Raw genomic sequence first — 62500 nt, forward strand, 5'->3', positions numbered from 1 at the left:
CAGCTTTCCCCTAAAATAAACTATATGAAAATGTTTTCCTTGGTATAACAAATATGGTCCATGGTGTAACATTTTTTCTTGTTACACCAATGACTGTTACACCAAGGACGGATATGTGAATTAACCTTTCCCTGCTAAACAATAACTTCTCCCTCTAAATAAAAAAGCATGTCATCTGCTACAGAGACTCATTGAAATATTCTGTTCTTATTTCAGAGTTATCAAAACTTTCCTTTTCCTCATAATTCCTGTTAACCCATGGACAATATAAAATGTTACACATTAACTTGTACTTACCCTAACATCACAAAATTCAGCAACTTCAATTTTTAGAAACTTTGTCGTCTGCCATCATTTACTACTGCATGATGGGAAAAGGGAGGCGTCATTTACCATTCAAAATACTAAGAAAGAGAACTCTAACACCACAACTTTTTGTTTCGTTACCCCAAGGACATTAAAACAGATACAGGCTTACTTATCACTGAATAATACTGATCATAAAAAAAAAATTGTTTTGTTTCTGAAAGTAATTTTAATTACTATTCAACCCTTTGACCACATAATTATTTTAAAAATATTGTTTTTTACTAATGCAGTTTAAAGCCAAGTATTCTACTTGGTAACAGCCATATATATTGTTGTTAACCTGGTCCGTCCGTCCGTCTGTCACATTTTCTTCTTCCCCAAACTCCTGTTTTATTTTAAGTAGTACTTAACCAAATACATGTATTGTAATCTTTTTGAAAATTATAGGTGGTGTCCTGTAGATGTGTATTGAGGTTTCGGAATTTTCAATTTTACCCTGGGGTCAGCACCCCCCCCCACCCCCCCCCACCCCCGATGTTTTCTCTTTTTAAAAAAAAAATAGGTTCATGCATCTAACGCAGTAACCCAATCATCTTTTGATTGGTGGTGTCCATTAGCTATGCAGTAAGGTTTCGGAATTTCCATTTTCACCCCCACGGGGGGGGGGGGGGGTAGATCCCAGATCTTCTCTTGTATATTACTCAGTAGCCAAATCATCTTTTGATTGGTGGTGTCCTTTAGCTATGCAGTAAGGTTTCGGAATTTTCATTTTCACCCCCACGGAGGGGGGGGGGGGGGGGGGGTAGATCCCAGATCTTCTCTTATATATTACTCAGTTGCCAAATCATCTTTGGGAAGATGATTGGTGGTACCCTGTAGACGTGCAATAAGAACTGCGAACGATATTATTGTTTTGCCGCCTACCGATATAACGGATGGTGTTCTGACTTCTGAACACAGTCCGCCTACCAATATAACGGGTGGTGTTCAGAACACAGTCCGCCTACCAATATAACGGGTGGTGTTCTGAACACGGTCCGCCTACCAATATAACAGGTGGTGTTCAGAACACGGTCCGCCTACCAATATAACAGGTGGTGTTCAGAACACGGTCCGCCTACCAATATAACGGGTGGTGTTCAGAACACGGCCCGCCTACCAATATAACGGGTGGTGTTCAGAACACAGTCCGCCTACCAATATAACGGGTGGTGTTCTGAACACGGTCCGCCTACCAATATAACGGGTGGTGTTCTGAACACGGTCCGCCTACCAATATAACAGGTGGTGTTCAGAACACGGTCCGCCTACCAATATAACAGGTGGTGTTCAGAACACGGTCCGCCTACCAATATAACAGGTGGTGTTCAGAACACGGTCCGCCTACCAATATAACGGGTGGTGTTCAGAACACGGCCCGCCTACCAATATAACGGGTGGTGTTCAGAACACGGTCCGCCTACCAATATAACAGGTGGTGTTCAGAACACGGTCCGACTACCAATCAGGACACGGTCAATGTGTTAAAAGTTATCGTTTTTAAATGATTATTACGTCAATATAGATATCTATTTGTATATGGGTTTTTATAAAAGTTGATTTAATTGACAAAGCAAATAGAGATAACTCTATAATTTGAGTTAAAATCAATAGAAAACGGAAAATATTTTAAAAACATCTCCCCCTCCCCAATATGTTTACAGATCAAACCACAGCGAAAATGTGCACTATGTGATCAATTGCAAATGAGGTTAACGTGTGAGAAATGAAGATTAACCTTTTTTAACTCAATAATATAAAGTAATTAGATAAATTAAATGGTTGTTTATTGATATCAATAAACATTCTAAAATATATGACTTTTAGAGCCCGCTTTCAAGGAACGTATTTTTCTACTCCCTAATCAAAAGAAGTTGAAATTAAGAGTAATTAATTAATCAACACTGGTATTAAAGATAATAATCAATTACTGATAGATTATACTTTGCATCAAAATAATATCATAAGCAAAATTGCAAAACTTTTTAAAGTATACGAGTTGAAAATATAGTCGGGAATCCAGAATTAGCGTGCGTACTTCTTTTCATTTTCATCATGGAGGCCAAAAACAACGTTTTTTCGACCAAGGAAAAATCAACCAAGTCCTCGTACCTTTTATGCAGTAGCCAAATAATTTTTTGGAAGACATTAATTTGATGAAGTCCTATAGATGTTGCCGTGGCCAAACATCATTTGGATACAACCATTCCTACGCAGGATACACATAATTCGTGTTTTTAACGCAGAGTACAACAAACCTCTACGGGAATTTACTATGGAGAGTTAAGACGTCCGTGAGGAGGGGTTAGAAAGTTTTTCTTCATACAGATAATTCATAAAAATTATATAGCCTATCTGGTGACGCACCGAATTCTGGTTTGAATGATATATAATATTCAGTCAGATCCACAGTTAGAAAATCTCTTGTTAATTGGTTTCCGTCGTCCGTTTGCAAGTGGTAGTGGATCAGACCGAATGCTAGCTGCAGAACTGTAGTTAATATATTGGGACAGATCAGAGAGCTACAGATCCACCCTTTGTAAAAACCTTCGATCTACGGCGCACAAAAATAAGAGCATGGTTTGGACGCAGGCGTAGTAGGAAAATATGTTAGGATTTTTTTTTTATATTTAATCTATGAGACGACAATGCAAGAATATAGCGATATAAGGCCTGAACCTTGCGCATGTTTTTTGTGCGCCTTAAGTTGAAGGTTTTTACAAGGGGTGGATCTGTAACTCTCTGATCCGTCCCATTATGTTTTCAGAGAGTTATAGTTCTGCAACTAACCGAATGCTATCTGTCATTCAAACTAGAATCCATTGCGTCACCTGATAGGCTATATAATTCTTATGAATTATCTGTATAAAGAAAAATACGGGCCACTTTCTATAACCCCTCCTCACGGACATCTACACTCTCCATAGTAAATTCCCGTAAGGGTTGGTTGTACTCTGTAACACAATGGTTACGAAACATTGATAATGAAAAAGTTGGTGTTGTCTTATTTGTAGATTTAAGTGAAGCTTTTGGTAACTCAAAATCATTATTACTTCACAAACTACTGTCTCTTGGATTATGTGAAAACTCATACAACTGTTTTAAATCGTTTTGACAGATAGATCACAATGTGTAATTAAGGTGGAATGGGCAGACAAATTAGATATTACAATAGGAGTACCTCAAGGATCAATACTTGGTCCTTTGGTTTTTTATTCTTTATGTAAATGACTATCCAGATGGCTTATAATACTCTACAGCCTATATGTATGCGGACGATACAACCCGAGATATCTCGGATAAAAGTATAGATGCAAGGTGAAAATAACGAACAGTGATCAATCTCATAACTCCTATAAGCAATACAAAATAGATAGTTGGGCAAACACGGACCCCTGGACACACCAGAGGTGGGATCAGGTGCCTAGAAGGAATAAGCATCCCCTGTTGACCGGTCACACCCACCGTGAGCCCTATATCCTGATCAGGTAAACGGAGTTATCCGCAGTCAAAATCAGTGTGCCAAGAACGGCTTAACAATCGGTATGAAACACATCAGACAGTATTTGACCCAATGAGAGGTTGTACTGACGAAGTAGATCGTTATAACGACCATAGAATTTGCGAAATGCTGACTTCAATCGAGACTGTTGAAATCCCTGCACCATCAACTTGTTTGTCAGTAGCTTACTTCGATTTTAAAACTGACTATACGCAGAACAAGCTCTTGCATATCGAATCAGTTGAGATATATAAACACCATATGTAGGTGATAATGGAATATTGCTACATAAATATGGGAAGTTGACGATGGAGAAACTGATATCATCCCGTTTGTCATACAGTTGAGTTGTCAATTTGCCGTTAATGTCTACTTTCAATAAAATATCTAAGTATAAAGCAGAAGTGGACGACTCTGTGGTGTACTTTATTTCGAGCTCACAGGGATATATCAAATCGACATATGAATGAAAGCTATCATTGTTAATAGACAAAACGTCATCGATATATCTAAAAGTCGAATTGAAGGCCACGGCAAGAGATTTTTCTTCTCACGTAGAAGTTTTTGAATAAATTCTGCTTCATATGAATATAAAAACAGGTCAGCTAACAAAAGAACACAGAAAACAAATCACACAGTGATCTTAAAAATACTTTGGAATGGATGGATAAAATCAAACTTACTATCAACCTCAAGAAAACATGGTGCATGATAATTGATACAGAGCAAAGATTAAGAAATTGTAGAAAATTTTCGATAAAAGTGGACAATATCGTTATTCAAAATGTATCATGTGCAAATCTACTTGGCGTTATATTGACAGATGGTACAGGGGTTTCAACAGTCTCGTTCAAAGTCAGCATTTCGCAATTCTATGGTCGTTATAACAATCTAGTTTGCCAATACAACCTATCATTGGGTCAAATGCTGTCTGGCGTGTTTCATATCGATTGTTAGGCCGTTCTTGGCACACTGATTTTGACTACGGATAACTCCCCTTACTTGATCAAGATATATGGCTCACGGTGGGTGTGACCGGTCGACAGGGGATGCTTACTCCTCTTAGGAACCTGATCCTATACTAAACGATAAAAGAAAACAATTATTTCTTCCACTCCCGGAGAAATAAATGACAAAATCCTTTGATTTCTTGAATTACTTTATTGGGAGAACTTATTTTTTTTTCCAAAAACCCCTTAAAATTTGGGTAATTTTATTAATTTCACCTATTAAAATGATAGAAAATAGTACAAATGACTTAATAGGAGAAATATTTCAAGCCCCATAAAATCTGTAAATTCCAGGAGGGCTTCGCTTTACTCCCACTGCCTCATAAAGTGGCGCCCCCCGTAACCACAATTCCTGGATCTGCCCCTGGTTTAACCCTCGATTATTTAATTTCCAGTATGTTTACGAAATTAGCAGTATATATACCAGATCAAGTCAGAGTAATTCATTATATATCCAGAGGGTAAAGACACAATAATTCAGAAGATCTTTTACAATTTACAATTATGGAATAATATGCCAGAATGTTTTAAATATTACTAAACATTGCAAAATTTTAAATCCGCAAATCATAGAATTTTTTCACCCAGGAATTAAAATGATAAGGTTTGTTTTAGTTTTCAGCTTTATGTATGCAGATAGCGTATGTTGGTAACCTATCTTGATATACAGCGTATACTAATTATGTCTCCTCCTTCCAAAAGGGGAATTGTTTAACCTGTGGTGTGAATTCTGCCGCTTCTCATACAAAGTTTGTCCGGACCATAACTTTTTTTGTCTTTTGACATTATCAATAGGCTTTTAATATTTGGTATGTAGGTATACCATGATCTAAGACAATGTGTCGCCTACCCTTTTTGTTGATCTATAACCGTAGCCTCTTATGTAAAGGTCAAATAATAGAGTTTTGGGGGGCATTTGTTTTTGTCCGGACCATACTTTTTTGTCTTTTGACATAGGCCTTTGATATTTGGTATGTGGGTATACGAGGACCATTCAAAATATAATGCAACTGGTTAAATAAAATAACACGCAGCTTGTTCATCAAATGATTTATTTCATCAATCCTTCAAACTATTCCCCACTTACTTTTACACGCGTCTCAAATCTTTTTATCCAAGACCGGAAGGCGTCAGCATACTCATTCTGTGGGATGCCCAAATCACACTGATGGACAGCACTTCCAAGGGCCGATCCAGAGTCTCAGGGTCTTCCAGTTAGCATTTTCCTTAGCTTAGGAAAGGGGAAAAGTCGCATGGACTCAGGTCCGGTAAATATGGCGGGTGTTGTAACTCTACAACTTTTTCTCTCCTCAGAAACATCTCTGTGTTTGTGTGCGGCAGCGTTGTCATGCAACAGACAAATTCCACGAAGACATGTCTTTGGGCGTCATTTACAGGAAGCTTGTTTCACTCTGTTCAATACCCTGTTCTTATAAAACAAACCATAAACAGTCCTTCCTTTAGGTGTAGGAAAGTCAATGCACCTCTAGAATCAAATAAAACACTGTTGAAAACCTTTTTGGAACTCTGACATCTCCTTGCTATTATTGGCCTTCCTCTGTCTCTTTGAAGCCACATTCTATTATCCACCTTTCTTTGAGGCTCAAAATAATAAATCCAGGTATCATTACCTGTTATGATACTAGATAGATTTCTTTTGTCATAGTTCTTAAACGATTTAAGGAGTTCTTTCGTCATTTTAACTCTTGTTTTCTTTTGTTCTTCAGCTAGCAAATGTAGTAGCTAGCTATTTCAAACAGAAAAAATTGGCTACTGTGGTGCAAGTATATCAAGCAATGGAATTTCTGATGTAAACAAAAATACAGAATATTTTATGATATCAATAAATGAATTTCTGATATCAAATATTCGATTTTCTGAAATCTGATATCAAGATATTATTTGATAGAAAACTATGATATTTTATGATATCATAAACACATATTCGTATTTCAGAAAAGGATTTCTTGATATCAATAGATTTTCTGATATCAGAATATGAATTAAATGTATCTTTATATCAACCAATGTTTATATCTCTATATATTATTGATATCAAAAATTATATTATTTCATGTCAAAATTGATTGATCAGAAAATGATTTTAGAAATTAACACGACCCTCATAAAGAAACATACTATTTGATATAAAAAAATTATAAAAATTAAATTAAATGAATATAAACAAAGATCGTTTCAGATTATGTTAATATTTTTTAATTTTTAAGAAATGCAGTTTGCGTCAAGCCTTTCCAAATATGAAATGAAAAACTATCGTTAGATCTCATCCTTTATTTCACAGAAATCACATTTTTATGACTTTGTTTAAAATCATTCGTCAGCTTTCCTGTGGTGATGATTTCCTCAAATTTGCTTGTCCTGGAAAAAAAAACCTTTTATGAATGCATGTTATTCACAATAAATCTTATGGCATCCTCTATGTATCTTATCACAGTGTCCTGAGGGGGGGGGGGGTGAAAAGAAAACGTCTAAATAATGTATGATTGGAGAAAGCCAACGAACAGAACATTAGCATATATTTAGTCTTCTAAACACATCAGAAAGATTGTTTAAAAAATCTCTGTGATGATGTAATTTGCGTCTTCAGTACAGGTGGCATTTCACTTTATATACTAGAGTGCTATTTTGAATCTTGATCTTACGATGAAGAAGATGCCTGAATCCTGATCTTACAATGAAGAAGATGTCTGCATCTTGATCTTACAATGAAGAAGATGTCTGAATCTTGATCTTACAATGAAGAAGACGACTGAATCTTGATCTTACAATGAAGAAGACGACTGAATCTTGATCTTACAGTGAAGAAGATGTTTACAATGAAGAAGATGTCTGAATCTTGATCTTACAATGAAGAAGATGTTTACAATGAAGAAGATGTCTGAATCTTGATCTTACAATGGAGAAGATGTCTGAATCTTGATCTTACAATGAAGATGTCTGAATCTTGATCTTACAATAAAGAAGACGACTGAATCTTGATCTTACAATGAAGATGTCTGAATCTTGATCTTACAATGAAGAAGACGACTGAATCTTGATCTTACAATGAAGAAGACGACTGAATCTTGATCTTACAATGAAGAAGACGACTGAATCTTGATCTTACAATGAAGAAGATGACTGAATCTTGATCTTACAATGAAGAAGACGACTGAATCTTGATCTTACAATGAAGAAGATGTTAACAATGAAGACGATGTCTGAATTTTGATCTTACAATGAAGAAGATGTTTACAATGAAGAAGATGTCTGAATCTTGATCTTACAATGGAGAAGATGTCTGAATCTTGATCTTACCTTATTTTCGAAGACCACATGGTCTTGCAAGCGATTGCATGGCGAGGGAGAGTTGTTTGTACTGCGTGTTATTGTCACATGAGGAGGGTAGGGACTGTAGACAGGACTTCCCTCTTCTGGTGATTCTGTCAATGATTAGCGTACAACTTCAGTATCATTAATTCGACACGACGCGAGTGAAGATCGTTTGCATATTTACAAATGTAAGTGCTTTATTAGGTCAGTGAAATCTCGAGCTTGTTTGCTGTTAACAATTCGACTTATAAATAATCTGAATCTTTATAGGGAAAATATCGATAAAGCTGACACAAGAACACCACTGTTCACAAAACCAATCAAGGATCCAGAGAATGGAAATCCAGGTCGCTGACAGTAGGAGTGGATAGGTCGTGCAGAGTAAATTCGGGATTACAATCCTTCATTTGCCGTTATTTGTAGCGAGTGCAACAATCACGCCCCTCATTTGATCAGTACAGACAGGAGATTACTCCAGTTTTTGCATTTTTGAAATATTCATGTTCATAGAAATGCATATATCTGGTGATCGGAACCTTACTATTCTAAATCAAATAGAAACTGCAGTTCAGTACAATTATTATAGTTTGTATGGGGAGTGAATTTTGGGGAAAGGGTTTCCTAAAGAAGAAAAAACCATGCTGATCGAAACAGGTCATTCGCTCTTGCGCGTTTACTGTTTAAGGCGAAGATGGGGTTCGAATGCGCAAAAGCGACGAAGTGAACATGCAAAATTTAAAAAATAAAAGTTGGGTGCTGCGAAAACGGAAAACAACAGAAGACAATTAACAAATACAAGTCACCCTTACCCGCATATTGTGGGCATTAGTTTCAGAAATTCGGCTTGATTTCTCCCCGCTACAGCCGCTTGTAATTCTTGTTGAAGTGGTGCCATTTCTGCCATTATTCCAAGGCAAGGCATCATGACCATAATGCTGCAAGCTGATAAAAAAAAAAAATACGATGGCGCGTTACTGTTGAGGTATGCACATGCACATGAGTAAAATAATTCGTGACTAGCAGGGAGAGGAAAAAATACTTTCGAAAAGTGGACTCTCAGAAAGACACCAAGAACATTGCTTTTGCAACTCACGAAAATTTCATTTGTTGAAAATAAGATTTCATGAAATACCATCTTATAGTACGGTGATATACAGACCTTGCGAGACGGCTCTCTCTGTAAAGGCAAACAGCAATAAGCTGACAATGATTCCTCTTCCAAACATTTTCAATGAAGTTTTGTCGTGGGTAAATTGAAATATGTCTACGGACTCTGTAGGACACCTTTATTTATATATACACGTATAGCAATGAAATGTCATCCACACAATCACCACATTAATGCATAATTTGTAGGAAAATGTCAAATAAATTTTCAGTGATTATAATAATGAAATTTACAAACTAAATTTGACCTCTTTTGGGTGTACATGCATGTTTGTGGTGTAGAGACGGAGAAGTCTGTACCTCGTTACCAAAAGCAACAAATCTAATCTCTAAATGACATGCGAAAGCCCTGTACAAAATATATCTTCATATAGTTTAAAATGGCTTTTTCTCGTGTCTTTTGATCAGTGATATTGATTTTAAAGTGTCGTGTTTGAACTATATCATTTTTAAAGATGATGATAGACACCAGCATAGCGTACTATGAATCAATCAAGTTTGGCTTATCAGTTATGAAATACAATGCAATACATTTGTATTGTTATTGCAACATGTTGGTTCAGAATGACATTAGATCTATAGAGCAGGTAATTATTTACATGAGTGGTCAACAGTGATCACGAGTCAACTTATAATGATGCAGAAGACATCCCTAAGAACGACTGAATTTACATTCGATCAATGGATACTATATATTTGGGTCCGAGTCACAGAAAATATTGCGCTGATTAAGTCTGATGTATGATTAGCAGGTACGACGTTATTACGTACGTTTGGATTACCGATATGTGTTACGTGAAAGTAATCAGATTGAAGGTTAGCTGCAGAGCTGTGGCTCTCTGGGAAAATATCAGGACATACCAGAGAGCTACAGATCCACCCCTTATAAAACCTCCGATTTACGGTGCAGAAAAAATGCTCTCGGTTGAGGCCTGATATTGTACGAACGTTGTATTCTTACATCGCCATCTCGAAAATTCAACAAACGAAATCGTCTGAAGTTGTGAATTTTCTGGTCGCATGGGCTTTAATAAAGTTTGATCACAGAAACACATACGCCTATGAGATCTTCAGATATGATAAAAGGATGTTGTGACCTACAAAATACTATCAAAGTCAAGTAACTCCAGTCACCTTCACCTCTTCCTTGAACAACAATTGACAGTCATATTCTACGCTTCATTTTAATGTCTCTCGTAGGCATGGATTTAATGGGGGGTGGGGGGGTGGGGGTGGGTGGGGGGGGGGGGGCAGTATCACTCAGAAAAGGAGTCAGTGCTTCGTCTGGGAGATTATCGTGATATTTTGTGACCTTTACTTTTTTTCTCAGCGTGTGGTTGACACTCGCTGTATAGAAATATAACTAAATGGAATTTTTGTAAAATAAAAAAAAGGGGGGGGGGATCTACGTCCAGTGGTTGAACGCCTAAATATTATCATGTAATATTACACACTTTTGTAAAGTATTGGGGAAAAGTTTCAGCTATTGAAGTAATACCGCCGGTGTAGAGGCAAATTTTGACTCCCATAGAATAATGACCGGGGGTCATTTTTCGACGTCGAAAAATGACCCTCTAGCCGTAGAAAAATTGGATAATTTTGTAGAAAGAAGACCCAGGGGTCATTATTTTGCGTGTCATACCTGAAAAATAATGACCCCCGAAGAAAAATGCCCCCCTCCCTTTCTTAGCAGATTGATTGATTTTAAAGGAGTTGATACGGGTTTTCAGGTCATTATTTACCCAGAGTTATCGTTCCTGCTGCTCCTCTTATCAAATTTATTCCATGTGTACATATTTTTTCACGGTTAATAAAATAAAAGTAAGAACTAGTTCATTAAATTAGAGGAAAACCCACTGTAGGTTCCATGACCAATTACAACTGGGAAAAAACCTGCATATTTCAGGGACGGATCCAGGGAATTTTCAAAAAGGGGTTCTACCATAAATTTGAGTTTTCAAAAGGGGAGTTCCATTAAAAATCTCAAAATGTGTTATTTTTACCTCATTAAGCAACATTTTGAAACGATAGGCAGAGGTACAACCTATAAAATCTCCACACCTCCCTCTGAATCTAAATGTACCAATGTATTTATGCTATCTATTTACATGTATAGATCTTGTGTAATCAAACACACACATAAAAAGAGCTGCGTCTAAATACAATACTTCTTGTGTCACAGAGAGGCGTGAAATCTTCTTAAAACTGATGAATTGACATACATTTTTTTGTAACTGAAGTCAATAGCTTATTTCATTTACGCATCATTATCGTTTATCAAGAATTTTGAAAAATGAGTAAGTGTTGATAGAGGTATTAGTGAGTATGCGAACGGTAACTTTGGGTAGACTATAGCATTTCACTGGATAATTTATGCCTATCAGGGGTGTAGGACAAGGGGACGGGGGCACGTGCCACCTCACTTTTGGAAGATGACTTTTTAAACACAAAATTAACATAGATTGATCAGATGAGAATACACCACGGTTAAAAAAATACTCAATCCTAATATGTAGGTTCTCAGCATTCAAAGCATTATTTCTTGCATGTACATAACCTATTCTCTCCGTATTTCATTTTTTTTTTTTTTGGCCGAGTTTCGTTTTAAACCGTCATAAAATTGTTAGTTGCAAGAAAAATGTTCTCACGGTGAAAATAGTTATATCTCATTTATATTAGAAGGGGATCCCCCCATTGCAATGTTCAAAAGTGCAGTATGTCGTACACAGTACAGGGGAGTAGGGGAAGGTAGTAGCTACTTTGTGTATATCAAATCAATTACGCACTCTGTTTGCATGTTATGGTCCTTAGTGTAGAATAAACTAATGCATGTTTACAAATGTAACTATAGAACCCCCTTCCAAGCCTGAACCCATATTCCCTTAATGGCAAGACGATTGCATGTATGATGTATCTCGATATAACTATGCATGTATTTACTCGTAATAATGAATATAACTCGTTGTGACTAGACACTTATTAGGTACGAGTCACTATTTTGTTAAAACAAGTAAATTCTTATTTTTGAAACAAAATTACATTTCCTAATATGTTTTAATCTGGTTACGTTTCATATGAATGATAGATTTACTCATAATATGACAATGTTGGAATGCCTCCCTTAGGCATTACCAGAGAAATAATCCTTAATAAAATTTACAAGGGGGTCATTATTCTACGGGGGTCATGTTTCTAAACGTGAAATGGACTGATTTTTTTAAAAAAAAGACATTTTTTCTACGGGCAAAAGGGGTCATTATTCTACGTCGAATAATGACCGGGAGTCACTTTTCGACGTTGAAAAATGACCCTCGGTCGTTATTCTACGGGAGTCAAAATTTGCCTCTACACCGGCTTTCATCTAGATACGTTCGACTGTGCATGTGTATGGAGCTGAGGGTCTGGGATCACACGGGTTCGAAAGTCTGCACTTGAACTATGCTGACGTATACGGCAGTTAGTCCTCAAAATTGGCAATGCCATACGTGATTTCCCAATTCATTATCTGAATTGTGCCTAATCTGCTATTATACACCATTCCAACATCATGATAATGTATAAATCACTTAATTAATTGAATTATGGGACGGAATGTTCATTGCAGTTCTTCGTATGGTTCCTATATTGTGTCGATTTATGTGTGGAACAAAATGGGGAGAAAGACACAATATCTGGTGAAAACATCATGTACTGTGTGTCATTAATTTTTTAGCTCACCTGTGATGAAAGCTCAAGTAAGCTTTTCTGATCACCTGTTGTCCGTCGTCTGTAAACTTTCTACATTTTCGACTTCTTCTCCAGAACCACTGGACAAAATTCAACCAAACTTGGCGAAATGCATCTTTAGGTGAAGGGCTTTCAATTTTTATCAAATGAAAGGCCATGTCCTCTTCAAAGAGGAGATAATCACAAAAATGCAAGAATAGGGTGGAGTCATTTAAAAATCCACTTCTTAAGAACCACTGGACCAGAAGAGCTGAAATTTACAAAAACAAAAAGCTTCCAGACATAGTGCAGATTTAAGTGTTACAGCCATGACTCCCGCGGGTAGGTTGGGGCCACAATAGGGATCAAAGTTTTACATGCGAATATATAGCTAAAATCGTTGAAAAATCTTCATCTCAAGAACTACTGAGCCAAGAAAGATCAAATTGACTTGAAAGCATCCTGTCATAGTGCAGATTCACGTTTGTTGAAATGATGACCCCCGAAGATAGGATGGGGCCACAATAAGGGATCAACTTTTTACATACAAATATATAGGAAAATTTTTAAAAATCTTCTCAAGAACCACTCGGCCAGGAAAGTACAAATTTACATGAAAGCTTCCTGACATAGTACTGATTCAGGTTTGTTGAAATCATGGCGCCCGGGGGTAGAATGGAGCCACAATAGGGGATCAAAGTTTCACAAATAAATGTATAGGGAAAATAATTAAAAATCGTCTTCCCAAGAACCACTGAGCCAGAAAAGTGTACGTTTACATGAAAGCTTCCTGACATTGTACAGATTCAAGAGTACCGCAAACGGTACAATATACGCTCGTCGGACAGTGAAATTCAACCTGGAAGCATATTGTGTACTCTGAATTGATACAACACACATTCTGAATAGAAAAGCCTTAAAGTGGGTTATGGTGCACCAATCCATCTGACATGTGAACTGATTATGTATTTCTCCGAGAGGGAGGTTGTGACTAAATTTCAGAGCAATATATGTGACCATAACAAAAAAATCAGGAAAACTGATTGACTTACTTTTACCCATAAAGGACTATCTATAGGTCATAGTGCGCCAATCTAGCTGAAATGCTAACTGCACTTGTCTTCCTCCGAGCGGAAGCCTTTGATTAAATATCAGGGCAATATCTATATCTATAATGAAAAAAGCCGAGAAAACTGTTTGACCTATTTTTAGCTCAATAGTAGGTCAAGGATGGACCAATCCAGCTGAAATGCAAACTGAATTTGTAATTCTCCAAGAGGAAGTCTGTGACTAAATTTCAGGACAATATATGTATCTATAATGAAAAAAGCCCGGAAAACTGTTTGACCTACTTTTAGTCTTAATGTAGATCACGAACGGACGGACCAATCCAGTTGAAATGAAAAAGGAACTTGTATTCTCCTGAAAGAAAGCTTATGTGTAAATTTCAAGACAATATCTGTATTTGTAACGAAAAAAATCTGGAAAACTGTTTGACCTACTTATAGCCCTAAAGTAGGTCAAAGATGGACCATTCCAACAGAAATGCAAACTCACTCTTACAATTTTTGAAGAAAAAATTGTGACCAAATTTCAAAGTTCTACATGCATCCGTTACTGAAAAAAGTCCGGAAATCATGACCCCGGACGGACGGACAGACAGACGCACGGACAGCGCCATAACATAACATAATATCATGGCCCCCGGTGGAGGGTTGGATCACAATAGGAGATCAAAGTTTTACATACAAATATATAGAGAAAATCTTTAAAAATCTTAAGAACCATTAGGCCAGAGAAGTTGATATTTACATGAAAGCTTCCTGACACAGTGCAGATTCAAGTTTATGAGTTAGGTCCACAAAAGGGATCAAAGTTTTACATGTGAATATACATATATAGGGGAAATCTTCAATCTGGACCAAGGTGACTCAGGTGAGCGATGTGGCCCAGACCCCTGGGCACACCAGAGGTGGTATCAGGTCCTAGGAGGAGTAAGCATCCCCTGTTGACCGGTCACAACCGCCGTGAACCTTATATCTTGATCAGGTAAACGGAGTTATCCGTAGTCAAAATCAGTGTGCCAAGAACTGTATAACAATCGGTATAAAACACGTTAGACAGCATTTGACCCCAAAGATAGGTTGTTTTGGCAAATTAGATCGTTATAACGACCATATAATTTGCGAAATGCTGACTTTAAACAAGACTGTTTAAACCCCTGCAGCATGAAGTTGATTGTCAGTAGCCTGTCTCGATTTAAACACTGACCATTCTCAGAATAAGAATTAGTTGAGAGATATACACACCATATGTAGGTGATAATGGAATATTGCTACATAAATATGGGAAGTTGACGATGGAGAAGCTGAAATCATCCCGTTGGTCATAAAGTCGAGTTGTTAGTTTGCCGTTAATATCTACTTCCAATAAAATATCTAAGTATGAAGCAGAAGTGGACGACTCTGTGGTGTACTTTATTTCAAGTTCACAGGGATATATCGAATCAACTTATGAATGAAAATTATTATTGTTAAGAGATAAAACGTCGTTGTCTCGTTGATATATCTAAATGTCGAATTGAAGGCCACAGCAAGAGATTCTGTCTTCTCTCACGTAGAGGTTTTTGAATAAATTCTGCTTCATAGGAATATAAAAACAGGTCAGCTAACAAAAGAGCACAATTCGTGCCCATGGGAATTCCAACAGACTGTTGGAAGACCTGATCACCAACGACCACAAAGATATTTTAAATGAGGAACTCCAGCGTATTTTTATTTCAACTGCAGAGTACTTGTGCATGGAGTTAGAGTGGTGTTTAACAAAGTAATTTTTTGAATGACTGATCACTAGATAGGAATATTTCCGTTTTCCATTTTTATCGAAGAATCAACTGTCTATGATGTCAAATAGTCTACTCTTTAATTCATCGTGAGGAATGGTCGTGTGAAGTGTTGAAAAGTCATACGTTTTGATGTTGTTGATTTGAGAAAAGTTTTGCGATTTAAAGTTTACTAAAAGTTCGTCAAAATTTTTTAAAATCCACACTTGATTTACACCACTTCTGGCATATGTAGTTTCTCCTTTACAGCTGTTAATATTTTCGTGAGGAGCAAAGATAGGAGCTTGGTAGAGCACTTACTGGATCCAGCAATGTATCTTTGTAAGGGTTATTATGTAGTTTAGGAATCCAGTATAGGTACGGTAACTCATATTCATCCGACCTATTGACTGGAATATTAACTGTGTCTAAAACTGAAGCATGATTTGGAGAATTTCATCTTTCGAAAGGACAGTTGAAGTATAAGTACGATTACCAAAAGTGGAATTAATGCCAAGTTCGTTTAAAATACAGTTGTAATAATGAACCTTACAAACACAGATAATGTTGTTACAAGCTTTGTCAGCTGGAACCAAAACATATTCCTCATGTAACCTATCTAATTCTTTTATCACTTCTGGTTATCCAAACAGAAGGATAGATGGTAGATACTTTTGTTTTAATATGATATTGACCGTACCTATACTGGATTCCTAAACTACATAAAAACCCTTACAAACAAAGATACATTGCTGGATCCAGTAAGTGCTCTACCAAGCCCCTATCTTTGCTCCTCACGAAAATGTTAACAGCTGTGAAGGAGAAACTTCAAACTTACTGTGCGACTACATATGCCAGAAGTGGTGTTAATTAAATATGGATTCTAAAAAATTCTAAAGAACTTTTAGTAAACTTGAAATCGCAGAATTTTTCCCAAATCAATAACATTAAAACCTATGACTTTTCAACACTATACACGACCATTCCTCACGATAAATTAAAGACTAGACTTTTTGACATCATAGACAGTTGCTTCGTCAACAAAAACGGAAAACGGAAATATTCATATCTAGTGATCAGTCATTCAAAAACTTACTTTGTTAAACACCACTCTGATTCCACGCACAAGTACTCTGAAGTTGAAATAAAAAATATGCTAGAGTTCCTCATTGACAATATTTTCGTGGTCTTTGGTGATCAGGTCTTCCAACAGTCTGTTGGAATTCCCATGGGCACGAATTGTGCTCCTTTGTTAGTTGACCTGTTTCTATATTCATATGAAGCAGAATTTATTCAAAAACTACTACGTGAGAAGAAAAAACCTCTAGCTGTGGCCTTCAATTCGACATTTAGATATATCGATGACATTTTGTCTATTAACAATAATAGCTTTCATTCATATGTCGATTTGATATATCCCTGTGAGCTCGAAATAAAGTACACCACAGAGTCGTCCACTTCTGCTTCATACTTAGATATTTTATTGAAAGTAGACATTAACGGCAAACTGACAACTCAACTGTATGACCAACGGGATGATTTCAGCTTCTCCATCGTCAACTTCCTATATTTATGTAGCAATATTCCATTATCACCTGCATGTGGTGTTTATATATCTCAACTGATTCGATATGCAAGAGCTTGTTCAGCGTATAGTCAGTTTTTAAATCGAGGTAAGCTACTGGCAAACAAGTTGATGGTAAAGGGGTTTCAACAGTCTCGACTGAAGTCAGCATTTCGCAAGTTCTATGGTGTTATAACGATCTAGTTCGTCAGTACAACCTCGCATTGGGTCAAATGCTGTCTGACGTGTTTCATACCGATTGTTAAGCCGTTCTTGGCACACTGATTTTGACTGCGGATAACTCCGTTTACCTGATTAGGATATAGGGCTCACGGCGGGTGTGACCGGTCAACAGGGGATGCTTACTCCTCCTTGGCACCTGATCCCACCTCTGGTGTGTCCAGGGGTCCGTGTTTGCCCAATTATCTATAAACCCTATGGAGAGCGGAATGGATCGAAAACTCTTGGCTAGCGAAGATGTACTACCGGGGGCCATGATTTGAACAAAGTTGAATCTAATCCATGTCAGGAACCTCTCGTGTAAACTTCAACTTTTCTGGCTCAGTAGTTTTTAAGGAGATTTTAAAATGACCCCCAATTATTTTTGCCTTTTTAGACAAATTTATGCAAATTTTTATTTTATGCGAAAATATTGATATATATTCGATAACCTTGTTATAAATATGCAAAAATCATGATGTATATTCAATAAATCTTCATTTATTTTCGACAAATTTTAATTTATATTCGATAAATCTTGATGCACATGTATATTCAATAAACTTGATGTACCGGTACATATATATACAATAATATAAAAAAAAACCACCAAATAAATAAGAAGATTAATCGAATAAATCAAGATTTGATAGATATAAAACAAGATTTAACGAATACGAATAAAGATTATTGAACATTAATTAAGAATTTCGCAATCGGAAAAAAGATTATAGAATATAATTATATCAAGATTTTTGCATGTAAATCAAGATAAGCATAATATTACAACGCTACACACCATAGCTTTAGTCACATACTTCATAAAAACCATTTTAGACTAAGTAATGGAATATCGTTTGGAGAAAGAAGACTAGAAACCTATTTTTGATTGTTGTGTATAAAGGGCTCTGTGGCTATTATAAAGAGACCGGCTTAAAACCTTGATCAGTTCACTAATTTCTTACAAAGAAGTTAGCAAGCTTTAATAAATCCAAACAAAGGAGAAAAACTATCGATTTCTATCTCTGCAATGAATGTGTCTTATCACATGCACAGAAGCAAAGTTTATTATTTTAGGAAGTCTGTAGTTAGTCGGCAAATTATTCACTGGAAGCGTTTATATTTTTCAGATATTTGAGAGTTCCGAATTATGATTGAGAGCGTCTACATTAACAAAATCAATACTGATATTGACCTAAATGGACAGGTGAGATGCAGCCTCCATTCTTTGGAGAAGCTGAATTCTTTCTGTAGAGATTGTCAACAGGTTCTGTGTACAACATGCTTAGTTTCAGGGCATAAACACCATGATTGGTGCGAACTGAAGGATGCGGGCAACATAGCACATAAACAGCTCCTTGAAGTTTTACACGAAGTGGGATCAAAATGGCTTGCGTGTCTGAAAGTTCGCGAGGAACAAACAAGCACCCTATTGGAGGAAATCGAAGAGGAGAATAGGTCAGTTTTTGGTGAAATTGATAAGCAGTGTGACAAAATAATTCACTTTGTTAATGTGATTCGTGAAAAATTAAAATTAGATGTAACCAGTCGTTTAGATGCAATCCATGGACTTCAAGATCAACTGCAATCTAAGAAGACGAATCTTGAAAGTATGTTCAGAAAGTCTTTGAAAGTCGTCCAAAGAAACAAGGTATCGGAAGTCATACAAACCAACTTACTCCTCCGGAAAGCTGTGGACGAATTACACTCGTATGAATTCACTTTTCCGAGGTATTATATAGAATTCAAAGGAGGGACCATAGATTTCGAATGCCTCATGGACATGATTGGATACAACAACAAAACTGTATCATCATCAAATAAAGAACGCGTCGTCTACGATCTACAGTCAACAGAGTCCAAATGGACCCTGCAAAATAAATTTACACTCCGATTAGACAAAATTGAAGCAATATGTCCCATCGGAAACAAAGCGTGGATCTATAACAGTCGCGCAAAAGCTGGGGGACTCATGAAAACCAATGGTGAAGTTTTGGGAATGCACAATTTGAACTTTGTTTTCTTCGATGTGGCAAAGACAGATAATGACGAACTGATCATGTCGGATCCTCGTAACTCCATGGTGAAGAAAATTAGTCATGATGGTCATATTGATTGCGTTTTGAATACCTCCCCACTGTATCCAACCGGAATATGTATATCCCCACTAAATTCTGATCTATTTGTTTGTCTTATGTCTTTGACAGATACCGGAAGTCAGGGTGAAAGGGATACCGGAAATCAGAGCGAAAGAAAGATTATAAGAATTAACGTTGAAGGCAACCTTACGCAAACGATAGAAAACGATGATGTCACTGGTGATAGACTATTTCAATATCTTAGACTTGTTCGGGAGAATTTCAACGGTGACATTGTAGTTGCAAATAAGATAACAAGCATGCTCCACAATATCATTGTGGTGAACTCAATGGGAAAACTCAAATTCAGATATGAAGGATCAGAGGTATTGAATCAAAACGTCTTTCCATCCGACATTCGTTGTGACGATTTATGCAGGATTATGGTGTCTGATTTTAATAACCATGTGATAATATTCCTTCACCCCGACACTGGTGACCTGCTACAAATTCTCATGAGTTTGGATGACGGTATTCGATCACCAGCTCGATTAGGGCTACAGGGAAATGAATTATGGATTGGGTATGGTGGAAACAAAGTAATGATAGTGACCTTGAAGTCGAAATACAAAGATGTAAAGGAGAAAGCTGTTAAACGAGAGTCAAAAACCTGCACAGTTATGTAGCCGCATCAATAAATCTACATCAAAAACCTGCACAGTTATGTGACTGCATCACTAAATCTACATCAAAAACCTGCACAGTTATGTGACTGCATCACTAAATCTACATCAAAAACCTGCACAGTTATGTGACTGCATCACTAAATCTACATCAAAAACCTGCACAGTTATGTAGCCGCATCACTAAATCTACATCAAAAACCTGCACAGTTATGTGACTGCATCACTAAATCTACATCAAAAACCTGCATAGTTATGTGACTGCATCACGAAATCTACATAAAAAACCTGCACAGTTATGTGACCACATAACTAAATCTACATCAAAAACCTGCACAGTTATGTAACCACATCACTAAATGTACATCAAAAACCTGCACAGTTATGTGACTGCATCACTAAATCTACATCAAAAACCTGCACAGTTATGTGACTGCATCACTAAATGTACATCAAAAACCTGCACAGTTATGTGACTGCATCACTAAATATACATCAAAAACCTGCACAGTTATGTGACTGCATCATTAAATGTACATCAAAAACCTGCACAGTTATGTGACTGCATCACTAAATCTACATAAAAAACCTGCACAGTTATGTAACCACATCACTAAATGTACATCAAAAACCTGCACAGTTATGTGACTGCATCAATAAATCTACATAAAAAACCTGCACAGTTATGTAACCACATCACTAAATGTACATCAAAAACCTGCAGTTATGTAACCACATCACTAAATCTACATCAGAAACCTGCACAGTTATGTAACCACATCACTAAATCTACATCAAAAACCTGCAGTTATGTAACCACATCACTAAATCTACATCAAAAACCTGCACAGTTATGTGACTGCATCACTAAATGTACATCAAAAACCTGCACAGTTAAGTAACCGCATCACTAAATCTACATCAAAAACCTGCACAGTTATGTAACCACATCACTAAATCTACATCAAAAACCTGCACAGTTATGTAACCACATCACTAAATCTACATCAAAAACCTGCAGTTATGTAACCACATCACTAAATCTACATCAAAAACCTGCACAGTTATGTGACTGCATCACTAAATGTACATCAAAAACCTGCACAGTTAAGTAACCGCATCACTAAATCTACATCAAAAACCTGCACAGTTATGTAACCACATCACTAAATCTACATCAAAAACCTGCACAGTTATGTAACCACATCACTAAATCTACATCAAAAACCTGCAGTTATGTAACCACATCACTAAATGTACATCAAAAACCTGCACAGTTATGTAACCACATCACTAAATGTACATCAAAAACCTGCAGTTATGTAACCGCATCACTAAATCTATATCAGAAACCTGCACAGCTATGTAACTGCATCACTAAATGTACATCAAAAACCTGCACAGTTATGTAACCACATCACTAAATCTACATCAAAAACCTGCAGTTATGTAACCACATCACTAAATCTACATAAAAAACCTGCACAGTTATGTGACTGCATCACTAAATGTACATCAAAAACCTGCAGCTATGTAACCACATCACTAAATGTACATCAGAAACCTGCATAGTTATGTAACCACATCACTAAATGTACATCAAAAACCTGCAGTTATGTAAATCGGCGAACTAAAGTATTCTCGATCTGTAAATGATAACACCTTTATATGCTTTTTAAATATATTTCCACAGTTATGTACATATTTTACTTGTTGTGTATATTACAATTAGCACTAAATTGACCTAGATTGTTATTTTTAGTAGATATATGATATATGATGTAATAGTTGCATCATTGTCTTTCAAGATTGTAATACAAAATTCATTCCTATTATAAATACACTCACAGTCTTGTGATTGAAAAAAGCTCTGGTTAGACACATTTTATGCATTTGGATTTTTTATACGGGGAACTACGATTTTGGAATTACGTGTGTGTGTGTGTGTGTGTGTGTGTGTGTGTGTGTGTATTATGTTCGGATTTATTGTTCAACTACCGTAAATTAGTATTTTGCTATTGCTATAATTTTCTATCAATTATGAATTATAGATAAATACTATCAATTGTTTAATTGCCTTTTGTTAGTAAATTCTGTGCGCTATATTCAGGGTTTTTTCTTACACTCCTCTTGAGAGGTACATAGTGAGATGATGAACTTTTGTTAGTAAATTCTGTGCGCTGTATTAAGAGTTTGTTCTGACACTCATCTTGAGAGGTACGTTGTGAGATTGAGAACTTTTATATTGGGCGCTACTTCAAGAATTAGATTTTTCTATCTATGTGTTTGTATATACGGAACTCCTTTCGATTGTCGTCTTATTTAACCACGGGGGTCCCTAAGCATAAAGATCATAAAGATGTTCTTGCTATTAGTGTCGTGGTCTGGTTGTGTTTGTTTAGACGGTGAGGATTTATATGTACTTGTATATAGCCAGTGTAAAATATTCATATTTTAGTTAAAAATCACTGAGAACTGAAAAAAAAAAGAATTCTTTGATCATGAATTTTTAATTATTCATCAATGTATGTAGTAATCTAATTGCACTTCTTTATGTTGTTTTTATATCGCAGTCACTGATTAGAACTTTGCTATATATTCTGTTGACATTTTTTTTAACACTTTACCGCCTCCAAAATACTAAACGAGGGATAAGCCAAGTGATTTGAGATACGTGGCTGATGGGAGTAATTCTTTTTTAGTTCTTCTGAGACGAAGGCTCAAAGAGCTAATCATATGGCCATATGTATGGCGTGCGGTGTGCGGTGTGCGTCAACTTTTTTGGAAAAGGCCAATATCTCAAGAACCCCTTGGTCAATTTTTGTCAAATTTGTCACAGGGTATCCTTTGCCCAAGGGCTTTCATTTGTACTAAAACTAGGGTTGTGACCTTTTAACAAGGGGAGATAATTAGGAAAATGCAAACAAAAGTAGTGGTTGCTAAAAAATCTTCTCAAGAACCACTGGGCAAATTATCATCAAACTTATGCATAAGGATGAGGATAAGTTGTAGATAAAAGATTGTTCAAGGCATCATCCTGGGGCAAAGGGTGTGGTCTCGAGGTCACTTCAAAGTTGACCTTAAATTTTGTTTTGTTAAAACTTTGATATTTTGCTTAGTATAAGGACTAGGATCATCAAATTTTGTCAGTGGATGCATCTTAGGACCCAATATCATGTTGTCTCAAAAGTAGGTCATGGTGACCTACTTTTTGAATTTCGCAGGTAATTATTATTAAATGGATTTTGATGCATATGTTGGACACTCTTGAGCCTATGATCATCAACAGTTGTCAGTTGATGGATCATGAGACTTTAAACTGCGTCATGTGAAAAGTACGTCACCATGACCTACTTTCTGAATTTTATGGCTAATCATTTATGAATACATTTTAGGTTGTTATTTCAGATACCGAGAGGTTTAGAATCATTAAACATTGTAAGTTGATGCGTCTGGAGGCCTTAAAACATATTTATAAAAAAAAAAGTAGGCCACAGTGACCTACTTTTTGAATGTTGCAGACATTTAAATTTCACGTTTTCAATTTGAGATGCATATTTTGGACACTTTGAAAGCTAGGATCATCAAACTTTGTCAGTTGATGCATATTGAGTCTTCATAGTTTGTTGACCAAGAAGTAGGTCACCGTGACCTATTTTTGGATTTTGACGGCTATATTTGAATATTTCAGATACTATTTAATTTACAATCATCAAATTTTGTCAGTTGATGGGTCTTGAGTCTTCAGAGTGTGTCGACCAAAAAGTAGGTCACTGTGACCTACTTTTGGAATTTGATGTTTATATCTGAATATTTCAGATAATGTTTGACTTCAATTATCAAACTTTGTCAGTTGATGCATCTTGAGTCTTTGGAGTGTGTCGACCAAAAAGTAGGTCACTGTGGCCTCTGTTTGGAATTTGACGGCTATATTTGAATACTATTTGACTTGTCAGTTGATGCATCTTGAGTCTTCAGTGTGTCGACCAAAAGTAGGTCACCGTGACCTACTTTTGGACAGTTACATTTAAATTTTCAGGCACTATTTGACTTAACATCATCAAACTTTGTTAATTGAAGAATCTTGGTTAGTAAGAATTTTGCCTGTTCTACAATGTATCAGAAGAGCAATTCTAGGCCCATGGGCCTCTTATTAAATTTGTGCGACGAACAAAGTCCCACTGACTCTCGTTCCCGAGAATCGTCCACATTGCCTGCGATCCCCTATTTCCTGTCATTTGATCTCACTATAACTTATTTGGTGTGCACTCGCACACTCCTCATAAAAAAAAATTGAATACAGAGAGAAATCATTGGAATCTGAAGATGAATTTGATTATCATTTAGACTTGACAACACTGACAGCGTCTTCGTCTACAGATGACGCAACACTGGACCTCGCTTTAATTTACAACGCGGCAGTGGCGATTGTTGACGAAGAACTGGTGAAACGGCATCAGCTATAGAATGAACACAGGGGGAATTCTCATCTCAAAGCCACTACAACCTTATATGAGATGGCAAATGAAGTGTCGTCCCAGTTTATTTTTAATCCTAAAATTGATAATCAAAATAAATTTAATAAGAAAAACCATCCAGGAATTCTGGACAGAGGAGAAGACCAAAGTCAAAGCAGTAGTTCCTAGACAGGAAACTAATGACAAACAATGTTCATCTCCGGGAAATCCGGATCACAAATTGGGCAGTATACCTACGTCTGCCGCCAAAAAGCAAAAAATAACGAATGCTGAAACAGGGGAGTGTAAGGAATATTTTGACCGGATTTTACTGGACTTTAAATTTAAGATCTCGCTTTACTCTCAAGAATACACAAACTTGATATCGAAATCTTTAGTAATAACTGATGCTCAAATAAATGCACCAACAGAAAAAACTCTATATATTGACTATTTTAACACATATTGCGCATACTTTGAGAGCAGTTATTAAGGACAGTTCAGTTTTGCGACCACACACCGTTTGCTGTTGATCAATACGGGACTTTCGAGATACGGATCCACTATGACTTTTATCGCGCGTTGAACGTAATTGTAGGGCATGTCACTTCCGGATTACAATAACAACTAAGTAAACAAACATGGAATATTTCAATTGCTTTCAATTTCCTGCATTTAAATGCTATCTTTGAAAGAAAGGAATCACTACAACCATTTTATAGGAAAATATAATTGATTAAATTATGCGAGTCGGCGCGGGAAATAAATCTAGGGAATATCTTTAGGATATCGGTAAAACTTCACGCCTTGCCTCCAGTGGTACGCGTCTTAATGCGCCTTTTCCCTTTCATCTAATTTACACCCAGGTACTAAGCACCAATAATGACTTGGATCGTCATCGTGGGACTGCATATAGCTCTTTATGAACCGTCTGTTAGCGAAACACCATATGTATCGATCGATGTCAACTTTGCCCTACAATTAGTTATTATCACGTGACCGTGGTGTATAAACGTCAAATATAATCGGTCGTTCCGGCATATCCCGAAAGTTCCGTATTGTGACTAACACAAATATATGCAATTCAAGGAATCAATCAACGGCGAAGCAGCCTGCATAAAATTTGATATAGGTCCAATCCCCGTCCACTGCAGGCCTGGGCTACTTACACAGATTAATTCTTTGAATTCAAACTAATCATTGGATGGATATGATCTCTAAGTGTTCTACCTCTGTATGCGATATTCGCTTACACCAAATCACCAACGAAATTAATCAATAAATTTCCAGGAAAAGCAGATATTACCTATCACGGTAGCTATCACGACGATAGATTTATTATTTTTCTTGGAAATTTAGTGAAACCAATGCTCATCACCCATGACTGAAATGCATAAACATAATTTCCAGGCAAAATAGGCTTTTCTTGGATACGACGAAATACAAAGGAAAAAGATTCAACGTAATAAATTATGGATTTTTAAACACACATGAAACCCATTCCAATATTTTAATTGTAGGATCCGTCTGATTTTAAAGGATTCATTTGGGACAAAATCATTACTCATTAAAAGAAACGCTGGTGACACTACTGCACTAAAACAAAATCTGCTTTGAATTTAAATTGAATCTCAGATAAGTCATAGTGAAGATTAAATAAATCAATGTACAGAATTCCATGACGGGAATACGGCGAATAATAGATAAGTCATAGTGAAAATTAGATAAATTAAACTGTACAGAATTCTAGGACAAGAATACGGCGAATAATGCTTTAAAAACAAGAAATACCACCTTGGTTTCTGTAATCAAATACAACACTGGACTCCGAAAAATAAAACGGAAATCATTATAATACTAGGAAATCCTTACATAGGATAATGGCTGCAAGGCAATTCTCTCTGAATTACTTAATAATTCAATTATTTCTCCATGCATTGAAATTATCATATAGAAACCTATGATAAACAATTTTCTATTCATTCAAATAATAAAATGTTTTTTGTGTTGTTTCATCGGGTGATGAAAGTAACTAGCGTTGCAGAAAAAAAACCCAAAAAAAAACCCCTCTGCAATGCTTGCTATCTTCATCATTTGATGAAATAACAAAGAAAGCATTTTATTGTTTATATTTGTATTTTCATGTATTGTTTTAAAATATAAATTAGATTTTTAAAAGTACTAAAATATCATATGGTTGACCCCTTCTTTACACTAAACGGAACAGCCAATACATTTTTGACCTTGATAACGCTCCATATCTGGTAATGATTACACAGACAGGTGGTACCAAATAAGCAGATCGAAGTAGTTTGCAAGAAATATGCATTTATTGTCGCAGATCACGGGCTAAAGCCATTTTTGGACCCGAACTCTGTGCTGATACCATAAATATAGAAAGGGATCTAACTCTGACCTCGATTAAAACTACCCACTCTCTTCAAATGCCTGACAAGATCAGAAACTAGGTGCGATATGTGAAATTTTAAATTTGCCGGTTTCCTTGCATAGATTAATGTTTTAACTACCTGCATGCCAAATTTCAAGCCACAGGTTCTTAAAATAACAAAGATATACGTCATCGTTCTCTCGATTTCATCGGTTTCTTAACCGGTCCAGGTCACGGGGTAGTTTTTTGTCTATGACAGCAGCGAAATACAGACTAGTGTGGAAGATTTCGGACCTATCAATTAAAATTTCACATCAAATATACGCTACTTACTTAACCAATGAAGGCAGGCAAGGAATTTAATTTTGATAGCGTACATGTATATATAACGAACTATTTTTATAGATATTTAACTTTTACGTCATGTGCGTCTTCCAATGATAAAAAACTGATTGAAGAAATGGGAGGGGGTGGGAAACTGAGAGAACCAAATTCTGAAAATACTATGATTGAGGGCCCAAAGCGATTAAAAAAATTACGGAAGAACAATAGGGCGTGGAAATAATTCAAGGTCAGGTTTGAGCGACGCTGGGATGGAATTACGCCATATCTATACTTATAAATGAACTTTTGCCAATAAACTCCGCAACGCTTCCTCCAGAGTTATACTGCTTGTACCTTTAATATTGTCATATGTAAAGTGAAGTTAGTAAGCTAAACAAGAATCTTACTTGATCAGTAAATATCGTAAAGATTAAAAACCTATTTTCGTTTTCGATAAACTACCCTGAAATAGCAAAGATGAGAGTAAAGTGGGGTATTGACTAGAACCTGGTCCCGGTTCCGATCTTCGGTCCCAGAATTTTTTTAATCGATAAGAATTGGAATTTTAAAAAAACCGCACTAACAATTAATCAGAAATACGTATATAAAGGGAAACCACTGAGTATCACGTCCACGTCCTTATCTTTTTATGAACAGGTAGATATCATACCTAAGATAACGAGAAAGGGGACTCAAATATTCTGATATATTCTGTTTTTTATCGAATAAAAAAAATCTGGGACCAGAACCGAAAAGAGGGTTTTAGTCAAGTGGATAAGTCTATAATGAATCTGCGGCGATTAGAAACAATGCGTGGATAAGTCTACGATGAAGCTGCGGCGATTAGAAACAATGCGTGGATAAATCTATGATGAAGTTGCGGCGATTAGAAACAATGCGTGGATAAGTCTATGATGAAGTTGCGGCGATTAGAAACAATGCGTGGATAAGTCTATGATGAAGTTGCGGCGATTAGAAACAATGCGTGGATAAGTCTATGATGAAGTTGCGGCGATTAGAAACAATGCGTGGATAAGTCTATGATGAAGTTGCGGCGATTAGAAACAATGCGTGGATAAGTCTATGATGAATCTGCGGCGATTAGAAACAATGCGCTGATTAGTCAATGATGGAGCTGCTTTTTTGTCCTCGGCGACCCATGCCCTACCCACTGACGACTCCGAGCTCTATTTTCTGGCTCATAATAATGAACCCAGGTTTCATCTACAGTCACCAGACGCAAAAGAAAATTATCTTTTGACCTAAAACGCTTTAACAAGGCGCTGCATATTGATGCTCTGGTTGCCATTTGCGCATCGCCTAGGGATTTGGGGATCCAACGGGCTGTTAGCTTGCGCATACCTAAACGATCATCCAAGATTGTTGAAACGCTACCATATAAAATGCTTAATACCTGCGCTATTTCTTCCACCTGGATTCGCCTATCAGAGTACACCAGATCCCGAACTTTCTTACACATTTCTTCGTCGGTGGCATCCTGTGGACATCCAGACCTGGTTGCAATAATACAGTCATCTCCGATTTTTTTTGGGGGGGGGGGGGTACAACTCCTTAGGATCTCCGTAATGGTGCATTCACTCCCGCAACATTTTTGATCATTCTGAACTTACATACATAAAATGATATTCTATGTTTCTTAGTCAATATATGAATTTACAACCTGCAACTTACGATTTGTGAGGCTCTATTCTACCGTTTTCGACAATTTAGATATACATGTATTCCAATTTCTCGATTCATATTTGTGCGCCATGTTTGATGTACTGAAGTTTCAACATCCGATTGTCAAGTCATTTGCATATGCCATATAAGGTAGTATTTACATCAATGGACAAGTACGGAGGAGAAAGCAATTTTGACGGTATTAAAAAGGTTTAGATTTAATATCAATGTTAAAAACGAACAGCATTGTGCAAATTCTTTATGCAACCATATGCTTTTCCTTTCTCTGTCGGAGTGGCTCGAGTAACTACATTTTCACGCAGATTGTCAATGTTTAGGTTTTTCAGTGATCTGCGAGATCTCGCGATAACAAGCATGGCGGAGCAGACGAAGAATTTTGCATGCTGTACATGATGTTTAATGAAAAACACCCTTTATTAGACATGCCCAAGCACAAAGTTGGTACTCCTTTTGGTGTAAACAACATTTGGGACTAATACACGGAGCTTGTTATCGGTAATTCATAAAATTATTTTTGCACCATTATGGAGATATCCCAAAAACGTCAGAATAAAAAAAAGGGGGTTACATTATTGCAGCTAATCCAGACCTGGCTTCATCTTCTAATGACGTTCGATTGCGTTTGAATTCCCCTACCCAGAATTTAACCTGAGAAAAGATGGTGCAGAAGACCAATAAACATCGGCTAACTCGCCGTGTATTTCCTTGCCTGTTTTACCTTTTAAATACAGATACCGAATTATAGCACGGTAGTCAACTTTAGATGAAAAGCATGCCTTTGCATCACTAGCCATGTTTGACATTCAATATCTTATATTGTACCATAGTTTGGCGTGCTTTCTTTTCTTAAAAGTGTGGGTTATCTGTACAAAGAATGACTCGATAAGTGTGCAATTTTGTACCCAGGTATAAAACATGTATTGAAACAAGGTATGAAAATCGTGACTGTCTCGGCCAATCAGAAATGGGAAAGGCTGGTTACTTATTGACTCGCCTTCGTAATATACATGACGTACCCGTATATATACTCGCCTATAAGTCGGTTCGCCTATTTATAAGTCGGTTTTATAGTCTTTAGGTTATTTTGGACGGAATTGCCATTGACCCATTTTTAAGTCGGTCTAACTTTTTTCAAGAATCGGTTTACAATTTCAAATCAATCCTCTGTTTTTCCTGTGTTTCAAATAATATTTTGAAAAATGCGCCGATATTTGATATTTTTTCCCTAACAAATCAATTTCATACCAATACTCTTATGTATTTGTCCATTTTCCAATGCTTTGGGATATGACATCGATATTTCAGTTATCATTTTGTTTATTTCGTTCATGTTTTTGTTGTTTAAAAATACTAGGCTATACATTACGCCATCCAGAAAAATACTAATCTTCTTAGACATGGCAATAAGTCGGACATAGAGTTTTGGACCAAAATTTAACTCCCAAAAATATACATAATCAGCTAACAAACAACAAAAACTAAAATTCAGAAATGGTTTGTTCATTGTACAAAATAATGCTTACATTTCACAAAAACTGGACATGGCTTTTCCATAATAGATGTATATCCATATTTTTCACGACCTTCATGATTTTAAGTCTTCTTGTTCTCATTTACCGGTATATCTGGAACCTAAAAATTAGAGAGAGAGAAAAAAACATGATAATAACAATCAGGGAAATTGTTTCTTTATTTCTTTGCTTTTTTGGGGTTTGTTTATATGTTGTTTTTAAGCCCCATTCAAGAATGTTTCACTGATATAAAGATGCCTCCAGCTTTAACCTACATGTATGGAGGTCAAGGTCGTCACAGCGAACTAGATTCATTTACCGTCATACCGGACTTCCAGTTTTAAGGTCATACCCAAAAGACCTGCGCCTTTCATTTCAGAATCTAATGCTGCTCGCTTAACAAAGGAGCAGTTATTATGTATGTTTAACCTTATAAGTTTCACGCGGCGCCGAGAATTGAAATCAGAACCTCCTACTGTCCGTGGCCGAGTGGTTAGAACATTGCGCTCAAAATCACACGGCCTCTCACCTCTGTCGGCGCGGGTTCCAATCCCGCTCGCGCCGGTAAGTGAGAAAGTTTCCCAGTTTACTTTCCGAAGGTCGGTGGTCTCTTCCCAGGTACATTGTATCTGGGTTCTCTCTTCCACCAATAAAAATTGGACGCCACCAGATAACTGAAAAATTGTTGAGTGTGGCGGAAAACATTTTAAAAAAACAAACCAAACAAATCCTACTGCCCCCTACGACTAGACTACGTACCACGATCAAATCTTGTGACGTATCCTCCATTAAAAAATCAGTCTTACCTACATGGATAGCTATCACGGCTGAGTGAGCGTTGTAAGGAATTGTTATTCGAGCTAATCCGTCATTACGTACAGATATATGTTTTCCTGAGCAATCGTTATGACTGCCGGATATGACATCACAGTATGTGCCGCTTGGAAGACCTGTTTGTAAGTAAGAGTCCAGATTAATGCCGGATTCCGAGTTTATCGCTATGAATCCTTTGGACCCAAGGGAAAAGGAAATTTGATTAGCATGGTTCGTCCACCAATAATGAAGAGAAGCACCTTGGGTCGCCTCTCTAAATTTCACCATTTTGTATATTGCGTTCCATCGATGTTCACATGTCTACAATATAATGGAAGAAAATGTATGAAGTATGATATGAAAATCTGTTTGTTTAATTTTTGAACAAGGAAAGAGGGGGATTTTTAAATTTATATCTGCCTGAAGTCAAGTATCAATACTTTTTATAAGGTTGCTATGATGCATCAAATAATGAATATGAAGGCTACTGACAGCCAAGTTGATGGTGCAGGGGTTTCAACAGTAGCATTTCGCAAATTATATGGTCGTTATAACTATCTAGTTTGCCAATACAACCTTTTATTGGGTCAAATTCTCTATTTTGTATTGCTTATAGGAGTTATAAGATTTCTCACTGTTCGCTATCTTCACCTTTATAGAAGTTATGAGATTGATCACTGTTCGTTATCTTCACCTTTATAGGAGTTATGAGATTGGTCACTGCTCGCTATCTTCACCTTTATGGGAGTTATGAGATTGATGTCTGTTCGTTATCTTCACCTTTGTAGGAGTTATGAGATTGATCACTGTTCGGTATTTTCACCTTTATAGGAGTTATGAAATTGATCACTGGTCGTTATCTTCACCTTTATAGGAGTTATGAGAGTGATCACTGTTCGCTATCTTCACCTTTATAGGAGTTACGAGATTGATCACTGTTCGTTAGCTTCACCTTTATAGGAGTTATGAGAGTGATCACTGTTCGCTATTTTCACCTTTATAGGAGTTACGAGATTGATCACTGTTCGTTAGCTTCACCTTTATAGGAGTTATGAGATTGATCACTATTCGTTAGCTTCACCTTTATAGGAGTTATGAGATTGATCACTGTTCGTTAGCTTCACCTTTATAGGAGTTATGAGATTGATCACTATTCGTTAGCTTCACCTTTATAGGAGTTATGAGATTGATCACTGTTCGTTAGCTTCACCTTTATAGGAGTTATGAGATTGATCACCGTTCGCTATCATCACTTTTCATTATGGTATGATGAGTGACATGACTTTAGAGGTCAGAAAACATTTAGAACAGTTGTTTATCTCTTCAGTCCGTATTAGAAATATGATTATTCACTTTACAACTTACTTGTTTGAGACATAATTTATTCAAAAGCTTCTATATGAGAAGAAAATATATTTAGCTATTTAGCGTTGAACTCGACATTTAGATTTATCGACGGTATTGCATATATTGTGTATTCCTTACATGAGTTATGAGATTGATCACTGTTCATTATCTTCCCCCTTTCGATAAACCAGAATTTAACAATAGACAGTAATAACTAGAATTTAACAATAGACAGTAATAACTAGAATTTACCCATCCTCCCTGGCAATCCCCGTAGGAGTTTACATTGACATCTGCTGTGCTCATATACCCGTTGTGAGGGGGACCATCCCACACACTAAAATATATTTTAAAAATCTTTCGAATTTTTGGATTGAACTCGACAGATAGAGATATACTCTGATTATATATTGCTTGATGATATTTTTAACTCATTGAATTCATCGCTTTTAATCAAATCGTCAATACGCTTCCTGACAGACAGCCAAAAGTTATATCACACGAAAAAAGTACGCCCACAAAATTTTTGATAAAATTCCATGTTTGGGCAAAACGCAGCAAAAAATGCAATTAAAACCATAAATCTATGATTAACGTCCCAGCTAGAATTTTTGGAAATTTAAATGTCAACAGACTTCTTTGAAGTGCTGCAATTTAAATGGACATGGACACGATTTTAGCTGATTTTCAAATTTTATTTTTCCATTTTCATTGTTTACAATGCTTAACTAAAGTATTTCTAATTGTCAACCAATATTTGAGCATTAGTTGTTAAGTTACAAGTGAGATACAGCATTCACAATTCTTTGTTAAGTAAACAAGGCTATTGCCATGTTTTTGTTTAGATATAGATTGCTTTATAGAAAATAGCATGTATAAAAGAACATGAGACGTGGCAAACACTAGAAACTATTAAATTGTGTTAAGAAGTTTTGTAAATTGAAGAAATTGCTTTGAACGAAAATTTTGCTAGTATATTTAACCAATATATTTAACCAGCATGGCACGAGCCTTGTTTACATAACAATAAATTGCGAGCTCTGTATCTCCCAAATTTTTGCTGATCATTAGAAATACCTTAGTTAAGCATTCCAAAAATTAAAATTGAAAAAATAAATTTTGAAAAATTTCAGCTCAAATTGTGTCCATGCCCCTTTAATAGACGTATGCTATAAATAGCTTTCATACTGCCGAGAAATTGGCAAAGGAATGGGTTGAACCCTCAACGTACCGCGTACGAATTAAAGGCATCGTCGGAAACCCACGGTTGATTACGCTTTGTTCCTCTCTCCATCACCCGAATTTTTAAAATATCGTCCAATCAAAGTAATCGTTATAGTAATGGAACTCTTCTGTTTTTAAAGGTACCATCAACTTACTTTGCCATCACAAGAATTGTATACCAAAATTTGGCTGAAAGAGTTTTGTTGATTGCATGGACAAATTTGTTCAGGGTATACGATGAGCGCCCAATCAAATCGCCTTAATAATTATTCATGAGAACGAGCGAGTAGGAATGAATGGACCCACGGGTGATGGAGAGAGTTACGAAGCGTAATCAACCGTGGGCTTCCGACGATGGAAGTAAGGGCTACATCGACAGAGCTACCGTAGCCATACATATATTAGGTAATTATAGTGATTCATAAATATAATCAAAATATGGGCATTTTGGTGGAAATGAAGAATTCGCCAAGAACGAAGGAACAATCATTTATGGAAATTTGGGCAACTGTACACTTTCCTGAAATAGAATTCCCAATTACTGAAGCAAAACATATATTTCAAACTACAATGTACTTTTTTGTTCTATGATTGGGGAGGGGGTCTGATTTTCCCTCCTTTCATTTTGTTTAGGAAGTCTGTCAAATCATATAATCCCGACACCAAAAAACATCCGAAATAAGGTAATAATAGTGTATTCAAATAATTCAAGATTTAGATTATGTATTTTGAGTACAAACTGGGAATAGGAGTATCCACTGAAAACCCTGGGAATTCCGTAATGGTAGGCGAGCAACAGAGCATTGAGTACCTCGTACATTTTGCGATCAGCGTGTGTAAAAACCGGATCTGCAAATAAATACATCAAATACATGAATACATTCAATGAATGAATACCCATAATTCCCTTGACCGAACTTTCATACATACGTAGACTATCTCTCTGGCTTATTTGGTCATCAATGAACGTCACTATGTTGCCTGGTGATGGGAAGCCACGTGCTGTCCCCCAGTTCGTTTTGAAAGACTCCAAATTGCGATTTCTGTGAAGCATAGTGTCGAAAAATGTTTTAATAAAAGAAAGATGCTTTGATAATTAATCCATCTAAACATCGTGAAAATCAAGACATATTTACCTAATCAATTTAGTTAATTAAATCAAGACATATTTACCTAATCAATTTAGTTAATAAAATCAAGACATATTTACCTAATCAATTTAGTTAATAAAATCAAGACATATTTACCTAATCAATTTAGTTAATTAAATCAAGACATATTTACCTAATCAATTTAGTTCATTAAATCAAGACATATTTACCGAATCAATTTAGTTCATTAAATCAAGACATATTTACCGAATCAATTTAGTTCATTAAATCAAGACATATTTACCTAATCAATTTAGTTCATTAAATCAAGACATATTTACCTAATCAATTTAGTTAATTAAATCAAGACACATTTAACTAATCAATTTAGTTAATTATATCAAGACATATTTACCTAATCGATTTAGTTAATTAAATCAAGACATATTTACCTAATCAATTTAGTTCATAAAATCAAGACACATTTACCTAATCAATTTAGTTCATAAAATCAAGACACATTTACCGAATCAATTTAGTTAATTAAATCAAGACACATTTAACTAATCAATTTAGTTCATAAAATCAAGACACATTTAACTAATCAATTTAGTTAATTAAATCAAGACATATTTACCTAATCGATTTAGTTAATTAAATCAAGACATATTTACCTAATCAATTTAGTTCATTAAATCAAGACATATTTACCGAATCAATTTAGTTAATAAAATCAAGACATATTTACCTAATCGATTTAGTTAATTAAATCAAGACATATTTACCTAATCGATTTAGTTAATTAAATCAAGACACATTTACCTAATCAATTTAGTTCATAAAATCAAGACATATTTACCGAATCAATTTAGTTAATAAAATCAAGACATATTTACCTAATCGATTTAGTTAATTAAATCAAGACATATTTACCTAATCAATTTAGTTAATTCTTTTCCATAGTTATCATACTCCGCTCGTCCGATTGGGAAGTACTCCGACATCTGTATGACGTCTCCTGCTTTTTCATCGAATTCATGATACAGAAAAGGACGTGCTGAGCCCCCATTTACATTTTTCAGTCTATCAAAAATTGACGTAAGTTGCTGAGGCCACATATACTTTGCACTGGCAATTCGGAATCCGGAAACTCCGAGGTCGATCAATACGTTTAGATAAGTGACTATGGAGTCTTGTACAAAACTCTTTTCGTGGTTTAGGTCCGCCTTCCCATCCAGTTGGCAATTTCTGACTTCGACGACATTGGTATTGGTTTCCACATTGAGACTTTTTGTATGACAGTGCAGCGAGTCGTGGAAATCCCACCCACTATAGGAAACTGCAGGATAGGTTCGTTGTTCTCCGTGATAAATAGACCCCCCAGTTCCGTAACCATGGTGATTTACGTCGGTCATGTGGTTAATCACTATGTCAGCATATACGCTGAAATTGAGTAGGTTAAATGATTTGGTAATAAATCCGTATCATTCGAAGTCGCTATATATTTAAATGAACCATGTATGTTGCTACCCACGAATTAACACTCCCTCAATGGACAGTCAATGAATGTCAGTCTTTGCTTTCAACGCCCTTGACCTAATTTAAATGACTTTAGACAGAGTTTTAAAAATCTATAACTACAGTGTTCTTTATGATCTTATGTTGTTTTTCGCCGATTTTGGCGATGTTTCAACCCTATGTCGGAGATATTTGTGACAGTGCTAGTGATTGAATGATTTTAACAAATGCTTGCATTATCTCCCTCATGCATAGCTCTGATCCTTAGACGAATTTAACTCCAGTCTTTGGCACTCTGTTTTTCCTTTTAGTTCTTACAAGTTTATTGTTATTTCGGATTTCCAAAATTTCGGCTTGAACATCACTGAAGACATTTTTTGTCGAAATGCGCATCTGGTGTATCAAAATTGGTACCGTATAAGTTTTACATTTTAAGAATACAAGTAAACAAAATGTGGGAAAAAATGTTAACGCCTAAGATATGAAATTCTCATGAATTCAAAAAAATGCAATCATAAAATCAAAACAAATATTTACAAAGGCACATCATCATGATCATGGTAAGCACTAGATAAACTTCAGTCCGAAGCATATAATGGAACCCACATATCATGTAAGTTTTGCTAAAAATCCACATTATATTTCTAGAACGTCGTGTTTGATTCGATCTCAAGGCATGTTGAGTCATTTTCTCTGAAATATTGTTTTAGCTCACCTGAGAGGAAGCCTCGAGTGAGATTTTCTGCTCAAAATTTGTTTCTATCTTCATAGTTATTGATTTTGCACATTTTCATCTTCTTCCCCTGAACCAATTTCAATCAAACTTGGCATAACTTTTCTTCAGTAAAGGGGATTCATGAAAGGCGAAGATAACGAACAGTGAACAATCTCATAACTCATATATATGGAGCGCCAAATTAACATAAACTCAAATAATTGAAGATATCTTCAATTATTTGAAGATATCATCAATTCAATTATTGCTCTCTTTAATTGAATTAATGCGCGCATTAAATCAATTATTCCTCTCATCAAATGAATTAATGCGCGCTTCAATTCAATTATTGCTCTCATCAATTCAATTGATGCGCGCATTAATTCAAATAATGAGAGCAATAATAGATTTGATGCGCGCATTAATTCAATTATTGCTCTCATCAATTCAATTGATGCGCGCATTAATTCAAATAATGAGAGCAATAATAGATTTGATGCGCGCATTAATTCAATTATTGCTCTCTTCAATTCTTTTGATGAGAGCATCAATTCAGTAGAAATATTGCTCGCAATAATTAATTTAGAGCTCGGTATAAATAATTTGATGATCTCTTTAATTCAATTGAAGATATTTTTAAATCATTTTCAATGATTTTGTATAATGAATTAATGCGCGCATCAATTCTTTTAAAGAGAGCAACAATTCAATTAAAGAGATCATTAATTCAATTGTGGATATGTTGAATTGAAGATATCTTTAATTATATAGTTGCTCTCTCTAAAAGAATTATTGCTCTCTTCAAATGAATTAAAGATATCATTAATTCAATTGAAGAGAGCAATAATTGAATTAATGCGCGCATTAAATCAATTATTGCTCTCATCAAATGAATTATTGCGCGCATCAATTCAATTATTGCTCTCATCAATTGATTTAATGTGCGCATTATATCAGTTATTGCTCTTTTCAATTGAATTGTAGCGCGCATCAATTCAATTGTTGATATCATTAATTCATTTGAAGAGATCATTAATTCAATTAAAGCGCGCATCAATTCAGCTGAAGAATTAATGATATCATCAATTCAATTAATGCGCGCAATAATTCAGAATTGAAGATATCATTAATTATTTGAAGATATCTTTAATTCAATTGTTGCGCGCATCAAATGAATTGATGATATCTTCAAATAATTGAAGATATCTTCAATTATTTGAGTTTATGTTAATTTGGCGCTCCATACATATAAGCAATACAAAATAGATAGTTGGGCAAACACTCCTCCTAGGCACCTGATCCCACCTCTGGTGTGTCCAGGGGTCCGTGTTTGCCCAACTCTTTATTTTGTATTGCTTATAGGAGTTATGAGATCGATCACTGTTCGTTATTTTAACCTTTCATGTATTAGAAATACATGTTAATGACGTTATATCTTGTCTATCGACGCAACGTAATACAAAAGCAACTTTCCACGTGACCCCTTTCTACAGAGGAAGTAAGACCATGCCATATTCTAATTTTTCATGAAGTACAATGTCATTAGATTAAAGAATGGGCCGATTTTGACCTTTCGTGGCTCTAGTTCTTTAGCCTTCTGATCTTAGGAATGACCGTAATGGTGGCGTTTCATCAAGTTGTAGAAGAAGAACGTTCACAAAGAGACGAATAAATGAATTAATAGACGGACGTAATGGTCACTCTAGGGCTCCTGTAATTGTGGTAAGGGGCCCTAAACATTGATGTAAAACTCTACCTGACTTTTACTCTGTTACATCTGCTGATCATGTCGCGGAATTCACTTTCATTGCCGCTTCTAGTCTGTATCTTGTAAGAAACCGGCTCGTATCGCTCCACCCAAGGTCTATTATGGGTACTGTTTGAAATAATTCGGTTTTCATTTGGAGGGGAAACCTTAAAATAAATATCATCTGATATGATATTAATGAGGAAAATCTATCAACGACCATTTAGATATTTGCGAATTTACCTCTCACTGCATCGTCGCACGCCTCTTTAGAGGATCGTACGTTTCGACCGTGGCTTGTGATGATGCTCTCACTAGTACACAATGTATGCTGCAGCAAATGACAATTATTCAAATCAATTTAAAGAGAAATATGAGGCGGAGTAGAATCCTACCTGGACAGCACAGAAGTGATTAGGACCAAGAAAATTTTCACACTCTTCGGCTACATCCTTCCATTTCCACTCAAAAAGTTGTACAATGACGTCAGTTCCGGAACGGAGACAGACCTGTGTTTGATAGTTAAACGATTCTGCAACTAAAAGGGGGAAAAGAATAACACATCGACTGATAAAACATGACCATAGTGATCTGTATTAATTTTGGTATAACTAAACTCGAGGAAATTATATTGTGCGGTCACTGTGTAGAATACTAGATCGAGGTCGCGACAGAAATGACAAATGGTAGTCATGATTTTCTTAGCTGGATGTCTGGGAGTGCATCATTTAGCCGAGCGTAAATCTTGTTGCTTTAAATACGTCCCATTCGAGAAGTTCTCGATGAAGTTCCGCCAGTTTTCAAAACTATGCGTGACGCTCACGGTCATTGCAGTGTCGTGCCTATCATGACACGTGACCTCCGTTTTACAGTGAGGGTTCTTTATCGTGCCTATCATGACACGTGACCTCCGTTTTTATGGTCATATTCGAAAGATCTGTCACTTTCACTTCTAAATGCGGAGTGCTTGGCGAAGGAACAATTACTACCGTGTTAAACGTCTTATATCAACGGAACTTAATGTCACATTAAAGATTTTGAATTTAAAGGACACAACGCATGTTTCTAAACTTTTTCATTTTTTCAGCAAAATTAACTCTTTTTATGCCTAAAACTACTTTAAATATGTTTTGAATGAAATATTTTGCGTAGTTTTCGAGTTTGAAAGCGATGAAATTCAAATCTTGCGATATGCATATTTTCTTTCGCTAGTTTACGCGCCATTTTGTGTGACGTCATATGCGCCCTCGGGTTTGAAAACATCTATTAGCCATTTCATAAACAGATTAGATTTAATCGACAAAAAACCAATTGTCACGTTAACGGCTTGTAAATAATAATGCATTAAGATGTTTTGTGCCGTGCTCGGGTGTACTAGTTGTCGGTAGAAAGGATTTAGACTGAGTATCTTTCAATTTTTCGAAGGAAGGTACGAGAAAAAAGACGTGGATAATTTTTTTGTTGGAGCAAGAACTTTACCTTAAAAAACACACCCAGTCACCTTTTCAAACATCGCTTGGACAGAGACCCTGATAAACTGCGAGAAAATGGATATATCGAAGCTATAAGCACTGGTAGGCCTATAGCATACATTCTGTTTTGCTCTTCAAATTCAATACACACTCGGATCAACTGACCTTCACCTTGTAACAACATATATCGACGATACAATGTAACTTCTACCAACTGGTAGATTTACAACAACAAAAAATAAAGATACAAAAGAATTGAACTTTTAATTATACAAATAATAGAATATTGTATTTCCTAACTTTAAATTGAATTATAAAATTATTTCTTTATTGAACTCGTAGCATCTTGAGTGCGTCAGTAGGCTATAACGCCGTGCTCCGGCTTTAATGTCACATTAAATATTAATACAACCGGAGCCAAGGTTTGACGCGGCACCGGGACGGAGAGAGTGGAGCGAGCGCGTAAATAAAATAAAAGTTTGCAGTCCAAATTTTCATGATTTAATTTTCGTGCTATTGTAAATCAGAGTCCTAGGTTCCCCCCCCCCCCCCTCAATTTCGAAAGCATCAATACGAAACAGATTACAATATTACTAATTTTGGCAATTGCATCTGGTTCGTAAAACTCACCTTTAAATGCTAGTACCGTGTAAATAATAAATACAGTCCGTTCAATCGGAGCCATTTTTGTACTGAAGAAGGAAGTCGAGTGGTGGTGTTTGATAGTCTCACCTAGAGGAGATAAGCTGTGTGCCTTTTGATAGCCCGTCTTCATTACAACCATGAAATGTGCAGTGTAGATAAGGAAAATAAGTCTACAAAAAAATGGAAGCTCAAAATAGATATGTGTTCCTGGAAAATTAAGAAGAAAGATGATCTTCAACAGAGACAAATTTAATCACAATTATGATACACACACAGATACACACACAAACAAACACACAGACACAGACACACACACACACACACACACACACAGACACATACACACACACACACACACACACACACACACACACACACACACACACACACACACACACACACACACACACACACAGACACCACACACACACACACACACACACACACACACACACACACACACACACACACACACATAGACACCACAGACACACACACACAAACACCACAGACACATAGACACCACACACGCACATACAAACACCACAAACACACCACACACACACACACACACAAACACCACAGACACATAGACACCACACACACACATACAAACACCACAAACACACCACACACACAGACGCCACACACACAAACAAACACCACAGACACATAGACACCGCACACACATACACACAGACACCACACACACACACAAACAAACATAGACACCACACACACACACACAAACAAACACAGACACATAGACACCACAAACACACACACACAAACATAGACACCACACACACACACAAACAAACACAGACACATAGACACCACACACACACAAACACCACACACACACAAACACCACACACACACAAACACCACACACACACAAACACAGACACACACAAACACCACACACACACAAACACAGACACATAGACACCACACACACACACACACACACACACACACACACACACACACACACACACACACACACAAACACCACATACACACCACACACACACACACACCACACACACACACACACACACACACACACAGAGACACCACACACACACAAACACCACACACACACACATAAACACACACACACACACACACACACTCCGAAAAGTGGGTTTCTGGTAGATCTGATATAAATTTTGACGTGAATTTTTCATAAATTCAAATGGGTTATCTCTTTCATGTTCGTCACGAACTAGAAGATTCCAGCTCATCCTACATGTAAAATACCAAGATGTCGGTTTCCTCTATACAAATATATAGATACTACATCATTGAGTTCATCGAACTGAGCAGACATCAACATCAAAGTTGTTTCCCCAGAAATACTACAGTAAATGAAACTTAGAGGGACACAAAACACATTTCTGTATCTGTAAAAGTATTGTGGAAATTAATAGGAAATGATAAAGTAAATATGGTCAACCAGTTACGATAAAAAGAAACAAGATCTAGTGGAGGAAGTGGAACAAATAATCAAGATACGAAACATCTCGTGACAATACCATTTATCTACAGCATCTAATTATTATCATTATTACAATTATAATTATTACTATTAGTTATTATTATTACTTTATTATTATTATTATTAATTATTATTATTATTGCTATATATTATTATTATTATATATAATAATAATTATTATTATTAGCAGTATTCTTATTATTATCATTACTATGTATTTTCATTATTATCTTCATTGCTATTATTATTATTACTATAAATTATAATTATTACTATTATTATTACAATTAATATTATTATTGCTATTATCATTATTACTGATCATTATTATTACATGGTACTTGAACATCCTGGGGAATTTACTTTGATAGTAGAACAAATGTTGTAGAGTTGATTTACAAATGTTCAGTTTGTGATGTGTACGATCCTTGTACCTGCCATGAAGTTATGTTTAGAGAAAAGATGTAAAAGTTGAAGAGTAATGGTGCAATATTTATAGTAAGTAAGGCACACACAGGATTTTTAAAAAAACAAACCAAAAATCAATATTTGAGAGATGCACACAAGTATTGATTATTTGGGGAAGAGTTAATTAAAAGCATGAGTGAATTCAAAAGATGAAACATCACATCATTTGCAAGAGTTGAAAAATGCAAGAGATATGATTGCAAGAGTTGAAAAATTCAAAAGATGAAACATGATATAATTTACAAAAGATGAACAATTCAAGGAAGGAAACATTAATTAACATGATTTGCTGAATAATACAAGAGTTGATATAGTAATTAATGATTTGCAAAATATGAACAATTAATGCAACAGTTGACACAATATATTCTTTGCAATCATCACTTGAATTCAAGAGATTCTTTGGTTTGCAGGAGTGCAATGCTTCAAAGAAATGATGCATTCAATTCTTGGAATATTTTAGCAGCATTTGTTGTGACTGCATGTAGTTATGTTTTTATAATAATGCGTGGAAACATAAAGGGAATCTCAAACTCCCACCAAGGAGCCCTGATGAGAACAGCCAAATTCAAAGACAACTTGTTTTTAGAATCTTTATTCGAAAACGAATGAAAGGTGGAGATAACAAACAGTGATCAATCTCATTACTCCTACAAGCAATACAACATAGATAGTTGGGCAAACACGGACCCCTAGACACACCAGAGGTGGGATCAGGTGCCTAGGAGGAGTAAGCATCCCCTGTCGACCGGTCACACCCACCGTGATCCCTATCTATATCTTGATCAGGTAAATGGAAAGGCGATAATTCGAGGCATATATCTTTCTTTTTGCTATGACAGTTCGGATGTGATTAAAGTAAAGCCCCCAGAACAAAGAATTTACATGTATGGCGTATACTGCTAACATTCACAAATATTTTTTCCTAGAAGTTGCAGAAGTTATATGTTGCCAATTAACCTGTTTGTATTGCTCATAGAGAGGTTAATGAAAATATCAATCATTAGTAACATGGACTCCAGGAAATACTTGTTGGTTTTTTTATTGTTTGTTTGTTGTTTGTTTTTTTTTTTTTTTTTGGGGGGGGGGGGGGCTCCAAGAAGGTAATACCGGTATGATGTACAGACATGCCAGAGCCCGTGCTATCTTCATCTACAGGATTTTCCTAATTAATTCTACATTTAACACTTGTTTCAATAAACGAGAGATTACATTGCTGGTTTAGAAGACGATCCTTTTTCCTTTCTCTTACTTCTGCCTCAAATCTCTGTTTTGCAGATCAGTCACAAGGATTTGGTGCAATTTTCACAGTTCAGCTGCTTTATATACCATAGATTGGAAACTCTGTGAGAATTTGATCCTCCAGACAGAGACTATAATGTTTTTATTGACAGAATGTGGATTTTCAAACTTAAGATTTTGATCTACTTCGAGTTGATCACCTCCAAGACATAAATTATTCCCTAGTTAGGTAGAAATTAAACAGAATAGATATACAGTAATGAATATATACAAGTATAGCATTATTTTTTGTCGTTCAGCACCTCCTTTCAGTACTTTGATTTTCCAGGGTACAGTCGAAATTGCAAAAAAATTAATAACCACTAAACCCTTTATTACATTCATATTTAAAAACAACAACACGCAAAATGTTTAAGTCAACCCAAAGCTCAAATCCTAACTCGGAAGGGGGGGGGGGGGTGTCCTTCAGAGCATGGATTCAAATCATCAACTCAAACTTACTTTTCCACTGTCTTTTACTAATTGCAATAAGGGTGGGTGGGGGGGGGGGCGGGGGGTCAACCTGCCGGTCAATCAAACTTTGCAGGATATGAAATGACATGATTTACGGCCCTTTCGGACATACAGCATACATGATTGTTAATATCAAATATGACATATTCCAATGTGTAACAATATTTCAATAGCGGTGTCTGCATGTAAAAATAGTAACTGTAATTGGAAATGTATATTATCCCAAAAAGTGCACTAGCGGTGTTTAGTTGTCACGAGATGAGATCTCGGGACTGCTTTATGTACTATCGAAGTTGTAAATTACCTATTATATAATTTGGTTTCTATTAAGAAATAAAGATATTTCAAGTGTCAAAGGGGTAATTTCCTACAGAAAAAAACACATTACCTTCATAATTTAAAGAACATCTGATTTCGAGTAATGTAAGTGTTTATAATTAACCTAGCTTGCAAAAGAACAAACGTTTTTCAACAGCAGGCCTACTCATACTCAAACTCAGCTATGTTTGTTTTGAGTACAACTCTGAGCAAGCTCCGAAGCATACTCCGTTCGTGGCACACTGATTTTGACTACGGATAACTCTGTTTACCTGATCAAGATATAGGGCTCACGGCGGGTGTGACCGGTCGACAGGGGATGCTTACTCCTCCTAAGGGACCTGATCCCATCTCTAGCGTGTCCATGGGTCTGTGTTTGTCCAACTATCTATTTTGTATTGCTTATGGGATTTATTATTTTTTAAAAACATACATACACTATATATCTATACATACATTCTACAAAAACAGGTTTAAAAATCAATACAGGAAAAACCAAAGTTATGCGACTAAATGCTGCAAACAACACACCAATAACCATCAATGGGAACAATGTGGATGAGTTCATTTACCTCGGAGCTACAGTAAGCAAGACAGGAGGTACTAATGAAGATATAAGAAGAAGAACTGGCCATGCAAGAGTAGCATTCCATAAGCTACGCAAGATCTGGAGCAACAACCAACTCAACAGAAAAACAAAAATGAAGCTCTTCAGCTCAAATGTAATAGCTGTGTTATTGTATGGCAGCGAGACCTGGAATATGACAAAAGGGGATGCAAAACTTGTAGATACCTTCCAGCACAAATGTCTTAGGAAAATCTTAAAGATCTACTGGCCAATGAAAATATCAAATGTAGCAGTTAGAGAGATAGCCGGAGTGGCAAAGATCAGCACTATGATAAAAACACGCAGATGGCAGTGGATTGGACATGTGCTGCGGATGGATACAAGAACGCATCCATATGTAGCCCTTAGTTGGACACCAGAAGGAAAAAGAAAGAGAGGAAGACCGAAGGAAACGTGGAGAAGAACAATAGAAAGAGAGAGGAAAGAACTAGGTTTTGGGTCATGGACAGAGGCAGCAAGATCAGCCCAGGATAGAAGTAAATGGAGAGGACTTGTTCATGGCCCTATTCTCCACGAGGAGAGAAGGAATTAAGTCACATTCTACAAAGAAACTTGTACAAAATGTTTATAACAGGCTACCAAAGGTCTCTTGAGAGAGAGAGAGAGAGAGAGAGAGAGAGAGAGAGAGATGCATACAGTCAATATCTAATATATAAAGGTACATATATATTGAAATTGTTTTCCACTCAGTGAAATAATTTATTCCAGTGGTTCCAGCAGGTGTCAAACAAATCTTTTTCACCATTTTTATAAGCAACATGTTTCTGAGTATCATAAATTCATTAGCGATATCGCAGCATTTACATTCAGTGTCTTCCCTTTAATCTCATAGTGTAGATATAATATTTCAGCCAAAGAACAAGATTATTTTGTAGTTTTCTTTTCATCCCAAAATAAAATTATTTTTGTTATTGATATTTGAAGATTGGTCTTATGTTCAAAGCAAACTTCAAATTCTCTTAAGAAATGCTGAACACTATCACATTCCCATAACAATGTTCACTTGTTTCTTCTTCTATCTGACAGAATGTACAATTCTTATCATCTCTAATTTTGATTTTGAATAAGTATGAGTCTGAAGCCAAAATTTTGTTCAGAATTCTATATTGAAACCATTGCAGTTTACAATTACTTGTAACTTTAAGGGGCAATCTGAAAATCATTTTCCATTTTGTGTCGTTTAATTCATATATTTCATTCCATTTTCTTTTACCAGTAGGTTCTGTGCAGTTTTGATTGAGAAGAGTATAAAATTGTCTTAATTTTTTGCATCCTAGAAGAGTGTACATACTCGACATAATCAGAGGGTTTGTTAATTTAATTAATTTCTTATCAAACGTGACTTTTTTCATCCATGCTTTAATAGCATTTATGACACTCATATATTCTAAAAAATTAATTTTCACTTTTGGATAAATGTTACAGATTCATAAGTCAGGAACAAACCCTCTTCATCAATAAGGTCATTAAGGTATTCAATATCATTGTGAAACATGGATTTATTAAGAAATGCTTTCCTACCCACAAGAAAGTTAGAATTGTATCTGTTGTTACTGTAAATGGATTTTGTTTTTCAGCGATGTCTTTATTTTTTTTTATCTATTCTATTCCACATGTAACTTTATTCAGATCTAAATTTTGGTATGAAATTATGCAAACCCCTATCTGAAAATAGGAGTTGTCTCATCCAAAACAATTTTAAAGAGGCTATAAAAGCATTTACATTGATCATTTTAACCCACCATCCTCATATTGCTTTACAATTACCTATTTTTTAATTCTATGTTGAGAATGGTTCAACAAGAAAGAACAGAATAGTTTATCTAATTCTTTACAATAGCTGTCATCGGGATTTGGAATTGCCATAAAATATGATTTAATAGAGGCAAGACTAGAGTTTTGATAACAGTAATTTTTGCTATTGGTGTCAAATGTCTTTTCTCCCATTGATTTAAGATTGATTTTATTCTGCTTATCTTTGGCTAATAATTTAGTTTAGACATGTTCTGTAACTCTACATCAAAATTAATTCCAAGTAGAGTAAACGTACAAGTCCCCCAATTCGGATGAAAGTCCTTAGAAAGGGTGTCCTGACTATATTTTTTTTTATCCAATCCATACTGTATTGGTTTTTGAAAAATTAACTTTTAGTCCTGACATTTCAGAGAAGTGCCGCAATACTTTTATTGTTTCTAGAAGAGATTCCTTGCTACCATCAAGTATAATTGATGTATCATCGGCTAGTTGTGAAATTTTCTTTCCATTATTATTTATAGTTATACCTTTAATACTTTCATTTTCTCTTATTTGTATAGCTAAAATTTCTGTACAAAGAAGAAAAAATATAAGGTGATAAAGGATCACCTTGTCTACATCCTCTTTGAATGTTGAAAGATGCTGAGAGATTGCCACCTTGGTTAATAGTAGATATGATGTTGTGATGAATAATTTCACCCATTTATGAATATCAGGTCCAAACTTAAAATAAGTTAAGGTCTTTTGTATAAAATTCCATGAGAGGGTATCGAAGGCTTTCTCAAAGTCAATAAGTAGTAAAAGACCTGGGATTTCTTCTTCTTCAGTATACTGCATAATATCATAAATTAGTCGAGTATTTTCTCCTAGGATTAATAAATTAGTCGAGTATTTTCTCCTATATACCTGTTAGAAATGAAGCCAGTTTGATCAGGATTGATAATTTTATCCAAGTAAATCTTTAATCTATTTGCAAACTAAATGCATACATATACTCGTACTGAGCTTAATGCACTCTTTCTTGTTTTCAAGTGACATTATACAAGGGACAGATTTAGGGAGAGTTGGGATCTCATCTCATTCCCCTTTTAGAGATGGGATCTCATCTCATTCCCCCTTTTTGATGGGCCTCCTATCAAATGGAGATTTTAAACTACAGTAAGTATAAAATCACTCTTTTGTCACTTTTTATCTAATGATGGTATGATATAAATCTACATGAAATGCTACACCAGAGAAATTTGATTTGGATGAAAAGTGGAGGATATATACATTGAAGTCAGCATTTCGCAAATTCTATGGTCGTTATAACGATCTAGTTCGTCAATACAACCTCGCATTGGGTCAAATGCTGTCTGACGTGTTTCATACCGATTGTTAAACCGTTCTTGGCACACTGATTTTGACTGAGGATGACTCCGTTTGCCTGATCAGGATATGGGGCTCACGGCGGGTGTGACCGGTCAACAGGGGATGCTTACTCCTCCTAGGCACCTGATCCCACCTCTGGTGTGTCCAGGGGTCCGTGTTTGCCCAACTATCTATTTTGTATTGCTTGTAGGAGTTATGAGATTGATCACTGTTCGTTATCTTCACCTTGCATACAACAATATTTTGAAATTGAAAACTTTCAAATTTATTTTATTTAGTAAAAAAATGCAGTTTTAGTAGAGAGCAATCTGGGGGGAAATTTCCAAAACTCCCGCTGATCTCGAACCCGTGATCTATAGTTCAGCAGTTAACGTGCTAACGTATTGAGCTACCCATGCAAGTATGCAATATTTGAAATGAATAAACAAATATTACTCATATCTATATTTTCATTCATGTTTTAAAAAGAAGTCAACCATTATGACGATCGATGTAGTGTACGAGGGTTATTTGATATAATGTGTATTGTACGATATCTCAAAAGCATTCGACTCAAATAGTGAAATGAACATTACATCCCTTTAAAGTATTCTCCGCGGTTTGAAATACATAATTTCAATCTCTGAATCCATTTCTGAAATGCGTCACGGTACGCTGATTTAGGTAGACCTCTGAGGCACTGACTGATGGATGAGCCAAGGGCTTGTCGGGACTTTTAACGACGACCAGATAAGAACTTTTCAAGTAAGTTTTGGAAAAAGGAAAAAGTCGCATGGGGCTAGATCTGGAGAGTATGGTGGGTGTGGCAAGACGGTAACCTTCTCCGACTTCAAAAATTGCTTCACATGTTCAGATGTATGTGATCGACACAGGGCGTCGTTTATGATAATATTTCTCGAGGTTTTTTAGTGTAACATCTCGGTAATACCAACCTGTAACACTTAAATTGCCCTTCGGCACCAGAATTTGTACAGCTATACCATCAGATGAGAAAAATATGCAATAAAGAACCTTCTTTGTGCTTATGGTTCTTTTGGCAACTACAGGCCTTCTACCGTGTTTAGTTAGCCTTATTTTGTTTCCAATTTTTCTTACTGGTTCGAAATAGTTTTTGGTCATCTGTCAATATATGCGGTATCCATCTGACAGAAATCTTATTTTTACAAGTGGTGAACGACGAGCTCTATTGAAATGACTATAAGTTTAAAACCATGTGGAGCTGAAGGCTCGTGTTTATACCGTTGGAAAGGTATTGAATAGAGCAAAGCGTTATCGCGCTGTGGTACAATACACATTACATATCGAACAGCCCTCGTAATATCCATGAAGCCCTCTACTAAAATTGTGAGATTCATGGTCCCGGGGTCAGGGGTTCAGGTCCTACGGCAGGACCAATATGGTCATACATTCAGTGGATTTAAGGGGGTGCAGCCCCCCTTACATTTTCTTATCTAAGGTAAATCGTGGTCTCTTGTTTAGAAAAAATGTAAACGATAAAAGAAGCAATAATTTCTTCCATTCTCGGATAAATAAATGACAAAATATTTTGTTATATTGAATTACTTTTATTGGGAAAACTTGCATTTTTTCAAAATCCATTGAGATTCGCGTCATTTAATTTTTAAAAATGAAAGAAAATAGTAAAAATGGATACATAGGAGACATATTTCAAGCCCTATACAAAATCTGTAAAACCCAGGAGCTTCTGGGGGCTTCGACGCCTTGGACCCACTAGGGGCCTCAAGGCGGTCCCCAAACACCCTTAAGAAAATGTTCTTCTCTACTGGAATGCACATATTTGAGAAAAACTAAATGCATGGTTATGATGCTCGTGAAGCCCTCTATCAAAATTGTGAAATTTATGGCCCCTGGGTCAGGGGTTCAGGTCCCAGGGTGAGGCCAATATGGTCATATAATGAAAATGTATAATTGATCTTAGAAAATCTTCTCTACTTGTAAATGCATAATTATGATGTTCATGAAGCTCTCTACCTAAATTGTAAAAATTCATGGCCCCTGGGTCAAGGGTTCAGGCCCTAGAGCGGGGCCAATATGGCCACATAATGAAAATGTATAATTGATCTTAGAAAATCTTCTCAACTCCCATATATATTTGAGAAAACTAAAATGCATGATTACTATGTGACTGATACTTAAGGCCCGTGAGCCTCTTGTTTCTCTCTCTCTCTCTCTCTCTCTCTCTCTCTCTCTCTCTCTATATATATATATATATATATATTTCCATCGTCATCGAAAGTAAGTTTATTGACTTGCCTAGATGGTCGAGCGGTCTAGCGCGCTGATTACATGCTGCTAGGAGACTTGGTTCCGCAGGTCGTGAGTTTCAACCCCAGGTAGGGGCGGAAGTGGGTATCCAATTTCTGTGCTTTACATTAAATTTTTCTTCACTTAGGGCAGTTATGTTCATTTAAGAGTTCATTGCTATTTCTGTGCTTTACATATACATGTATATATATAACAATGTATAACACTGTATTTGTATGTAACTATATAAAATGTGTAATAACTTCTTTCTTTACTTGTATATGCACAGTATTTGTATATATTTTCATGCTGCCCCTTGAGGGCCCTTGATTGGAAAATAAAATATGTTCTATGTTCTCTATTTGTTTTCTATAACTGTTTTTAATCTTCGAAAAAGAGCGCGTTTTCTTACCATTATCAGTATTGTCTTGATTAAGTCACTAACGATACCCAAGGCATTGAACATGATTGTATGCCAATATGTTTTAAAAATACAGGGGGTGGGGTTACCGGAAGTCAATAGGAATAATCTGGAGGGGATCCATACGGAGTTGAATACCACCTTAAAAGGTTGAATATTTTAAACAAAAATGGTATCATTATGTGGTCTGCAATCCTAATTTTTTAAAGGTATCCTCTGGGTTGCACCCTATTCTCTTTAGAGAAGTCGAGAGTAGCCTCTCCACTTCTCTAAAGAGAATAGGTTGCAACACCCCACCCCCACCCCCACCCCCGAAAAACCCATATAATAAGTTTCTTATAAATCTAAACGATCCCTATGACAAATTATTTTAAACAGTAAAACAGTAGAAGTCTACGTTTTTAACTGATGGATAATAAATTGCGTATTGCGCGCCTTTATATATATTAACTAGCTATATAGCCCCCCCCCCCCCCCCCCCCCCCCCCCCCTTCATATCATTATTGATAGTAATGTAGTTTTAACACGTACATGTTAAGTTTATAATTTGCATGATGAAATATTAATTGTAATATATATATATATATATATATATATATATATCAATATACTATTATTTGGTAATATACATTGATTTGATATATGAATTAGGAAAAATAAATAAACTTCTATATAATAAGAAACTGACACCTGCACCGCCAAACTTGTGTGAATCATTGATCACGTGACAGGAAGAGCCGCTGTTCAAAACACAGTCGCAATGGGGCGACTGAACGGTGTTTTTGCTTTTATATTATCACTTTGTTCGATAGTTAATTGTTACCAAAGAGATTGTAAGTATGAATAATGTTTCTAATATTGTTTTTGATTGGTGTATAACGCTTTTTATTCCTCGGGTAAATATTTTCACCTGTACAGGTGTGTAAACTTCAAAAAATGGCGTCATTTTGCAAAAATTCCGGAAATGAAATATTTGGAAATTAATTTACAAACTACTACAAGACTTGATTTTCTAATCATAAAACCATATATGTGCAATGAACAGTTAAAACTTTATGATGTGTGTACACATACAGGTGGTGAAAGTTCAAACCAATATGTTTATACATAATTATGCACTCCTTGTAAACATGACATGTTGACTTAGTACCAATGCACCGTCCCGTGGTATCTTTTGCATTACATTCAATCATATGTACTTGTACTACGTGCCTATTACTATTATTATGTGTCATTACATATATTGTTATTATTTTCTTCCGGTGTGCATTTCTGACTGTTTTGCATTAGGATACACGGTGGTAACTTACATATATTACATCAAGTAATGTCTCATGTTATGTACATTGTCTAAGCTCATACTACTAGTATTACTGTATATTATGTGTGAACCATATGAAACCATATTGCACATATGCACTCATTATAAACATGACATGTTGATCTAGTACCAATGCACCGTCCCGTGGTATCTTTTGCATTACAGTGGAGTTAATCATATGTACTTATACTACCTTTACTATTATTACATGTAGAGTTGTTGTGTACTAATTTGGAAATAAATCATATTCTATTCTATTCTTCTATTCATACACCTGAGTTTTTATGCCTCTAACTTCCGTAACGTGCATTAAGACACTGGGGGACTGGACTATGCATCCATGCTGGTTCTGATTATCTTTTAATTGTATTCCATGATCAACTTTCCCACTCTAAAGATGTCTTTGGATCATATAGAAATTCTCGTTAATTATATTTGTAGATATTCTGGTAGATATATACACACAAATTAAATTAAAAAGTATATATTCTAGAAGGTAGATATTGCTTGCAGTTTCTTTTCAGCTGTTTTTATTTAATGTATATGTAGCTGTATCAGGCACGTAGCTGCCCGAGCTAACTCCAATCCCCCCCCCCCCCACCCCACCCCCTCGCTTTTAATGACAATGTCTTTGTTTGGTTTTTTTTCTTCAATACATTAATTAATTGATATTATTACTAAGCAGGAATAATACACCAGAGAAATCTGAAATGGATGGAAAGTAGGAGATATGTACAATGATATGAAATTGAAAAGTTTAGAATTTAACTTTCTTAGTTAAAAATGCAGTTTTAACAGAAAGTAATAACTAGAGAGGGAAGTTTGAACTTACATGTATACTGTACGATTGTTCAGACTGTTGTCAAGTTAGCTTATAAGCAATGCTATAGTTTGTGTCTGTATATGTTGTACAACAAGAAATTCTCAGATCTGTATCATTTCCAGTCTTAATGTCAGACTTAAACACACATCACCCGTGTACAGTGTTCGAAATTGGTTCAAAACTTGGTATAGACCACGGGTCTATGCCAAAATAAGATGACATAGACCTCATCGAATTGTCATAGACTGCAACATTGAAAAAAAAATAACACAAATTCAAAACATTATTATTTACTTCTAATGTATACTTAGAAAGCATATTTTCTTTCCATTTCCGTAACAATGTCCTCCTTTCCTCATAACATTTATCAGACGTCGACTTTTGGGATAACTCTTTTGCTTTAAATCTAGAAAATCGGCATAGACAATTTGGTCTATTACAATTGGCATAGACCGGTGTCATTTGACATAGACTCGGTCTATTGGTCTATGGTTAATTTCGAACACTGCCGTGTAGAATTTTGTGAAAGTGCAAAATGTCAATACTTTCAAAAGGAAGTAGCAATACTCGAGTAAATGTTTTATGTGGTCAGAATTCCAGTGTTTATAGTTGTGACTGCTTCATTAAAACTTCATTGATCAACAATTTTCTTTCAGCAACACCATATCGAGACTCTGATTGCCCTGAAGGAGCCCCCGTAGGTTTAGGTGTAAACAATGGTCGTAGAATTCCAGACAGTGCATTTACCGCATCATCCTCTCACAGCAACAGAGGTCCTGCTAAAGGCAGACTAGATGAACAAGCAGGTTTGTAAGATATGGATCTTTAAGGCAGCCTCCTATCAGTCCTAGAATACAGTTTTACATACTTATAACAAATCTCCAGGGCCAGTGAAAAACAGTTCGTTATAACCAATGCAAGCTTTGTCATATCCAATAAAATTTTCATTATTATCCTCTCATGGGGGAATGAATATCACTTCGTAATAAGCATGAATTCATAATAAGCATGTTCATTATAAGTGTGTTTTACTGTATAAGGTCGGGATCAAATGTTGATGAAATGTTTCCAAAAACTGCATGATACTTGTATTGATATCTTAATTAAATTCGATTAAAATTCCTAATTTTATTTTTGTAAAAAGCTTAGTCAACCAGCAGTCTTTAATGTGTAAAAATGGTGATCAAACATTCTAGACTATAATATTTAGACTGATTATTTTTAGGTGCTTGGACGGCTAAAGTCCAGGATGCCAGTCAATGGCTTGCTGTGGATTTAGGACGAGAATACGTCATCACAAAACTTCAAACTCAGGGTCGACAGGGATCAGGAGAATATGTCAGCGAATATATGTTTGCATTCTCCAACGATGCCATTACGTGGAGATATTATACAAATGAATTTGGCATTAGAGAGGTAATTGATGAGAGATATCAAATGAGATGGACTCTAATAGACTTTCTTGCAAATCATGTTGGCAATAAAGTTTATTAATCATAGATCTTGCCCGATGTTTAAAAAGGAATCGTGTTTCGTCAGATAATCATCGATTCAAGCTGTTAATTATAATTTTATTTTAGAAATTATAAAGCAATACGCCAGTTTCGAGATACGAACTCTTCTGTTTAGGAGGTACATTTAGTAGAACTATGAGTGCCTAAGTGGGGCAGAGTGGACCTGCAGTCAGTAAAGAAGATGATACAATGTATTAAAACCGGCTTCTCATTAAGTATGTAAATGTGGGAAATACAATATACTATCAAAAGAAATGTTTTACAAAAGTGGAAACATAAAAACAATGGCATATTTGCAAATATTATCCTATATATGGTACTTAAAGGGACTGACCATTTTTCCCAAAATTTTCTTTCTCACTTTTAATGATCAAAATATACTGTCTAATGTGTTTAAAAGAATTCACATAAACATTAACGTTATACATTATCACAGATGCTCATTTTAGAGAGTTTATTATTTGTTTTGTAAACAAAGATTGCGGTATGTTATTGTTTACAAAATTTTCAAAAGAAATGGATATCGATCTAAGTTTATTATATCTTTCACATTTTCAGCATTTTTAGGGTAAAATGTGTCATCTGAAAGCTAAAATTTGTGACTATGCAAAATTAAGATGCTTTATATTACAAAATCTGGTTTGTTTGTATACATCAAAAGACTCGAGTCTTTGTTTACAAAACACAGATTTAAGGCTAAGGGCTGTTCCATTAAAACATATGAGGTACCCGGGGAAGGCACTTTAAAATTTGGGTAACCACCCATAGAAGCATAAAAATGTAATGAGGGACCACTCACAGAAGCAATTTTAGATAGTGCGGCACCACCCATAGAAGTGAAATAAATGTGAAATACACTTTTTCTTTAAATTCAATATGTATGAATGACTATTTATAACCCCTGTATAGAGGTCTATTTTCAGATGTTCCCAAGCATCATAGTAAAGAGAAGAGTATCTTGGGTCTCATCACCATTCAAATAACTGGCCATCAATGAAGCTTGATCATAGAACCATCAATTTATTTTATCAAGACGGTCTTTCTTAAACATGATGAACTAAATTAATTTTATAAGTCTACCTGTTCATAAAAAGTCTAGTATTGTAAATGTTCAAAAACAACTATTAAAAGTTTTAAAATTGACTAGTATTTTGAGTATTAAAAAACAAGAAAATGTGTCTCTTTACGTAAATAAAATGATATTCTATGTTTCTTAGTCAATATATAAATTTACAACCTGCAACTTAAGATTTGTGAGGCTCTATTCTACTGTTTTCAACAATTTCGATAAATTCCAATTTCTCGATTCATATTTGTGCGCCATGTTTGATGTACTGAAGTTTCAACTTCCGATTGTCAAGTCATTTGCATATGTCATATAAGGTAGTATTTACATCAATGGACAAGTATGGAGGCGAAAGCTATTTCGTCGGTATTGAAAAGGTTTGAATTTAATATCAAGTTAAAAACTGAACAGCAGAGTGTAAATTCTTTCTGCAACAATATGATTTTCCTTTCTTTGTCGAAGTGGCTCAAGTAACTACATTTTCGCGCTGATTGTCGATGTTTAGCTTTTTCATTAGATCCACCTACGAGATTTCGCGATAACAAGCATGGCAGAGCAGACGAAGAATTGTGCATGCTGTACATTATATTTAATAAAAAACACCTTTATTAGACATGCCCGAGCACAAAGTTGGTAGTGTAACTGTAAACAACATTTGGGACTAATACACAGTGCAGAGTTTATTATCGGTTATTCATAAAATTATTTTGCACCATTACGGAGATCCTATGGAATTGTAGCCTCATCCCGAAAACGTCAGAATAAAAAAAAATTGGATAGGGCTACATTATTGCAGCTAGAAAAAACAAAAACCTTTTCAATGGACCAGGAGCACGTTTCGTTTTCCATTTTGGACAAGGGAGATAATCCTAATTTCCGGTCGCTATAATTTTAGAGTCAAACTGGAAACGATAACCGGATCGCGGAACCTCATCGACCGAGATAAAATGAAGACAGAAAATGGCGTTTGTTTCACATTCTACTTTCAACCCTTCCCTTCTCTTGTTGCATTCCTCTCAGTTTCGGTAAAAAATAAAGATTTTATCAAAACAACCACCCACAGATGAAGTTTTCTGGCATTAGGTACCCACCATATATGCAATTTTCTACCAATGACAAGCACCCATAGATTTTTTTTTAATTGCCGTCCCCGGGTACCTCATATGTTTTAATGGAACAGCCCTAACATATTGCTTTTATTCTTGCATTCAGAAGATCAAAATTTTGGCTGTCAACATTAAATGAGTTATACTTTTAATATTTAACATAAAAAATAAAAAATATTTTGTTCAAAAATCGTGAACCAGTCCCTTTAAAACCAACAAAATAACGTGATACAATAAGAATACCATGTATCTAAATACTCCATGAATACGTATCATTTACCTAGTTTGTGTATCATTCAAATTTGAACTTGCTGAGCACATTCACTTACGCTGTGATGAATATTTGTCCCACTCCCGCGTGTAAACAAATTGTTTCTTGCCTTACTATGTAGAAGAGTTCCCCAAAGGGAAGTAACTCTGACGTATCTCGAAACTGGAATATTTGCACATCTATAAGTTCTGTACTTTGGTTTCAACCGTGATAATGATTAATGTAAATGAAGTGCTTTGTATTATTGATTAAAGTATGAAAAATTATAATTTCTTCACTCTTTTAACAGATGTTTATTGGAAATCAAAATTCCGAAAAGACAGAAACCAGAGTTCTGAAGTACCCTGTGATGGGGCGATACGTCAGATTCCACCCCCAGCGATGGGTGGAAATCATTTCTCTGCGAGTGGAAATCTACGGCTGTCCTTACAGTGGGTTTGACTTAGTTTCTATCAAAGATTCGTATGTGTTCAATAGACATTCACTTCATCATCAGATGGAATGTATGTAGTTCATTAGTTGGAAGTAACTTAGCTTCTAATGCTACAGTTGTCCTATATTTTTCCGGGGAGCTTTACAATGTAATCTTTAATTAACTATTTTTCAGGAGAGCTTTGTGATGCAATCTTTCATTAACTGTACACTTTTTCAGCTCCTGACGTGGCTCGCTTTAGTGGTGAGGGTTATATCCATTATGATTTGTCAGCGCTAAATCCCCCGCCCAGTACCACTGCCGATCAGATTAAATTCCGCTTCAAAACCAGCAACCAGAATGGAGTGTTACTGTATGCAGATGGAAACCAGGGAGATTTCATTGCTCTGCAGCTTCATAGAGGAAACTTACTGTTCAGCATTGATCTAGGTATATTTTTTAACTTCCATGGTTTGTTTTTTCTCTTCTGCAATATTTTGTTGAGGTGCCAATACTCATTTCATTTAAATGAATTTTGTACAAGAGCACTAATTGGTGTTCTTTTCCCTCATTGATATCGCCTCTGTTGTTGTGCTTTGACTTTTTCACATACTATTGTAAAAGGGTCGACACAGTTGAAGCGTGGATTGACTCAACAAACGGGGGGTAGCTTATTGGACGACAGTCAGTGGCACGATGTCATCATCAAACGGAATCACACAAAGATGACCCTGATCGTAGATAGACTAGAGACCCATTTTGAGACTAATGGACTCTTCTTTAGACTGAACTTGGACAAAAAGGTTAGATGTGGGTGTCACGGTGATCTTAGCTTTTGTATGCTGGAACTTTGGAATTTACAAATTTTGTTTATTACACATGTGATGTGTTGGTTTTAGTAATTTAGTACTTTTCAGTGTTGGATAATTTAGCTTTTGTGTTGTATTACAACATTGTTTTGCTCGGGATGTGATATCTACTGCCTGGGTATCGTCCCATCTCATGTCTGAGCACTGTGTAACAAAATCCCCTCTGAAGACCATCATCATGCTGTTGTAGCAAGTCTGGAATCTGTAATTTTACACTGATATGTAAAGTATTGATTATTATAGATGTATGCATTTCATTACATAACCCTTCTTTTGTTGGATTTATTTGCTGCTTGCAGCAGTGCAATCCACTAACCACTATATTTGGTCTGTTTTGATTTGACACGAAAGGAAGATAATTTATACGGTGACCTTGTACGGATTATGATGCAGACTCAGGTTACGAGTAATGCACTGTTTTCTGTACGGATTATGATGCAGACTCAGGTTACGAGTAATGCACTGTTTTCTGTACGGATTATGATGCAGACTCAGGTTACGAGTAATGCACTGTTTTCTGTACGGATTATGATGCAGACTCAGGTTACGAGTAATGCACTGTTTTCTGTACGGATTATGATGCAGACTCAGGTTACGAGTAATGCACTGTTTTCTGTACGGATTATGATGCAGACTAGTTACGAGTAATGCACTGTTTTCTGTACGGATTATGATGCAGACTCAGGTTACGAGTAATGCACTGTTTTCTGTACGGATTATGATGCAGACTAGTTACGAGTAATGCACTGTTTTCTGTACGGATTATGATGCAGACTCAAGTTACGAGTAATGCACTGTTTTCTGTACGGATTATGATGCAGACTCAGGTTACGAGTAATGCACTGTTTACTGTACGGATTATGATGCAGACTAGTTATGAGTAATGCACTGTTTTCTGTACGGATTATGATGCAGACTCAGGTTACGAGTAATGCACTGTTTTCTGTACGGATTATGATGCAGACTAGTTACGAGTAATGCACTGTTTTCTGTACGGATTATGATGCAGACTCAGGTTACGAGTAATGCACTGTTTTCTGTACGGATTATGATGCAGACTCAGGTTACGAGTAATGCACTGTTTTCTGTACGGATTATGATGCAGACTAGTTACGAGTAATGCACTGTTTTCTGTACGGATTATGATGCAGACTAGTTACGAGTAATGCACTGTTTTCTGTACGGATTATGATGCAGACTAGTTACGAGTAATGCACTGTTTTCTGTACGGATTATGATGCAGACTCAGGTTACGAGTAATGCACTGTTTTCTGTACGGATTATGATGCAGACTAGTTACGAGTAATGCACTGTTTTCTGTACGGATTATGATGCAGACTAAGGTTACGAGTAATGCACTGTTTTCTGTACGGATTATGATGCAGACTCAGGTTACGAGTAATGCACTGTTTACTGTACGGATTATGATGCAGACTAGTTATGAGTAATGCACTGTTTTCTGTACGGATTATGATGCAGACTCAGGTTACGAGTAATGCACTGTTTTCTGTACGGATTATGATGCAGACTAGTTACGAGTAATGCACTGTTTTCTGTACGGATTATGATGCAGACTAGTTATGAGTAATGCACTGTTTTCTGTACGGATTATGATGCAGACTCAGGTTACGAGTAATGCACTGTTTTCTGTACGGATTATGATGCAGACTAGTTACGAGTAATGCACTGTTTTCTGTACGGATTATGATGCAGACTCAGGTTACGAGTAATGCACTGTTTTCTGTACGGATTATGATGCAGACTCAGGTTACGAGTAATGCACTGTTTTCTGTACGGATTATGATGCAGACTAGTTACGAGTAATGCACTGTTTTCTGTACGGATTATGATGCAGACTAGTTACGAGTAATGCACTGTTTTCTGTACGGATTATGATGCAGACTAGTTACGAGTAATGCACTGTTTTCTGTACGGATTATGATGCAGACTCAGGTTACGAGTAATGCACTGTTTTCTGTACGGATTATGATGCAGACTAGTTACGAGTAATGCACTGTTTTCTGTACGGATTATGATGCAGACTAAGGTTACGAGTAATGCACTGTTTTCTGTACGGATTATGATGCAGACTCAGGTTACGAGTAATGCACTGTTTACTGTACGGATTATGATGCAGACTAGTTATGAGTAATGCACTGTTTTCTGTACGGATTATGATGCAGACTCAGGTTACGAGTAATGCACTGTTTTCTGTACGGATTATGATGCAGACTAGTTACGAGTAATGCACTGTTTTCTGTACGGATTATGATGCAGACTAGTTATGAGTAATGCACTGTTTTCTGTACGGATTATGATGCAGACTCAGGTTACGAGTAATGCACTGTTTTCTGTACGGATTATGATGCAGACTAGTTACGAGTAATGCACTGTTTTCTGTACGGATTATGATGCAGACTCAGGTTACGAGTAATGCACTGTTTTCTGTACGGATTATGATGCAGACTAGTTACGAGTAATGCACTGTTTTCTGTACGGATTATGATGCAGACTCAGGTTACGAGTAATGCACTGTTTTCTGTACGGATTATGATGCAGACTCAGGTTACGAGTAATGCACTGTTTACTGTACGGATTATGATGCAGACTAGTTATGAGTAATGCACTGTTTTCTGTACGGATTATGATGCAGACTCAGGTTACGAGTAATGCACTGTTTTCTGTACGGATTATGATGCAGACTAGTTATGAGTAATGCAATGTTTTCTCATGACCAGTGTCAGACAATCACAGTTGGGGATTTTGCAACAAATTAATCAGAGATTTGTGTACACTTGTGAATATCATGTCTGGATTAAGAATTAATTTCTTATTCAATCATGTCATTTTTATGTGTAATATGTTTACTATTCATTAACTAATAATTATGTGGCTGACTAGTTTGGTTTAGGTTTGCATATGTTTATTATACCCCCCGCAACAAGTTGCGGGGGGGTATACTGGAATCGGGTTGTCCGTCTGTCTGTCCGTCCGTCTGTAGACGCAATGGTTTCCGGGCTCTAAAGCATTATCCTTTCCACCTACCGTCACCATATCATATATATGGACTACCCATGGGATGAAGATGTTCCCTATCGATTTTGGGGTCAAAAGGTCAAAGGTCAAGTGCACTGGACATCGAAGTAGCAATATGGTTTCCGGGCTCTAAAGCGTTATCCTTTCCACCTACGGTCACCATATCATACATATGGACTACCCATGGGATGAAGATGTTCCCTATCGACT

At 36.0% G+C, this 62500-nt stretch overlaps 3 protein-coding genes and 2 long non-coding RNA genes across 5 annotated transcripts in view; 3 read left to right on the forward strand and 2 right to left on the reverse strand.

The window, feature by feature from the left end:
• Positions 1 to 7137: 7137 nt before the first annotated feature.
• On the reverse strand, positions 7138 to 9535 carry LOC125648138 (uncharacterized). Its single transcript, XR_007360209.2, has 4 exons — positions 9353 to 9535; positions 9003 to 9135; positions 8179 to 8303; positions 7138 to 7239 (listed from the first exon to the last, which is right to left on the reverse strand). It is a non-coding gene; the product is annotated as an uncharacterized LOC125648138 (long non-coding RNA).
• A 9284-nt stretch (positions 9536 to 18819) lies between these two features.
• On the forward strand, positions 18820 to 20433 carry LOC125647010 (uncharacterized). The gene has a single exon (XM_048873707.2). The coding sequence runs from the start codon at positions 18820 to 18822 to the stop codon at positions 20431 to 20433; it is 1614 nt and encodes a 537-aa protein (XP_048729664.1).
• Positions 20434 to 21285: 852 nt separating this feature from the next.
• On the forward strand, positions 21286 to 26494 carry LOC130047158 (uncharacterized). Its single transcript, XR_008796205.1, has 2 exons — positions 21286 to 22835; positions 24778 to 26494. It is a non-coding gene; the product is annotated as an uncharacterized LOC130047158 (long non-coding RNA).
• Positions 26495 to 30788: 4294 nt separating this feature from the next.
• On the reverse strand, positions 30789 to 41496 carry LOC125683520 (alpha-amylase-like). Its single transcript, XM_048924760.2, has 9 exons — positions 41373 to 41496; positions 39666 to 39808; positions 39280 to 39437; positions 36224 to 36733; positions 35130 to 35242; positions 34940 to 35048; positions 33228 to 33312; positions 31622 to 31949; positions 30789 to 30936 (listed from the first exon to the last, which is right to left on the reverse strand). Exons 1-9 carry the CDS (start codon positions 41425 to 41427, stop codon positions 30914 to 30916), a joined length of 1524 nt encoding a protein of 507 aa, XP_048780717.2. The 5' UTR covers positions 41428 to 41496; the 3' UTR covers positions 30789 to 30913.
• Positions 41497 to 52575: 11079 nt separating this feature from the next.
• LOC125647011 (neurexin-4-like) overlaps positions 52576 to 62500 on the forward strand; it is a 35089-nt gene continuing 25164 nt past the window's right edge. Inside the window, exons 1-6 of the mRNA XM_056141804.1 lie at positions 52576 to 52705; positions 54673 to 54822; positions 55242 to 55432; positions 58263 to 58404; positions 58626 to 58835; positions 59010 to 59188. Coding sequence (XP_055997779.1) covers positions 52633 to 52705; positions 54673 to 54822; positions 55242 to 55432; positions 58263 to 58404; positions 58626 to 58835; positions 59010 to 59188 — 945 coding nt within the window. The 5' untranslated portion in view covers positions 52576 to 52632. The remainder of the gene's footprint in view (positions 52706 to 54672; positions 54823 to 55241; positions 55433 to 58262; positions 58405 to 58625; positions 58836 to 59009; positions 59189 to 62500) is intronic.

This window comes from Ostrea edulis, chromosome 6 (genome assembly GCF_947568905.1).
Source record: "Ostrea edulis chromosome 6, xbOstEdul1.1, whole genome shotgun sequence".
Lineage (NCBI taxonomy): Eukaryota > Metazoa > Mollusca > Bivalvia > Ostreida > Ostreidae > Ostrea > Ostrea edulis.

What these genes read in the sequence shown, in the direction of transcription:
- LOC125647010 (XM_048873707.2), top strand. Translation starts at nt 18,820, where the DNA reads ATGATTGAGAGCGTCTACATTAACAAAATCAATACTGATATTGACCTA.
- LOC125683520 (XM_048924760.2), bottom strand. Translation starts at nt 41,427, where the DNA reads ATGGCTCCGATTGAACGGACTGTATTTATTATTTACACGGTACTAGCA. An exon ending in ATCACTTCTGTGCTGTCCAG is followed by an intron (nt 39,438 to 39,665) that starts GTAGGATTCTAC and finishes ATTTATTTTAAG; the next exon opens with GTTTCCCCTCCAAATGAAAA. An exon ending in TGTAACAGAGTAAAAGTCAG is followed by an intron (nt 36,734 to 39,279) that starts GTAGAGTTTTAC and finishes ACTCAATTTCAG; the next exon opens with CGTATATGCTGACATAGTGA.